This window comes from Centruroides sculpturatus, unplaced genomic scaffold, assembly GCF_000671375.1.
Source record: "Centruroides sculpturatus isolate CEXI.00-Female unplaced genomic scaffold, Cexi_2.0 scaffold667, whole genome shotgun sequence".
In the NCBI taxonomy this organism is placed as follows: domain Eukaryota; kingdom Metazoa; phylum Arthropoda; class Arachnida; order Scorpiones; family Buthidae; genus Centruroides; species Centruroides sculpturatus.
Window position 1 is genome coordinate 108,560 of NW_019385247.1, and position 72,089 is coordinate 180,648.

At 32.0% G+C, this 72,089-nt stretch overlaps 3 protein-coding genes across 7 annotated transcripts in view; 2 read left to right on the forward strand and 1 right to left on the reverse strand.

The window, feature by feature from the left end:
- Positions 1–3,465: 3,465 nt before the first annotated feature.
- LOC111636697 (carbohydrate sulfotransferase 4-like) lies at positions 3,466–34,626 on the forward strand. Of its 3 annotated transcripts, none has more exons than XM_023381995.1 (3): positions 3,466–3,622; positions 20,128–20,260; positions 32,734–34,626. In XM_023381995.1, the coding sequence occupies exons 2-3, from the start codon at positions 20,128–20,130 to the stop codon at positions 34,011–34,013; spliced, it is 1,413 nt and encodes a 470-aa protein (XP_023237763.1). In that variant the 5' UTR covers positions 3,466–3,622; the 3' UTR covers positions 34,014–34,626. The 3 variants fall into 3 exon arrangements, with proteins under 3 accessions (XP_023237763.1, XP_023237764.1, XP_023237762.1); XM_023381996.1 differs by lacking the exon at positions 3,466–3,622 and adding an exon at positions 12,364–12,443; XM_023381994.1 differs by lacking the exon at positions 3,466–3,622 and adding an exon at positions 13,603–13,647.
- A 9,792-nt stretch (positions 34,627–44,418) lies between these two features.
- LOC111636701 (carbohydrate sulfotransferase 3-like) lies at positions 44,419–50,955 on the reverse strand. Of its 2 annotated transcripts, none has more exons than XM_023382002.1 (3): positions 50,891–50,955; positions 49,793–49,848; positions 44,419–45,821 (listed from the first exon to the last, which is right to left on the reverse strand). In XM_023382002.1, exon 3 carries the CDS (start codon positions 45,796–45,798, stop codon positions 44,662–44,664), a length of 1,137 nt encoding a protein of 378 aa, XP_023237770.1. In that variant the 5' UTR covers positions 45,799–45,821; positions 49,793–49,848; positions 50,891–50,955; the 3' UTR covers positions 44,419–44,661. The 2 variants fall into 2 exon arrangements, with proteins under 2 accessions (XP_023237770.1, XP_023237769.1); XM_023382001.1 differs by having other exon boundaries at positions 49,720–49,848; positions 50,891–50,950.
- A 4,210-nt stretch (positions 50,956–55,165) lies between these two features.
- Positions 55,166–72,089, forward strand: part of LOC111636704 (carbohydrate sulfotransferase 3-like) — a 23,486-nt gene continuing 6,562 nt past the window's right edge. Inside the window, exons 1-3 of one of the 2 annotated variants that reach the window (XM_023382005.1) lie at positions 55,166–55,527; positions 61,575–61,647; positions 62,443–63,903. In XM_023382005.1, the coding sequence (XP_023237773.1) occupies positions 61,575–61,647; positions 62,443–63,536 (1,167 nt within the window). In that variant the 5' untranslated portion in view covers positions 55,166–55,527 and the 3' untranslated portion in view covers positions 63,537–63,903. Of the gene's footprint in view, positions 55,528–61,574; positions 61,648–62,442; positions 63,904–72,089 lie in introns of those variants that run through there. The other variant, XM_023382006.1, reaches the window with a different exon arrangement.

Consider the following 72,089-nt stretch of genomic DNA (forward strand, 5'->3'; position numbering starts at 1 on the left):
TCGGTAGCTCCACAATGGGGGTGAGGGACAGAGATCAGCATAATTATGGGAATGATCCGCCGATGAAAAATTCTTGGGATTGCTCTTACGCGATCCTAGATCCTCCAGAGCTGCAAGTTAACTGCTTTAACTATCCGACCATCTACTTCTTATAACTCTAAAAACATAAAATTATATTTTTTAATATAAATATTATGATAAATACATATAACTATCTATAATACAAGTACAGTAGAATCCCGATTATCCGAGAGAATGTGGACTGATGCTACTTAGTATAACAGAAAACTCTGATAAAATCGACAGCCACGGCTATTTTGGAATAAAATTACAAATATAAAACGTTTATAATGGAATACAACTTTTACGCCTCTTTTTATACTTTATTGAATTTGATCATAGAACAATTTTTACATAATTTATTATAAAGCTAATATAATAGTTTTAAGAATAAAAATATGTATTATTGTAGTTACATTTTAATATGAGTGGTTTGTCTCACATTGAAGTTAAACAATAAAAGATAACAGAAATAAATTATTTTGTAATATATAAATTAGAATTTTCAAAATATACAATTATAATTACAAAAGAACTATATCGAACAATATTTCTGTTAAGTTAGCAATACAAATTTATCGATATAATTAAATGATTAAGAAATAATTAGATTTTAGAGTAGTTAAGAAGAGTAGTGTATTCGCTTTCAGATTTGCCTCGGATAATCGGGTTTCTGCAGGACTTCTATTTACATTATTAAATTAAGATTACATCATTTTAAAATAATGGAAATTTGCCACTTTTTTAAAACTTAGTGAAAAAATTGATCTTGTCGTCGTCCCGAAAAAGTTATTTAAATTTGACTATGAAAGTTTTATATTACTTTAGTATTTTTTTTTACTTTTTTGAAAGGTATATCGAGCCTAATAGGGCGATATTTTACGTATAATTTATTTTATAATCTAATAAACTGTGTAGTAAATTTAATCAAAATTACATGCACGACCTATCTCAAAGAAATACATCTGAGGTCAAAAAATTAATGTTTACTTTGATTTATTTATTATTCTGCAGATATAAAAATATTTGTTCTATAATTTGAGAGAAAACATTTAAATAAAATAGAAATATAGTGTTTCAAAATGTAGCTTATCTGAAGTAAAATTATTTATCAGCCTTAAAAAATCAGATTAATACCAGGTATTGCTCAGATAAGACGGCGGGAGGGAAAAAATGAGTTTTTTTTTTAAAAAAAAAACCTTGATTGTAAAACACTCCAAGTCAGTGGTTACACGTAAATAAAGATTACAAGACAAAGTCATTATACAGAATCGATATGAGAATTTATGACATCTGCACTTCATTTAAAACAATTTAGTGGAAATATTCCAATAAAATTTTTATTAAAACCTTTCTATTAAATTCTCTTAAACGAAATGTAAACGACGTAAATTCCGCTATCACGATGGAATTGAATGATACAATCTAATACCTTGTTTTTCACATTTTAATTTAATTGTCACTCTGAAGTTTTTTTTTTATAACATTTTATTTCCGAGATAATCGTTGTCAAAAGTCGATATATATACACTATACAATTAATTTGTATTTTATTTAAATTAATTAATTGATTTTTTTGTTTAGTTTTTATAAAAAGAATTCCGTATTTATTGGTTTAAAAAGTCGAAGCGGATATAATTTTTAATTCAATTATTATTGTTTATCAGATAAATATTAAAAAAATAAAAGAAAATATGTGAAGAAGTTTATTAAAGTAACCGTATTTTGTAATATCAATTTAGAAACAGTTTGTTTGTATACATATATTGCCATTTTTTCCTATATTTTTATTAATGCAAACGGTGTTTATTCTATTTATATCTCGATTTATAGCAATATGTCAGAAGCAATTCGTACTCATCTTCACTTCCGCAATTTTCAAATACTGGTTCTGTCGAGTGGAAAATACTTAAAAATGAAATACTATTGGCAGAGTTAGAAACATAAAACATAAAACTGTAAGATGCAACATTCTTAAGAACATTTAAAATATTTGTTTTTAGATGGCAGATATATAATAAAATAGGGAGAGATTGTGTAAATAAGGCAATAATGAAACAAAATTTTATCAAAATTTGTACAGTTAAAAATAATTTTATTCAGGAAAAAAAATCGTCCAAATTACTCTGCTATTCTACTTTAAATGAATGAAAGTTCGAAAATTAAAATAAAAAAAAGAAATTAAATAATGCGCGTTATACACTGAAAGATTCGAAAAGCAGTAAATAAAGTTTACATAATTATTTAAAATCGGAAGAGAAAGAAAAGAAAATTGATAGAGAAGTAAATAAGTACAGTATACTGTAAATATCTGAAGGCCTTTATTGTTTGCTATTCAAAACTTAAGATTACTCAGTCCCAGATTTTTTCATTATCAATTTTCATCTAAGTGTAAAATTTAAAGTAATTCTGTAATTATATTTTAATTACAGCTGTAATTAATATAGAATTTAATATTTTTATCGTATAATACGAAAATTCAACATCGCTTATATTACATTTTTCTTTGAATTAGTATTTCTTTTAGAGTAGCGGAGAAAAATTCTGAAGTTTGGAATTCATCACTTGTATCAAGGTTCACTTTTAAGAACTTTTAAAGCTTTTCATACTCACATCCGTCGGACCTTTGTAAAGTGATAGTTCTATTGATAGTATTTCATGCGTTTTCATTATATATATATATGTATATAATAAAATAACGTGCTGTTGTAAACAATAATATATTTTATCTTATTACGGACTACGGAAAAACAAATTTCATTAATTATTTTTATGAATTGCGTTTAATTTATTACAGAATTATTTTCAAAATTATTTTTTCATTTTAGATGAATATTATATTTTATAATTCTGTAATCACATGTTATTCGGTATTTAATTATCATATTAAAATATTAAATTAATTTATTGAAAATATATTTAGTATTGTTAAAATATTAAATATAATTAAAAACGTTACTTTAAACTTTATAAAAAATAGATTTAAAATTGCAATATTAAACAATTTCTAAAATTCCCCCACATTACTTTAATTCATTATCATAATAGGCACATTAATAAAAAGAGTAAAATTTATGAATAATTTAATAATAAATAAGTAGTCTAATAATTTTTTGTTAAGCCAAAATTAAAAATATCGACTTAACAAGATAAAAATATCTGAAAAATTAGAAGATTATGAAAATTAAAAAATTTCCCGTTTAAAGTCTATGGACTAGTAAAAATGTTTTGAAAATTTCAAGAGGCGATCACGCCTTTATTTTCACTATTCTGGTGCATATATAAATATTAATGAGGGACTTCAACAGGAAGAACACATTATGTAGTCGAACTGACGATTATGATCTTTTTCCTTCTCCAGAAGTCCTTGATAGAAAACTGGTTAACGTCTGGCCTCGCTTTCGTCGTTCCTAAACTCCTAGGTGCATCACCATGTGTACACTCGGTAGACGAAGTTACTCTCTAGGACATGAATAGTAACCAGGGTATAAGGGGCTCTCCGCTTTGTTTCCATCTTCTCCTTTCCAGATTCTACATGATTTCGTTTAAGTGACGGATTGACGTAAGTTGTTTATATTTTTCTCTCTATAACTTTAAAAATGACGTCTACTTTCGAAATAGGTCACACTCGATTCTTGTAAAACTACTTTTGAACTTGGTAATTTCCTTTCTTTCTCATCTCTTTGTATCTTTAAAGAGTGCTGCTTGATTTGTTTGGAACAAACGGTGAGAGATTCATCTATAAATTAAATCTATAAAATAACACAAATAAGCTTACAAAATATATTTTCGGATTTATTCTGTTTAAGTATGTTTATCTATACCTTGTATATACATCTAAGCTATTAAATCCATAATGTCATACAATACAAAATGGGCTGCGATGATTTACATAAATTTCTTTCTGTGTGTACTGTACTATATACAGATATGTATACAGATTAATCTTATATGAAGTTCATATTATAGTTAAGGCCACCTTTTAAACAAGATTAATTAGTAGATAGAAATCAAATATTACAGTCGATGCATAAAGTATGACTTGATTATTAATAGTAGATCTGATATAAATATAAATTTTATTTATTTTTAATATCGATATCTATAAGTTTAATATAAAAAGCTAATTACTTAATTAATTAAATATTTTACTGTCGAAACGTTGTTTTTCTAGTAAACGATTAAGAAATAATTAGACTTTTATTTTTTTATAATTAATCATCTTTTAATTATAGAATGACATAGGCTTTTATTATACGGCAATAATTGTGACTATATTATTCTACACTATCGATATTATACAATGTTTATTCAATATTTTGATTACTCATTCTTTATTCCGTAATTTTTTAAGAATTTTTGAGATGTTCTGCCTTGATAATGCACGGAAAACGAACTTTATACTGTCTCCATAGTCGAATACTAGAATATTCGGATTATTATTAAAAATATCAGGGTCATAGGAAGATTTTGGAAGTCTGAACTCAAAGTTATGTAATTTAAAATGTTATATATTTCAGATTTTAAATATTATTAATATATAAGTGTGTTTGATTGGTTGAAATAGTGTGCATTTTACGCAAGTTTGACGTCGTAATTTAGAATGTCTCAACGTAAAACTGAAGAAAAATGTCAAATTAAAATAAAATGTTCACTAACCCAACTAAACGAGCAGCCTCTATACTATATAAAAGTAATTTGTATTTTTCTGCAGTAGTCCTATATTCTTAGATTTTTATTAATTAGTAATAAAATGAATTAAGTACTGTTTATATTACATCTGTATATAAATTTATTTAATTAAGTATAGACTATTTTATCTTTATCATCGTTCGAGGACTCTCAAACAAAATTCCTGAAAGATTAACGTAGTTAATGAACCGATTTGTTTTCGTTGAAACGTGTCAGATCGATAGCATTTTACGAGTAAGGTGGCAAACTTTCTTTTTATGTAACATAAAAAAAAAAGTTACTGGAAAATATGAAATATTTAATTAATTTTCTAAAGTATGGAGTAAGTGAAACTTAAACATTTTGTTAAGATTTCACGTCGTGATTACGATAGAAGTGATTTATGACTAAGTCATTTAAGAGTTGTAACTTAATATACTCTTGTTTTAAAGTCAATGAAAAATATATTTATCTCCATACATTCTACAGTATAATATTTCGGTTATCGGAAACATTGAATTTAATTTATAATTTCCTATATAGAGTTGTTTTCAATAATTGTTTAATTTTTTATTCGACGTAATAATTGAACTTAAATTATGATCGACACGCAAAAAACAAGTCGAGACTCTGACTCGACGTATGTTAGGAATTAAGGAATTTTTTAGTAACTAACATCTGTTTCGGAGAATAATCTTGGTTTACAGCACTGTTTCGTTGTCGTTCTCTCCTCCCTTTTTTATTTTTAGTTTTAACGTTGAGACAAATATTTCTGTTAAGTTAGCAATACAAATATATAAGCGAGGCGTGTTTGATTATTGTTTTCTTTTGATTTAATTCATACTAAGCGAGGATTTAGTACGAAATTGTAATAAATTCATTTTCATAATTTATGACACGTCGCATTTTCTTGCAAATTTAATTTCTAACGTACACTCACTATACATGTATTAATTAAATATTTATTAAACTTTACTTTTTAACCTAAATCTTAAAAAAAATATTTCATTAATTAAATGAATACATAATTCTCATAATTGGATTTTACGAATTTCTAATTATGTCTCAAAACTTTTTATAGCGCATACGACAACGTAATTTTAATTAATAATTTATTTTTTATTTAAAATTTTGATAAAGTTAAATGAAATTGGTTTCTTTGAAGTGTCGAAATGTACAGAAATTTCGTTTTTTGAGTAATGTATATAAAATATATTATTTAAGTATTATATTTATACAGATCTGAATAATTCTTATAAAAATTCTGAATTAAAATTCAGTCGACAACTTAATTTTATGGTTCCATTTTCAATAAATCTGAATTATTTTTTCCTATACAAGGCATATTATATCACCAGAAATTTATTAGTATTAATCACGTTGATTTTATAATTGTACACTTTTAATTTAAAAACTATTTGATAGAAATTTAAGTTTTATCATTTGATTTGTTTAGAATCATTAGGAGTATAAATAGAATAATCTGTAAAATCGATTCGCTTTTTAAATCATGAAAGGACAAATAATTTAATGTAAACCTCAAAGACAAAATGTGGACTACTAGCGATAAAAGTTGTAAAAGTATAACTATCTAGATAAGAAAACTTGTTAGTCGTATATAAAAAAAAAAAAAAAAACGAAACGAACTTAATGATGTCAATGATAATCAAATGCTTTTTTTTTATTTTCATTATAATTGTCTTCTTTGAAGACAGGAATTTAGAGGTATTTATCCCCAGCGGCGTGTCTATGTCTGACTAACAGATGCAGGTTTTACCACAGGTATTGACTATAGTTTTTAAAAAATTCCAACCAATTTTTTTTTTTGTTTCCGTTATATGTGCAAAACTTTCACTTGATTTCTGAAGGACGTTCTACTAACAAAGACAGAACATAATATTTGTGTAGATTACTTTGAATAATGTTTTAATACTTAATATTATGAAGATACAAACAAAATTTGGTATAATTTTTAAGAACTTTTTTTTTGACGAGAATAAATGGAACTTGTATAAACTTTTTACTTTCTAAATTTAAAAATAGAAAAAGTAGAATAAGATAATTCTTGTAAAGAGAAGATTCGTTATAGGTAGGAAAGAAAAGAATTTTTAAAGTCTAAACTTTTATACTATAGGTTACATTTAAACTTAAAACTTTTATAATTGTTGGAGGATGGCAGAAGAGACAAAATTGAATTGTTAAAATTCTTAAAATCTTTTTCAAATTTAGAAGACTATGGACTTATTTTGAGCAATAGTTCTTCACATATCGATATTTTTAAAGACAATTAGTTCAAAAAACTGGAATGTTCTATTCTTATTTCTATAAATCAACGTATAGATAACATACCATCAATAACTTTTCATCTATTCGTAGATTTATAATGACGTGAAATATATTTTGGTGCTATAATAAACTAAGATAACAGTAAAAATTCGTATCTCATGATTAAATTATGAACAATGTTTTTATACTGTAAGCCATACATGTCAAGGTCTACAAATTATCTGGATAGCCTTTCTATATGAATAAATTTGTCACATATGCGTAAGCCCTCGTCCGATTAGCGATGTGTAGGCTAAATCTTTGTGTGTATTCTTGTATTTATTTTCAAGTTGTGAAACGTTCCCTTTGTGGAATTTCTACATCGAAAGAATCCCAAATTCAGTCTAAATATAGCAAAGTTTCATTTTACTCATGGAAAAAATATATATACTGTGAGTTAGTTGTACGATTAAGTGCGTAAGCTATTTATTACGTCACAGGAAGTAGTAACGTTAATCGTCTATTGTCTCGTCAGCCGGAAAATATAAAAGTGGATGCAATTATAGACTGATACTATGAAGTAGTGTTGGAAGGGGATTTCTAGTTTAAATCCACGAAATCCCGAATTGCATTGTTATTAGGATTCTTATGGGATTACAAGACACGTTTTACGACTTACGTCCAATAAAATCATTCTTTGATTTAGATGAAAAAAAAATAATTATNTGGAGAACAATAAAAACACTACACTCAACAAGCCACCAATAAAACTCAACTGCCTAACCTATAACCAAAGTCTCCTTTTAATTTGTTATTTAAAAAAAGCGCTTGACAAACTTGCCCCGCATGCCGAAGTTGCCCCGATCTCCCCTACGTCTAATAAAATCATTCTTTGATTTAGATGAAAAAAAATAATTATACTTTTATTAAAATGTGTAAATAAAACGTTTTCTAAGCAAAAATGAACGAAACTAAAAAGTTCAAATAAATATAAATATCATATATAGCTAGAATGTGTTATACAGTCGAGTCCTCATAAGTCGTCATATGTATAATTAGACACTGTCGGTTAAGTAGTCAGTTTTCTGTGCTCCCAGCTTTACATAGGCATTAATGTGAAAAAAACTGGTTTACTCGACCCCGTTTAACTCGTCAGGATAAATCGACATACTTTTTCTGTTCCACACTCGTTTAGACGTCTGATAAGCGACTCTCCTCCTGAAAAAAATGAGTTTACACCAACACAGTTTAACGTCACAACAGAATCCGATTTTGCATTTTCTCATCTTTCATTCATGTGTTATTTGCAGCGCATGTTTCACATTTCTGTTAGAAATGAGTATCCGAAAGCTAACAACGCTTACGCTGAAGGAAAAATACGAACTTGTATCTGAATTTGAATATAATAAAACTTTGCAAGCCGAATATACAAAACAAAAAACCTTCCAAGAACAACATTCCTGAAGAAAAAAGAGAAAATTAAGAAACTTTTCTTTGGTCTTCGAATTATTGTAAATAGAGTATACAATATATTGTAAGCCTATAGTACTGTATTCGCTTGTGCCAACGAAAGATCTAACACCTAGCGGTATTAGCGCGAACTATATAATGGCGGCAGCTATGGGTTTATTTTATCCATAGTTTGTGGTCGGTAAGAATTAGAAAATGTTCAACCTTCAATGGTAAATAATAAGTATTGATGTGTATTTACATGCAAGTGTGAAGGTACAGTACATCAAACTCATTATATATGCACACATTCTCAAAAGATAAACTACTGTGAAAAAAGTGGAGAATAAAACTGAAGTTAGGAAAGCCATCAACGAAATTTATGTACTGTACGTTTGCAGTTTGAATTTTAACAAAGACGATTACTATTTGTATGATAAAGAACTCAAACACAAATTAGGACTAAACATTTTATGCCAAAGCAAAAAATAACAATATCCTTCATAAAATTATTAGTGCTTAACTTTCTATAATTATTTTGCATAAATCTGTAAGAAAATATCTTATCTTTGTGAATTATGAATAAAATACTGAATAAAAGAAAATGGCTGTTAACGTTGTTATAAGTTAATACAATTCAAAGTAATATGTATTTTCTTCTTATCTTTCCTATCAAAAATCACTATTTTAGATTGTTGTATTTAAGAATTAAAATTAATTCTGCATAGGTAAGAAAAAATAATTTTGGTAAAATCATGTGATAGCTTTTCTATCAATTTATGAAGAAAACTATAGTCTGCTAAAACTTCAAGGGTTTTGAGGGTTTGGTCTTTGCTACTGAATATTACAAAATCACATGAATTTAAATTTAATATAGCAAACGTAATTGAACCTGCCCATAATATCTATGATTTTTTTGAAGCTGTAATTGTCATGTCCATCATGTGCTATATACTTAAGAGATTGCACCATTTCTTCTGCAATTTTTCAGCACCAATTTTGGGATACTTTACTTCTAGCAGCTTGATAGGTTCTTCATTGTTGAATACAATGAAGAACCTATCAAGCCCATAAGGAGAAAATGCAAAACATGGTTGTAATGGTAAAATTATCAAACCAAACTGTTTGACATCACAACTATAGAGGGTTCTATACAATGTGAGTGCTGTTTTTTCCCACTTTTTTTTTTTTATCATACTATGTATTTTCATTTTCCTTAAATTTGTTTCTAAATATATTAGTTAACTTCTTTTCCCAGTCTGCTCCTCCTTCCATAAGTAATATATATAGTTTATAGCACACTGATCCTGTTACTCTAATACTTCTTTTTTTCTTTCGCAAATCATTATTTTGTTCCATTGTCAAGTGGCAAATGTTTTCTATCTCTCTTGTTTTTGTAAATATTTTCTCTGTAGTATATTGAACCCTTAATAGACATAAGACGATCACTTACATTAGGTAAATATTTATTACAGTCCCTACAGTGTTCAATTACTTTTAAACTGATCAGTGTGGTACAGTATTACCAGCTGAACTTTGTACAGCTTTGGCTACTGAGCATTTTCTTCCAATTAAATGCTTTGCTAAAGCAGAATCAGGAAATTCTTGAAAAAATCGTTCTCTGATAGCATCTCCTTGGCTGTCATTTAATGAAAGAATTTCTGTTTCCTTTGGACATGGCACAAATTTTCAACTTTACAAACTCCATATCTCCTATCAGACCTGCTTGACATTTTGCTCCAATACTGCTCAAGATCAGTACAACTCAGATCTTGAGCAGTATCTTGCAAGTACTACCATACATGCAAGAGAAAAGTACTTATTTATATCTTCTTCATACCAATACAGCTAACATCTATTAGCTATTTGAGTGTTTTACATGAAGCAGTGTCCCTATTGAATGCTTACGGTATCCTGCCTCCTGCTATGCAAGTAAACCGAATAGATGTTATCAAATATTGAGTTCAGAGTTCCACTTTATATTTAACGTAATTTCGTGAGGTTTCTTTGAACTAAAGCAGAGAAAGAAAATTTTCAATTCTACTGGGCAACCATCCTCGTCATTTGGCTTATATATATATATATATATATTTAATGCCACAGCAAATTATCAGTTTTAGCAAGTTTTAGCATTTCCTCTCCTATAAGACAGCTTTCTCGATCATCCAAATACACTATTCTAAAATGTCACAAGTATAATCATGACTTTAATCCTAGTTGATTTCGTAGTTGTTTATGTCGGACACGAATGCGGATAAAACGTTTTGACTACGGAGGGAAAAGTTATTACAAAGACAACACACAAGTAACTCTCCTATTTTGCAAGGCACACTATATCCTTTGTGGCAGCCATTTTGGTCGACTCATACGTCACCTATATTTATTGACACAATCGAATTTTGACACTACTATCTTTTCCTAATTGTAGTTTTGTGATTTTTTTTTACTTTGTTTTAGTCGTCATATCAGATAACTCGACACATTTCCACTTCCTTTTGGGGTGTCGACTTATGCAGACTGGACTGTTGTTATTTTATATTGAAAGGTTGTTTTTTTAGCAGTTGAAAATATTTAAAAAATATTTATTAAATACAATAGACTGGCGATATAGTAAACTCTCAATGAACTGAGCTAAATTATTTCACTATATAAATGATTACTAGCCTATATTTAATGCCCACAGTATTTCTACATGTAACATTAAAANGTTGTTTATGTCGGACACGAATGCGGATAAAACGTTTTGACTACGGAGAGAAAAGTTATTACAAAGACAACACACAAGTAACTCTCCTATTTTGCGAGGCACACTATATCCTTTGTGGCAGCCATTTTGGTCGACTCATACGTCACCTATATTTATTGACACAATCGAATTTTGACACTACTGTGTTTTCCTAATTGTAGTTTTGTGGTTTTTTTCAACTTTGTTTTAGTCGTCATATCAGATAACTCGACATATTTCCACTTCCTCTTGGGGTGTCGACTTATGCAGACTGGACTGTTGTTATTTTATATTAAAAGGTTGTTTTCTTAGCAGTTGAAAATACTTTAAAAATATTTATTAAATACAATAGACTGACAATATAGTAAACTCTCAATGAACTGAGCTAAATTATTCCACTATATAAATGATTACTAGCTTATATTTAATGCCCACTGTATTTCTACATGTAACATTAAAATTACATGCTTTATTTATCTATGTAATATGAAGTCACTAATTGCATTTTTTGACAACTTTATTTATATTTATTAACTCTGATACCAATTTGAGAAATAATCTTGTTTGCATTTATTTTGTTTCTCGTGGTAACAATATTTATCTGGAAAAAGAAACTTAAATCATGAAGATTCGTATCCACCATATCCTTGTAATGCAATCGAATGCACATAAAAATGTTAACAAAGAGATTAAATGTATATGCATGAACCTATCTAAAATACGATGTTTGGATTAAGAGAAAGCAATTTATTTGATAACGGAGAGTTGTTTTTGCCTCTTGCTTATCATTTCTAAGTAAATATTCTGACGAGGTCCCGAATATTATCTTCAAATCTTTTCCTCTTAAAACAAATTAGCAGTAATCAAATTATCATCCTAAATAAATTGCTGCTTGGCTGGCTTCCAAGCGATATATAAACGAAAATACGTTCGAAACAAAAACATAAAACAATAGAATTATAATGAGACAGCCGAAAAGAAACTGTTTGTAATTACGCATTATTTCCGTTGTAGGTTATCTCTGTATGATCCCATATTCTTTGATGACGTGTCCGAAAAACAATTAAAATTGCAATTTCCATCCTTGAATGTTTGTATTTATTTCGAAATTCGAAGTCTGTTTCATTGGTTAAATTCCCAAGCGAAACAAAAAAGCAACACTTTTTCTTGAGTCTTTTAAGATTTGTATTTCCTCTAATTCGAGGGTTTCTGTTGCTTGTCAAACTTTTGATTCCTGTTTTGAAATCTCTATGACCAACGATAAATCTCTCAAGTAGGAGTATTTAAATTCAATAAGTAATTCTTTAAAGTCGAATTGTAGATGTGCAGTAAATACACAGAACTGTTATATTGTTATTACGCAATTTTGATAATTTTGTTTATTTTTAATATTATAATTAATTTATGTAATAACTTGTATTAGTTACTTTCTTATATAACATTTAAAAATATTTTTTTTCTTGTGATTCTTAAACGTTTTCGAATCGTAGAATTTTCTTGTAATCGTAAAAGCGTATTAGAAATAAAGTTAATTATTGTACAGTACTTTGTGTAGCTTTCGAATAATCGTTCTAAATTCAAACAGTGTTTATTGAAACTTTTTTTACATTAAATATACAGACTCCGATTTGTTTGGATATCAAAACTTGAGTAACTCAAAAACAGTTGCGAAATTTTGAAAATTTTGTAAATTAATACGCTGAATTATTGAGATTTTAATTAACATCTTGCAAATTATTTCTTTATTAGTTTTGTTTTTCTTCTGTCGTAGATATTTTTTTTGTTAATGTTTTCCGACTCATTAGAGTTCTTTCACCGGTGTTACAGTTAGTATCTTTCATCTTATCTACTTCTAATTACATAGTAAAAATATTTTTATAAACGTTTACGTTTACGATTTTTGTAGAAACTGCGTTCGTGACCAAACTAATTAATTATTTGGTTTGTTTACTTAACTAAGAAAAACAAATAAATCGTCATCTACTAAGGCAACGGTCGCTACGTTTGGGTGTTAGCTATGATTTTCATGCGTTTAAAACACATTCAATATACTAATTCTAAACATATTCCATCGATGCTTTTGGAATTTATTCGAATATAACAACAAAAAGCTGTCATTAAAAAACAAACAAACAAATTTAATTATTCATTTTTATTAAATAGAAGGAAGTTAGAAGAATGGAGTATCAGTGTATCACGTTCCGGTTTGTCGTTGCAATTTACTAAGTTGTTACTGCAGAAGTTAATCTGATGCTCGCGAGCACCATAGTGTTTGCAAAATACTCCCTAAAATTCAAAGAGAAACCAAAGAGCGAGCAAAAGTATTTAACCTCTCTCATATTTTCCTGGAAAGTATATTTTGCTCATTATCTTATCCTTAATATAAATATTTAGGCTACTTTATTAAACGTTATTGCTTCCGCTCACAAGACTTCTCTCCATTTTCACTGATGAAAAGTTGGTTGCTTTACGCACAGGTTTGTAATATTAATCATCTTAACATTTTCATTTTTGATTCTTTTGAATAAATCCAAGAATGTTTTTTCCCATGAGAAAATCCCGATAGACAAATCTCGTTATTATGCAATGCTTACTTATAATGCAGTAAACGTAAGTTATTACAAAGTGTGAAGGAGGATGACATCAAAGGAATTAGATGGAGTGTCCAGGTTTTGTGGTAGGCTATATTTTTTTCAGGTTTCTACAAAGTAACTATGAAGAATTTCATCTAGATCTGTCAAAGAGTTTAGGAGTTTTTAAGGAACATACAGATCATAAAGTGTCAAGGAGTTTAGAGGAGAGGTGGTTGTCCAAGTTTTTTAGTAGCTCAGTGTTCCTAGAGGTAACTCTGAAAAATTGGGTGCAGAGGATTTAGGAGTTAATATGTGATGAAATCAGGGGAAGGGATCGATATTTCATGATAACTACATTTTCTGTGGTGTCCTAGAAAGTAAATATCAAAAATTAATTTGATGCAGATCGATCATAGTTTAGAAGGAAACAGACAGACACTCTATTTTAGGTATAATTTAGATAATCAGATCTAGTTCTTCATTTTGAGTCTAAATCATAAATTTTGTTCGCAGTTTTGTAAACATGATTTGTTTTTAAAAGATACAATTCGTTCTACATTAAAGTTAAATCCAAATAGTCGATTTTATGAATGGATAGAATAATAAATGCATTAATTCGATTACGTAATAATTGGGTTTTATCGGGCTGGATTTAAGAATCGAGGACTACCGAAAATATTTTTTTTTAATATAAAAATCAGAAAAATATAAAACATAAATGTGAGTAAAGTATATAATTACAAAAATCAACTATAATTTATTAAAATATTTATGTAAAAAAATTTCTTTACGTTCTTTAAGATTTCTTCCTCCAAACAAATTTCTAGAAATTCATTGTTGCTATCACTCAGTTGGGTAGGATTTCGTTGTATCTTTTATTTCGTTTTTGAATAAATTAAAGCTTAATAAGCAAAATTTAGATTAAATAATAATAATAAAAAAAATGCCCAACGATTAACTAAAATGGTGTTTGTTGAATTCGTTATTAATTTATTTGTCGAAATGTGGTCTAATAATAAGAATTTCGTTAGAAATTAATTATTAACACGTTCTTAGTTAGTTGTTTATTTTTAATGATAAAAATAGCATTGAAAGTTGAATATTTTAAATATTGAGAGTATATTTAAAACTGAATTTCAGTAATATTAAAAAAATCATGTCGGATAACATAGCTGAATCACATTGATTCCTATGATTCGTCCACATTGAGTGATTGTGCACACAAATTATATTCTTTCGGGAATCTTGAATAGAGTGACGAATTCTGAATTTTATTATACGGAATGTTTAAAGATAATTATTTTAGAAACTTGTAAGGAATCCTAATGAATATATTGCAATATTGCAATACTGATTCGTTGAAATCTAAATTTGAACTGATAAACAATTCAACCTGATGCAAAAATCAGCAATCCTCAAATTTTCACGTTAGAATTGTGTTTTACAGAAGAACAAATTTGAAAACAACTAAAAACTGAATTTCCACCAAAATTTTGATAATTTTAAGAAAAAAAATGAATTCCAAAGTTTAAGAAATTCTTACATAACGTGCTTTTTATTTCCACAGCGCTTTTTGGAAATGTTTTTTCCCTGCTCTGAAATTAAATAAATGTAAAATAGAAATTTATTTGAAAAATACTTCTTTGAATCGTAGTCTATATTTATTATCACTGAAGAAAGTAAACAATAACATTAAAAATTATTTCGAAAAGAGAATGTGAAGTTTCCATTTATTATGACGAAGTTGCAATAACAATAATATTTTTTTTTTTTTGAAATATTTATTCTAAATTCATTAAAAATGTGAAGAACTAATTAAAATTAAAATATTATATTTTATTATAATAATTTCGAGTTGAATGCTTATATTTACAAACTGAAATACCATTTTTACTTCCCCGATGTTGTACGTAACAGAGGGATCTGTCAAAAAAAATTACACGGAAAATTTTTACATTTTTGGACTTGGGATCTTGAAACGTCGAGAAATGCAATAAAAAATTCAGTTTTTTTCCCTACGCCTAACTAGGACCCAGTTTCCCTTAGACAGACCTCCGGAAGGCACCTCCCCTAAGCAGATCGCCGAAGTGTTGCGTTGCCATAACCAAACAAAGTAAAGTCGAGGAATGATGAGATAAAGAGGGTTCATGTATCTCAAGTAGGGTCAGATTTAATGATGATTTTACTCGTCATTAGCATTTACAATTTTTTATAAAACTTATTCTTACCCTCAAAATTAAGGTTTTTGCCATTTTATAATAATTAAAAATATAAAAAGATTTTTGAATAAAATATCGTAACAGATGGCGTCACACGCAGTTTTAATATGTTTTGGGAAAGTTAAGCAATTCGTTTCAGAAATTATTCTAGTGTAATTCGTAAAGACGAATCATACTAGAAAATACAGCGGATAACTTTGTGAAATTATTCGATTATACCTCGATAATCGATCGAGAATTAAATAATTTCGTTACAATAATTTGCTTTGGATAATTTAACTTAAAGCAATTTTGATTTTTTTTTCCTGTAAAGGCACAACTTTTTGATTGATCTGTAAATCAAAAAAGATGTTCTACAAATGGATGGATTTATTGCATAGCGTCTCGAATTTTCTCTCAATAACATCCTTAAATTGTTAATCAAAATAGGGAAATTCTAGTTTATCGATGGAACTAAATTATTGATTACATCGACTGTTTGGGTGCAATGTTTTTTGAAAACTTTGTTTACAGATCTGTCTGCAGACCTTTCATTCGGACGGCCGAATAGCCAAGGCAGTTAAGGCGTCAGCCACCGCTATGAGATGGACCTAGATCCGGGTAAATCATCCTAGAAAATTTTCATTAGCGGTAATTCCCGGATACGTCGGGCTTCATTCCTCACCACCAAGCCTTTGTGAGTCTGGGCAGACCCATGATGGTTATTAATCAAAAGGCCGTCTTAGAGCTCACAGAGAGAAAATCAAAAAATACTCTTGCATTTAGCCTATACACTTATAACGATATCCGTTATACAAACTCTAACAAAATCAGATAGATAAAGTTTGAAAAATCGTTAATCTTTTAGTCATTATTATTTAAACTTCCGAATATGATTAAAAAGAAATGCACAGAAATAGCGGTTGTTACGGAAAATTATAACCTTTGTAATTTTAATGATGTTGCTGGGAAACATTATCCAATGTAATGATTTATTTCTCCGAAATCGCGAAATTCTCTTCAACCATTTGGAAAAGGTAAAATTCCCTTTTCAAAATGTAAAAGCAGCAAAAATATCTTCGATTTTTCACAGAATTGATGGTATTTTATTTCGAGGAATGTCGGTCCGAACAAAAAATATTCTTATAATTTAAAATACTACTATTAAATTTCAATTTGATTAGGGATTGTACGAATCACTCGTCATTTTAATTATCTAGATTACATTCTACGTTTACTTATTTTGGGATTAGAATGGACACACACACATATATACACACACAAACACACACACACAAAAAAAAAATACACGAGGAAAATTGATACGTAGTTGCAGCTGATTGTTGTTATCATGCAACTGTCTACGTGCCTTGAGGGGTAGAAACGAGTGCCTTCTAGCGTATAATTAGTATTTCATTCTTAAAATTCATTACAAAAAACTCAGTTTTAAAAAAATAAACTTAAAATGTCCTTAAATTACTCTAATAATGAAGATATACGGCACTAAATTTTTGTCAACGATAACGTTTTTAAAAGAAAATTTCATATATGAGTTTTCTACAGATTGTGAATTGAAAATTGTTGATAAATAATTTTGATATACCGGAGAAAAAAGTTTAAAATTTCGTGTCACTTCTGTCATATTTTTAATTGAGGCATTTATCACTATGTATCTCATGCTTTATCGATATCAATATTAATTTATCATTTTATCAATAGGTTAATGTATTTCTAATCATTCCCAATGAGCTCATTAGTAAGGAAATATAAAATTGAATATTAAATTAATTTTTTATGAATGACTCGTAATGATAATGTAGGAGAAGCACAACATCTTCGCTTACGTACTCAGAAAATTAATGAAATGATTGACATATTTATTATTATTATTATTATTTCGTACGCTTTATAAATGTTGCAGTTGTGAATATTGAACGTTGATTGAGCGAACTTTAAGTAGAATTTAAATAACAAATGACAACAAAACAAACGATCACATTACAAAAATAAATAAAAATGTGCTATAATTTAAGCTTACGGAAAAGTAATTTAAAAAGAATTGAAACTTTCAAAATCAATACGTAAAAATCAAACCAGTTATGCGATTAAATACTAATCTTATTAATGTCAAGTGTCAGAATTTACAACACTAGAACATCATCATTAATTCTGTATGTTGTCATAATTGTAGATACTGTACTACGATAAAGAATTATTATTCAGAGCGAGTGATATTTAACATTATGAAAATGTATTAAATTATTTAAATAATATCAAATAATATTATTTATATCATTTAATAAAATCCAAATTTAAAAATCAAGTTTTAATACTGAATGCAAATATATCTATTATATATTATCGGAAAGAATATTTGATAAACAAGAACCGTGAATCATAACTTGACAATATATCTGAGTTTTAACTTTTAAAATATTGACAGAATTTAAGTGTATTAATATAAATTTTTTCTCGAATCCGCATTTCCTGCATGGTAAGCAAGAGTTGAGGGTTCGAGTTCCTCTCCGGTTCGATCTTTTCTTTCAGAATATTCTAAAATTAATTTAAATTAATTAATTAAATTATAATTTTTATATTTAACAAGAGATGGCGGCCTGCCTCCTGCCAAATTGCTTAGAAATTATTTACCTTTAATAGTCCGATAAGGAATACCGCTGTTCGTTTGATAAATTTTCCCATTTAAAGCAAGTTACTTTTGATTTAACACAATCACATTTCCAAAACTTCCACAACTTTTAAATAAGAATTTATTTTACTCTGTGTGTTTCGATCTTGCATAAATAATACTATATTGATATTATCGGAAATTATCTTTTTGAATTTGATATAACATCGATTTCACCCATTTCCTGACATGACTACAAGTATATTACAAAATTATTTTTTATTACTATAAATTACACTAAATAATAAAATTATATCGATTCCTATACATAAATCTGAAAATCTTTGAATTATATATCTTATCTATAAGTAAATTGTGGCATACAAACATTTACCATAGTTATTATATATTTGGTGATGTATTGAAATTATATGAAAATGCCTCAAAAATAAACGTATAATCATATTATATCAATTGTTAAGACACTTTTTTGTATATGAAAATAATTTTACCGTATAATAATCGTTATTTTGAGCACGTATTTTAACACAATTTCTTATTAGTTTAGAAAATGATCGTATTTTTTTATATTAAAGTTTCAAATTCCGATAATTGATAAGAATTAATTATTTTAAATATACTGTATTTTGTAATGTTAAAAATATGTCGCCGTGTGCAATGATAATTTTGAATAATAAATACCGTTTATTGCTGTAAATTGAATTCAATATAAAGGAACTCTTCAACAGCATGTAGCAGCTGTAAACCTATTTAATGTCAAAATGTTTTATTTTCTAAAATGATATAGGCCTACTGCATTTTCAATAAAATTACTGTTTTAATATTTAATTAATTATAAATAGGTTATAGCCTACCGGATGATCGTAATTAAAGGTACTCCTACACAACGCTATCTAAAGAGATACTTTGCAGTCCAAATAAAACCAAATTGGTACCAAAACTATCACTGTGGCATTTTTGACACCTTAACTGACACCTTAACTGCTTCGGCAATCCGGCTGTCTCATCATTATCAAGGGAAGGGGGAAATGTCCCAAAAATTGTAGGTTTTCTTTTGCTCATCATTTTTTTTAAGATTAGGTTTTTTGTGTTCAGAATTTGTTACTTTGAAAATTGGCAATCTCAATGCCAAATTTGCAACATATCCTCGATAAACCGTAATATTTAAATGCCCCATAACCAAAAATCACACAGCTTAAGATCCAAAGCGCCAAAAGTGCTATAGAGATGGATTTTGGTACTAATTTTCTTTTATGGAAATGTCTTCTGTGTGTTCTGAAATGTCATTATACTAAATTTGGTTGCAATTAGAGTGTTAAACATCTGTTTAAACAGCATTGGAAAGAGGGGGTTATTTACGGTTATCCGCACGCTATATACGGAAATTTGGATTAATAATAATAATTACTTCTATCAGGTGGTTTGTGTTTGATATAAAATTTTTAATGTAACGTAGTTTTTGATGTAACTATTCGTCAGATTTTCAGCATTTTCGTTTAATATATTGGAAAAAATAAAATTTAAATATATTTATTTCAGATGAAAAGAAATGTCTGCTTTACCAGATCGAATATGAAACGTTTAAAGTTAATTACGGTTATATTTTTTGTCATTCTCTGTCTGGCTGCATTACAAATATTTCAAGATTGGTCTTCTAATATTCATAGATTTGGTAAGTAAATCTCAGACTTACATTTTTGTTTTCTCAAAATTAACATGTGATGTAATTTGGCGCTCCCTATCTAGATTATTGGAAAAATTTGACATTATTTATCAAAATAAATTGTAGATTTTAGGTTTTCAATTCTAAGTTTACATTATAAATTGTAGATTTATCAAAATTTATTTCGTTTTACTTCGAAATCTATCATATTCTTATTGAGGTCTTCGTATTTTTCAGTGTCATTAAAATCCCGTTTTATGAAATGAAATTAGTTTATTATTTATCCGCTATTTATCAAAATTATCTGCCTACGAAGTACAGCATATGAAATCATGCATTTATTCATTCGTATTGTCTATTCGTTCTTCTTGCATAAGCTGTTAACCATGCCTTATTCAAATTAAATTGCATAGACCTTTAATGTATTGAATAACTTAAGAAGTAAAATCTAATCTACGAATTATTAATAATAATTATGATTTTGATTATCCATCACAATATTTGCTTTCGAATAATATACTCTTGAGTTTAGAATTACTAACATTAACACATGCTAAAACACTGAAAGACCAAGAAATTAGAAACGATTACACTGGCCAACAAATTTTTTCGAAATCTCAGTTGCATAAAATTTTTTTCACCGATTCTTAATAATTTGGGCGTGCTGACTTCAAATCTGCAAACGGTTTTTTCTTCATGATATAGTTTTCATGCGATTCAAACTTTTGCATTCCAGCACTTTACGTTTATGTTATCGGCATGGTATATAATAAAATTGTGTAGATATGAAAGAGAGATGAAAATCAGTAGAGAGAAGATCATCTTTCCTCCACTGTATATCAAACTGGAATTGGCTAAACAGTTCGTGAGGGCATTAAACAGAGATGGTGAATGTTTCCAACAGTAGTCGGTGCTCTCCCTGCTTTGTTCCTTGAGAAGATCAAGGCAGGTGTGCTTGATGGCCCCCAGATTCGTACACTTCTTCGCGACCACAATTTGTCTCAAAAATGAACAACAAAGAACGAGTTGCATGGATGTCGTTGGTGGTGATAATGGAAGAGTTTCTCGGCAATAAAAAGGCTGATAATTATGAAACTCTTGTTGCTAATATGTTGTCAGCATTTCATGATCTGGGATGTAACATGAGTGTCAAACTGCATTTCCTACACAGTCATCTTGATTCTCTGAGAACTTAGGACACGTTAGTGACGAGCAAGACGAACGAGGACCAGAAGATCATGGAAGAGCGCTACCAAGGGAGATGGGACAAACATGATGGCAGACTACTCTAGAGCATTAAATGAAATTGCCCTGAAATAGGTCACAAATGCAAAAGCCTGAAACACAAATTTCTGCCTTGATCGTATGCACTTGTACTTAGCCCCCAGTATAGGACCAAACGTGTTATGTAGCAATTAATTGATGCCTGTCTGTGTTTCCACTTTTTACCACTACAGACTTGTAGACTATTTTGCAATGTAATGTTTAGTAATCACCTCATTTTAGGACAGGTCATGCCAGTATGTGTTTCATTTTGTACCAAAGAAGGAATTTACACTATTTTGCAACTTAATGTTTATTAATTAGCTAATTTTAAGATAGTTTATGACTGTATGAGTTTCAGTTCGTATTACTAAAGACATTTAGACTATGTTGCAATTACAAGTTTATTGCCCAGTTCATTTTGAGAGGTTTCATCAAATATTTATCCACATACGAAAAAAAAAATTAACGAGTTAAATGTGAAAATTTGAAATTTTGACATTTATATATTGCAAAAAAAAACCAAAGCTCTCTGGAAAAAACGAACCTCCGATCTAAATTCTGCACTCCCAAATTAGTTAAGAACAGCTTTAGTTGATAGATAGTTGATAGCTTTAGTTGATAGCTTTAGTTGATAGAATAGTTGATAGATATTCAACAAAAAATTTGTTGGCCAGTGTTATTAACGACAAATTTTGAATAATGGAAATATCCAAGAAATCAAGTGTAGAGATGTTTTTAAACTCCAAAAAGTTTTTATTTTTTATATACAGTAAAATCTGTCTATGGCGACCATCCACGGTTTCTTCAAAAAGTGGTCTTTTAGACAGGTGGTCGTCCAATACAGATGGTGCTGTAATACCGTATTTCCGTACGTATTTTGCGCACGTTTTAGCCATTTCTACTAAGCAAAACTCGAGGTGAGTAAAAATAAGCGAATTTTTTCAACGATAGGGCTATATTGGTATTGTATTTTATTCTTATCGGATAACTCGATTTACAGGAATTTGTCGTGATTTTATAAGACAGATTTAATACCAATATTTTAAAGATTAATACAATACTCGCATTTTCTCGATTATAATGCATACTTTCTTTTTTCCGACTTAATTAATTCAACTTGGTTGTTTTCGTTCGCTCCTCAGTTACGTGTATTACGTTGTGGATATACAAGCGCGTCGTATCTCTCCATCACTTTGGTTTTGGTATTCGTTAGTTTAATCTTATTTTAACTTTAAAAATACTGTATTTTTCATATTTAATATTTTCTTAAGTACAATAAGAAAAATTATTAATTAATAATAAAACAATTTTATTATATTTTCTCATAATACGATTTCATTACATTCCGCGATTGTCATTGCGGAATCGAAAAAGGAAAGTTGATTTTTGCGTTAATGCGTTTATTCTTTTTTGAATATTTTGCGTGCAAAAATTACTTGGATATTATTTTTCTAAAAATATCGTGAAAATAAGGTAGGTTGATACAGAAACTATTTATCGCACATGACTGTATTATGAGCTTCAAAATAAATAAATAAAAATAAATCTTATCAAACGATGAGATCAGCCGATTAATTGTATCGTGTACAATATTTTATACCCCCAAGGAAAATACTGTTGGTCTATGGAAAATCAATTTCGTTTTCCCACAGTTAAACTTCGCCGCTAATTGCTGTTGTGATAACTTAAACACGATCTTGTAACGACAGCACTTTGCATTTCGGATAATTTCGAACAAACTAAAATAAATTTCCTTTGTTGCTAGACTAATTTATTAACACCTGCCCTAATTTCAAGGGTTGGAGAAGTGCCAGAGGTGGGTTTGAACGAGAGTTTAGACTAATTCGTTATATTAGGAGGGGGAAAAGTTGTTGAATAATAGTTACTCTCACAAGCCGGTCGCTGATTGGCTAATCATTTGGATTAGCCAATCAGCGACCGGCTTGTTAGAGATGAGAGACCAGAGATGGAGACCAGAATTCGGCCCCAGATATATTCGCGGAAGTGGTCGCTTATTACAGTTGTTGTATGTTATTTCGGACCAAAAATCAATGCCCGCGGTCGCGTTACACAAGTGGTCGTTTAATACAGGTAACTTATACGAAGACTCTATGGATAAACTATTCGGTGCCAAGAATTTTTGCCCGTTTTAACAGGTGCCTGTCGAATGCAGGTGGTCGCCTAAGCAGTTTTCACTATATATACAGTAGTGCGTCGTTTATCCGAATCAATTGGGGACTGGGGTTGTTCGGATAACTAATTTTTCGGATAACCGATTATGTACGAAAAATATATTAACCTATCCCATGTTGAAATTTTTCTCCGTTGCGTGTCGCTTCGCGTTGAATTTTCGTCGATATTAAGCTTAACGCAAACTTTTTAAAATAATCGTGGCTATTGTATCGTTAAAGATTATTTTTTTTTTATTTTATACAAACAAAATAAATATATTGAAAAATATAAAAACCAAAAAATATACTTTAGAAATTAATCTAGTATCAAAAACGTTCGATTCAGCACAACACAGTCCTCAGAAAAACACCACATAAAAGTGCCAGTGCTGCCAGCTAAAACACACACACCAAAAAAAAATATTGGAGTAGCCCAAGATATAGCCAAAGATTGCAGCGCCACAGCACTAGCGAAAATTTAAATTTGCCGACAGGAATGCTTTCGGATAACCGACTTTCGGATAAACGACGCTCTACTGTATAATGTTTCATGTTTGGTTTTTTGGTGTGTTTATGTGTGCCTGCTTTTGTTGTGTTATCTTGTGTTTGATTTCTTATTTTCACAGTATAAGACGGCAACTGCTCCTCTTCAGGAGTAAGAATTGATGGATAATTAAGATTCGTGTAGAAAGTTTATGAATAATCCCCTTAATTTTGAATTAAAAACTTTGAATTAAAATTTTGAACTAAGGATTCGACCAAATTTTGAACTACGGATTCGGCTAAGGCAAACTACTGTATTCAGTTTGCCTTAGCCGAATCCTTAGTTCAAAATTTTAGTTTAGAATTTTAAAATTCTTCAAAATGCAATGTGATGTAGCTACATGTTCCCCCTTTTTAAAAATAACGTAGTGAACCTTAATTATTTAAATTAAAAACATTCCCTTCACATAATTTCTGATAATTTATATTTGTGATGCCATTAAGAAAAATTAATCAACCAAAATTCAAATAGAAGTCTATTTTTAAGTTCGGTATCAAAAGATTTCGATATTCATGCTCACCAGTAGCCGAGTGGATAAAACTAGGGTTTCTCAAACGGGATCCCGGCTATTTTTTAACCCGGGAAATATCCCGGAAAATTTTTCTCAACCTGGGATATCCCGCAAATTTATTAAAAATTCACTTTTTTCTTATTTTGTGTTAAGATTAAGGAAATTTTGCAAATAGAAAGCATAATTAACTCACAAACTGTCAGAATACATTTGTATTTATTAATTTTAAACCTACTGTACTTATAAGTTTTTTAAATTTTTGCTCGTTATGGCATGTCACAAGTGATCATACAAATAATTAATATGTAGCTTATTTGTGGCAGGACTCTGAAAATTCTTTACTTTTCAGAACCTGTAATATCTGGAATAATTGTGCTTATGCTGTTTTAATTTTTAACCAAGCCCGGTGTCTTCAATAACTGCGTAACTCCAGTTTGTGCAAATTGGGCAAGGATACAAACGAGTACGAAGTCTGCAAGTATGAAGTTTTTCTTCATAAACCTGATTATTAAAACCAAACGAACTGTCGAATTATCGGGCTGTAAGCTCGATGACGCTATTAAAGCAGACGCGGTAGACAAATCAAGAATACTAGACGTCAAAAGAAATACTGTAACGCATCTCGAAAACGAACTAGAAATCTTCCAGGCTACGGGTGAAAAAACATATAACATCCATATTCACTTAAACGCATTAAAGACGATTCCATCCACATGAATTGAATCGAAAAGGGCATACTCGATAGGACTTTTCTTTAGTGAAATAAGAATCAAATTGCGTGATCGAGTTTGGACCATCTTTCTTTTTTAAAATTTTAAAATCTTTATAATCTTTAAAATGTTATTATGTTTTATTTAAATAACGAAAATTACCTTCTAACTTAGAAGTTTGATCTAAGTTCATTTTTTCTTTAAATTTTTAACTCAATTCAAAAGGCAGTTTTGTTGTATGCAGTTTTCAACAAACTAATAAACTTTTTCTATTTGTGAAAATTTCTAAATAACTCAAATATAATTTTTTATACATATTTTACACAGCATTATTATTATTATTATTATTTTGGAAATTGCAGGACGTACAGTACTAAATTACTTAAAAATGAAAAGTAATTATATCATACGATTTTAAGATTTATTCTATATCTTAAAAATAATTAATTATATCCCGAGATTTCCCGGGATCCCGGAAACAGTTCACTTTTATCCCGGAATCCCGGGTCAAGCAAAAGACCTGGAAATGAGAAACCCTAGATAAAACCACTGAACACTGGTAGTTTGTTGTAAGTTCGCGCCTCGCCAACGGGCTGGCAACAGTAGAGTTTTCCAGATTTTTTCTCGTGTTTAAATAAGAGACATTTTCACATAAAAGACGTCCTGGGAGGCATTCCCCCTTGGTAGATCGGTGCCGTAATCGAAAACCAATTCGATACTGACGTAACTCAAAATAATTTGGTAGGACAGAGCGATGGTTTTCAACCGGAATACCACAACGATACTTTAGGGTGAAATGGATTGATGGAAGAAGGCAACAATACTTGAATAATCTGCCAAAGAGGAAATGCTACTAGAAAGGATTTTCTATGGGAAACTATCCCTATTTAGGTGTTAGACACAAAGAAAACCCGGAAAACTCCATGTTGCCAGCCCGTTTGGTCACACGCGAACCCGCGACCAACTGTTAATCAATGTTCAGAGGTTTTATCTGTTAGCCACTGGTGGACTTCGGTGCCTAAGCAGCGCCATAACATTTACGTGTTAGTAGCTAAAAGTAAAGAGGGCGCCATCGTCGCGAGTCACCCTACACGTGTGTTTCTAGTGCTCCTTTTTCGTCCACGACAACTTTTTTAAAACTGTGTTTCCAACTGGATTATATACAGAATTTGCAAGCGGATTGTGAGAGGACTCCGTCAGTGTTCTTCGTTTTGTAATCGGTCTTACGGCTCCTGTGTTACGGACGTCCGTAACTTTTGCTTTGTCTGGCCCCCATCGGGCCCCCCGTGTGCGCTCCGCTAACTTTTCCGATGGTATTCGAAGGCCCTAAGGTCTGTATGTCAATATACGAATTTTTGTTCTTATATGTTAATCATTAGTGATATTATAAACGCTTCTGGTAATACTATCAGACAAAGAACGCATATTTCGCCACGTGGCCGCTCTAGCCGCTCGGCGGGTTTGTAGCCGCTCGGCGCTCTCTTTCTGTTGCTCATCGTCTCCGGGCGATCATTCTTTGTCATCATGGCCCTACCCGAAAAGGACCTATTGGACAATATCTCCACCAGTCTGAGCATCATCATGGAGGCCATCCCGGGCAATTCCCAAGGCTCGATAACCACGAAAAAACGTAAGTGTGCGAGAGCAGCGGCCATGGATATGCATGCTGCTGCTAACAAACTTTACGGTATGGTGTTAGCCCTGCGTTCCAGCTCAAAGGGCAACCAACAACCTAGTTACGCAGACATTGTTAAGAAAGTAAGGCCGAACTGTAGCCACACTACTAGAATGATATCCGAAACGGTGGACACTATCCCCAGCCGTAACGTTTCCAAGGACCTCATCATTGAGCCTATAGAAATGGAAAATGGTAAAAAACTTTGTCCGGAAGAAGTAATGGAAACCATACAAGGAAATATAGATCCGGTAAGCCTAAACATTGGAATTAAGAACATTCATACTCTTCCCAGCGGGTGCCTCAAAGTCCGTGTTAAAACGGACCGTGATCTAGGCAACCTCAGGGAAGCTATTGAAAAATTGCCGGAGGTAAACAGTAAGGTGCGGATGACTACACCCAGCCTACGGAAACCGAGGATCATAATACTTAATGTCCCACAAGACGAAGAGAAGTCATCTCTTATGACCAGTATTTATGAGCAAAATGAGGAGATCCGGGAAAAGATGTCGCTGGATGAATTCTTGAAGGAGATTAGGGTTACCCACGCTATCTCCTCCAGGAGCAGTGAAGATTGCAGGCATGTGGTGATATCTGTTTCGCCAGGGATTCGCAACCTGCTGATACACCTAAAACACTTGAGCTATAGCTGGAGATCTCTAACTGTGGACGACTACATCCCGGTCATGCGTTGTTACAAATGCACTGGCTTCGGGCATATGGCCAAATCATGTGACTCATCAATGAGATGCAGCCACTGTGCCAAGAAACACTTATTTAAGGACTGCCCTCACCAGGAGGAAGAGCCAAAGTGTTTCAACTGTAACAAGGCGAATAAGAAGGATCAGGAGGGACACAGGTTTCGCACCGACCATAATGCCTTCTCTTTTGCATGCCCAATACTGAAAAATTATAAAAAATTCCTGGTCAAACAAACCATATATGAACAACAATAATATCAACAACGTTCCGACTCACTGTTCTGCTCCAGCCCAAATAATGGCTAATCGAAGTTGTAAGATCCTACAAATCAACACACAGAAGAGCCAAGCAGCATGCTCTTTGCTTGTCAAGACTGCCAACGACCTGGATATAGATCTTATCCTCATCCAGGAACCATATACGGTTAAAAATGAAATAGTACGCTTCGGCTCCTGGAAGGTGTTTAACACTAGGACAGACAATAATAGAGCAAAATGTGGGATACTTATACGGAATGCTGACATTAATGCGGTGCTAGTACCAGATTTGAGTACCAATAGGATTACTACAGTGGCCTTGCACAGGGGCCCGGTGGATTTCATCATCGGCATCTATTTCTCCCCCTTCGAGGACGATGAAGAATGTATAAAAGAACTCAGTGGTGTCACTCACAAATTAACGGGTAAAAGTTATATAATTGCCGGTGATTGCAATGCCAAGTCCTCCCTGTGGTTTCATGAGGAGGAGGATGCCAGAGGTCGGCTAATGCAAGATCTCATCAATGAAATAGACGCAATCTCATTGAATACCTCTGATCTTCCAACCTTCCAAACAGCTAGAGCAAAAGGTTGGACAGATATCTGTCTAGCCCCAACAAGCATAGGAAACCAGATAATAAGCTGTAGTACTCTGCTTAAGGATTCAGCGAGTGACCACAGGTATATCCTCACCGAAATTGAACACCCACATCAAAACAGCGGAAATGTTGTCCCCCATTACAGGAAACACACCAACTGGGATCTGTTCAGTGCGCACTTCGGCCGTACCTGGCGGAACTATCACTTCCAAGACCTGAATAATAAGGATGAAGTAGACAGATATGTCCACCACATTACAACCTCTTTACAGAAAGCCCTGGAAAATTCTTCAACCTTAAAGAAACGTACCAACACTACACACTGGTGGAACGATCATTTGGAGGCAGAAAAGAAGTCAATTCGGAAGCTCAGGAGAAGATGGTTAAGAGAGACCAGCCCAACACGAAGGAGCAGTAAAGGTAAGGACTATGCCACCGCTCTCAAGGCCTATAAAAATAACATTAATAAAACACGTACAAAAGCCTGGCGCAACTTCTGCAGTAAACCTGACATGGATCCTTGGGGGGAACCCTATAAGATAGCCTTCAGGAGCAATAAAAGGGCAACCCTACCAAACATAACGACACCTCAGTCCACCTCAGGTAACTACGACATCACCAGCAACATCCAAAATCTGCTAAATTATCATTTCCCAAAAGATGACAACTCCGACGACCTACGGACCCATCAGGATATTAGAAACAATATTAACAGTACATACACTGGTGAGGAAGACAAGTGGTTCTCTTTTACAGAAATCCAAAAGGCGATAACAACACTTGCTAACAAGAAAGCCCCTGGGCATGATGGGATTACCGCGGAAACGGTCAAAAGGGCTTTCCAAGATATTCCAATAGCCTTTGTCATCATGTATAATGGCTGCTTAAGGAATGGCCACTTTCCAGATCAGTGGAAACTGGCCAGTATTAAATTCATTAATAAAGTAGAAAATCCCAAGGATGAAAAAGACTATAGGCCGATTAGTCTTCTCCCAGTACTGGGAAAAGTCCTAGATGGGCTACTGATCGGCAGAATCAACTGGCATCTAACTAAAAATAACCTAATGAACGACAGGCAATACGGCTTTAGACCGGGTAGCTCCACCATCAAAGCAATCAAAAGGGTCACTGCCTTCATTAAAGAGGCCTGGGAACATGACAAGCATGCCCTCCTTATAAGTATAGACTACAGAAAAGCCTTTGATAACCTGTGGTGGCCCTCGATCAAAATCAAGCTAAGAGACTCCAAATGTCCTAGTAACATCTACCACCTCCTGGATAACTATCTTACGGATCGGAAGGCAGGCTTCTTCAGTAATGGCATTGAGATAATTAATGAAGTCAATAGGGGATGTCCCCAGGGCTCCCGCAGTGGGCCAGGTATTTGGAACCTGGCTTACGATGACCTTCTAACCACCATCCCAAACTCAGAGCATTCGTCTATCCAAGGCTTCGCCGACGATACTCTGATAATGCTAAGGCACCAAAACTGCAATGTTCTCCAAGCTATGGGCAACGACACTCTTAAGGAGGTTAGTAAATGGAGCTCCCTCCACAAACTTCCTATCAATTACACAAAATGCACTGCTCTAACATGCACCAGAAAGAATAAACGGAAACAGCTACAACGGCCTATGTGTCTTTACATCGACAAGCATAAAGTCAAGGTATCATCCCATCTTAACTATCTTGGTGTCACCCTCGACCCAACCCTAAGCTGGAAGGACCACATAGAGGAAAAATGCCGGAAAACTAGGCAGAAGGCAAACCTATTTCTACACATTGCAAGGAATACTTGGGGCTTGGGTCCCAAGCATTGTAGACTGATCTATAGGGGAGCCATCGAACCTGCACTGCTCTACGCTGCCCAGGCATGGGGGGACAGGGCCCAACTGGTGCATATAAAGAGGAAACTCCTCTCTGTTCAAAGGGACTTTGCCATAAGGATCTGTGGGGCATACAGGACGGCCCCTACAGACGCCTTACTGGTGATTGCTAATATTATTCCTATACACCTAAAAATCAAACTCCTTACCTGGAACTGGAACATTCAGAACGAAGAAGCCAACACGGAAGCCATAATCAATAAAATGGATAAAGCCCGTACTGATTACATAAATAATTGCAAAGACATCCTGAAATTAAAGCACAAATATGGGATAGATAACCTCATATCGAAATCCGAGCAGATCCACCACCCGGCCGACTGGGCCTCATTAGCAATGCCACTTGAAACTTACGATCCATCTGCTACCCCGAATTGGCGGATCTTTACGGACGGGGCTAAGAACGACCTCGGCACAGGAGCGGCCTTTGTAGTCCAAAACAACACCAAGAAATACATCAAAGAAGAATATCATAAATTAGAAGCCCACTGCTCAAATAACCAAGCCGAGCTATGGGCTATGTTTAAAGCTCTGACAGAAATCACTAAAAACCTCCGAAAATATACAGGAAGCATCTATTTCATTACGGATAGCAGGTACGTGTTAAGTGTCATTGCTGGTACCGCCAAACGCTCCTCCACTGGCACAAATGTCTACTACCTAGCGACTAACCTACAAAAACGTAGGAAAATCAAATTCGTCTGGGCCCCCGGGCACAGCGGAATTCCTGGTAACGAAAGGGCTGATGCCCTTGCCAGGAAGGTTGCCAACCTCCATGTTACCCCCTCCTTTGGGAAGGTCCCCATCACTTACATTAACAAACTATTATACAATCAGATCATCGAGGAGTGGCAGAAGGATTGGACTGATTCAACAACTGGAAGGCTTACTTTCAATTTTCTGCCATCTGTTAGGAGTCGTCAACTCCTAAAGCACATCACCCCTTCCTATTATCTTACGCAGTGCCTCACCGGGCATGGGAATTTCCCAGCCTACCTCGCTCGGTTTGGCAAAAGAGAAGACGACAAATGTGACTGCAATGACTCTGTTATTGGGGACGCCCTGCACACTCTCCTAGACTGTCCTCACCACGATATGGAGCGCCAAGGACTCATGGGCTTCTGCCTAACTAATGGGCAAAATTGGCCCCCCAACTTAGACTTTCTATGCAGCAATGTTGGCGCCTTTAACCATCTCAAAAACTTTGTGAACAACTGTAGCACTTACCGGGTCACCCACCCGTCCCCCCCTAGCAGGGGCCCTCTACTGTGTTCTCAATCTCTTCGGTCTGTTGTTCATCCCTAATCCACCACATGTGGCTCTAGCCGTCCTGTGACTGTGTTATTGGAATTGTGTCTAACAGCTGTAGGGTATTCTATGTCTAGTTAATGGTTAAAGTTGTTTGTTTGTTTGGCTTGTCCAATACCATTTTACCGGACCCCCCATCGGGATTCTCTTTGCACATCTCTACTCGTCTGATTTGTATATCTACATCTGTTCCATCAGTGTATCAACATGTACCATATCTATCAGTATGTATATTGTTATCATCGGCTGCCAAAACGGCGCCTGTTCTGTATATCTATTTATATTCTAAACAAATACGGTATAAGTCGCTGGATGATCGCAAATTTACCTTCCTTTCTAAACTTTATACTCTCTAACAATCCCCGCTTCTCCCCCCACTCCCCTTCTCCATGTCTTCCTTCACACTCCCCTATCTCCCGTTATTTCACATTCGGTCTCTTTTTCCTTACCTTCTCTTTCCATCTCTATAGAGCAAAGTCTGCCGCTAAATGACAGACAACTCTTCTATTCTTTAAATAAAGTAAAGTAAAGTAGCTAAAAGTACTAAAAGCGCAGTAACACCATTAAAAAAGAAGTAGAGGCATCACATCATCTATTAGAAAATGGTTGAAAAACACTGGGAGAAAGATATTGGTAATTCAAGATTAGATTTACTAATACAGATGATAACATTAATTTATAATAATTATCAATAATTTTGCTTTATCATTGCAGAGTATCATTTAAAATCTGCTTACTATATTTACTTCCTTTATTTCTTAAACTTTTTACATTTTAAAAGTAAAATAACACAATATAGCATATATTTAAGTTATGCTTCATTATACTTACTATTTTCTGGTTTCTTTTTCAGTTGGTATTTCATCTACTCCGTCCAATTCAAGAAAAGGAACATTGAGAATTTTACAAACCACAGAACAGATAAAGTCAAAATCCTCTTTAACTCCACTAATTAAAACGCGGTCGACTACCAAAACAGCAGTTGTTATTAAAAAATCTTCGACGAGACTAATGCCACCAGCTACAAAGTCTTCAACCATATCCATAACTGCATTTAACAAAAAGTCATTGCCAGCTATAGGGACGTCGAACAAAAAATCGACTATTTTGAATATAGTTCCTCATACTAAGTTAAAAACTATGAGTAAAAAGAACTGGAACGTATATCGTCAAATAATCTTGAACAATTTTAAATTATTTCCTATTATTAAAAAGGAGAAAGTGACGAGAATATTATTAATTACGTATTTTCGAGGAGGTTCTACATTTTTAGGAGACATTTTACAACAAAACTGGAAGACTTTCTATCACTTTGAACCTTTGCATTTGATGTCATCCAATTCCAGACTCGATCACAATCAATCGTCCGAAGCATTCAAACTTTTATCATACCTTTTTCGTTGTAATTTTTCTCAGACTTTTCGTTATAATAGATGGGCATCTTTTCAAAAGCATATGTTTCTGTTTAAAAGAAACAGATTTTTATGGTCCACTTGCAATAAATACTCAGTTTTATGTTTCAATTCTCAATATTTGCATAATATTTGTACTAGATCTCCCGTACAAGTTATGAAACTTACCAGACTTCATCTTAAAGATGCTTTGCTTTTTCTGAAAGAAAACTCCGATTTAAACATAAAACTGATATATTTGAGTCGAGATCCAAGAGCGATCATTAGTTCTCGAAAAGTTTTAGATTGGTGTAAGAAAGAAAAGTGCAATAACCCAGCTATTCTGTGTAAAGAAATGGATAATGATTTTGAAGAATTGCAAAAATCAAACATACCCCATCAATGGATACGATACGAAGATTTATCTATAGATACCGAAAATATAACTAGAAATCTTTACAAATGGCTAGGTATTCCTTTTACATATCAAGTAACTTCGTTTTTGCATTCTCATACGAATGCAAAATTATCAGACACCAAAGATCCTTACTCGACCAGAAGAAATTCTTCAACGGCACCCTTTGAGTGGCTACATCGGTTACCGTATCGCGAAATTAATAATATCCAAATTAGATGCGCTGGTACCATGAATAAATTAGGATACAAAGAAATTGATAATTCTACATATTTTGATTACAACGGCCAAAAAAGTTTACATCTCAATAAAACTGCCTTATATTAATATGTCGATAGTATTCGTATAGTCTTAAAGACAAGATTTCCAACACGTGCCTTTGTATAGATCTGTATAGAACACACAAAACAAAATATTATAAAAAGTACCGATAAACTCAACTTATTGTTCACTAAATTTGAATCAACACTTTCAACAAGCTTAACCCTGCTAATTTAAACCAGTGATATATCCAGGATTTTCAGAATATGGGTGCTGCTCAAGGCAGAAATCAAGGAAACCAAGGCAGGTTTTTCGGTCAATGTTACCTAATTACTTTAGTTACCAAATCTTACATAATCGAAGTCGTGTGATATGCGTTAATATGTTTAGTTTTAAAGTAACAAAACTGAATTGCTTTTGTATAAAGGGGTAATGTAGCACCATAGGTACTACCTGGATACTCCCCAGTTAAGTAAAAGTTTGTGTAGCACCGTTAGAGCTAATTTTTATATCTTTGGAATAGAGTAAGGCATCAAATGCATTTTGATTTGTAAGAAAACAATTTGATGTGAAAAAGTTTTAAACAATGTATCAGTCACAGTTTTTTCCGGCTTAGTACTTAAAATATCATTATCACTATTCTGTACGATTTTATTAAATAAATATTAATTTTAAAAAATGTTTTATAGAAATCATATAAATAAAAACTTATTATAAACACCATACTTTAATTGAGTTACGCACAGTAAACATGCAAACAAATTTACGAAGGAGTTTTTGTTTCGCTTATGTCAACTTAAAACTTTAACAAGATATATAAAATACATTTCGTGGAGTGTTAACAAAAATGTAGTAGTACACTATAATAAACAATCTTTGGAACGTAAGTTCCAAAAGTAAGTTCTTTCATGCTAATGTCAAATATAATTAGTCGACATAAACTAATCTTCAATTACAGAAACAAGTTTTAATACAGTATTAATTATTTTTAAATTGAATGTAAAAAAACTACAGTATAAATATTTTCTTTAGTTTTACAAAATTTTCGAGGAGAACGTTGCAAAGTGAACGTTGGAAATAATCAAAGCAAAAGTGAAACCATCAAGCAACACTCTAACAACTTATAATGCAACATTTCCAAACTGAATCACTGCTGACCTAGTCAGTTAGCCCATAGCAGTATAGACGGCCGAGCGGTCAAGGTAGCAGACTGCCGCTGTGGGGGACCCGGGGTCGAATCCGGACGGGTCAAGGAATCCCCAAGAATTTTTCGGGGGGGTGATCCGTTCGGATATGTCGGGCCCCGTCCCTCACCACCCGGTCGCCCTATTGTGGGCCTGGCCGAACCCATAATGGGCCTCTTATAGCAGGCTCATTAAGGGTTCGGCCAGGCCCACAATAGGTCGGAAAGAGTATTAAAAAAGCGCCCATAACAGTACACGCTAGTGACATCATACTAATTTACATAAAGTTTTGTAAAGAATGAAAGAAATTTTGTGCTCTATTTGTAATCATTGTTCGATTGTATAAACGATATTCAATGGATAACATATTTTAAAATTTCATACTTTTTCTTTCTAATTTTTTTTTCTTTAGTCATCTTTCCTAATTTTAATAGCGACGTCACTCGTATAAAATGCTGTCGTGTCATAACTACATATTAAGTATTTAAAATGCAAAAGCATTTGAAATATAAAATAATGAATTGTTTAACCAACAACAATAAATATTTTATTATTTGAATCGATGACTTGGAATTTAGAAATAGATGAATTTTAAAAATATTTTTTAAATTCATAAAATAAACTGAACAGTTTTTCCGCCTTGTGGACACGAAAAGGAACATTATAATAAAGGCGATTAGGTGATGAGGGACAGAGCTCTACATACCAGATTCATACAATCCACGAAAAATTCCTTAGATTTCCGATTCAGAATTGAACCAGTTGAACTAAACTCCTTAAATGAAAGTTTGAAATTTTAACTTCATAGGTTATTCGGTCACTGCCTGTGTGTTTGCTTCTCTTTAAACATTTCATGTCTAGGAGTGAATGTAAAATAATTTTAAAATATAGAGGCGTGGAACAGGTCCAGCTGGTTCCGTCATGACCGGACTACTTTTTGTCGAGAACGTTACTAATACAATTCTAATTTCAAATCAACAGCTAGCGTGCAACACTGTCAGACCAAACCAATAGACCTTTCAATACGAGAAAGGTTATCCCTAAGGTATTGCTTTCTCCCTCCGCTAGAAATATATAGGGGAAGGGAGGGCAGGATGGAAGGTTTAACTTTATGATGTAAAAAAACATAAAACAACATAGTATAAAGCTTTTATTTTAATCAGTCTCGACAGAGATCTTAGATGGTTGAAAAACTGTGTAATTAAAAATAATTAATATTAAGCATAAAACCTATTAGGAATCATGAAGTAAAAACGTAAAAAATTCCATCTTGCCCTCACGCTGAAGGCAAGATGGAATACCTAGGATATCCGTACATTTTACAATTGACACACGAAAAACATCCATCTTTTGTGTCTGTGCATAGTTCATGTGCCCAACCACAACACACTGGACACTGTATCCAGTCATCTGAGGGCGGTCCAAATATGGTTCTCCACATAATACACAAAACCTTCATCCATCGCCATCTGCAGTTTCTTCAGTCCAAGAACCTCTGTTGCTCTTTCTTATATACTTATTCACCATCTAGAAACAATTACATCCTCAATTAGTTAGATAAATTGATAACAGAAATCAAAATAATTGCGTTTGTTACATGGAAACTATTCCATCTTGCCCTAAAATGCAATTTTCCATCTTGCCCAAATTCCCGTTGCCGATAATAATATCAACTCTTTAAAAATCCTTGAATTTTTTCCCTCTTTAAATATCAATTCATGCAATCTATCCCTAGTAGATACTTTGTATAAAAACAAAATAGTAATACTTACCTTGTAGGTATAAATAATAACACTACAAAAGTCCAATGATTGCATAATAATCTGCTGCGAAATAAGAAATACTTGCACACGTCACTTCGTGGCACCAACCGATCTGAGTCGCCGTTCATAAATACAAGATATCCAAATGTCTCTGTGTGCATGGAGATTTGGGTGCTTCGTCGTGCGGTTCGGAGTGGGTAAGTAGTTTCCATCTTGCCCACCCCTTCCATCTTGCCCTCCCTTCCCCTATAAGTTATCCAGAAAGATTTTGAAATTGAAAAAGTTGAAATAACTAGGTAAGAATTGAAAATGAAATGGCCGTAATCCTGGCAATCGCTCTCCACTTTTGAGCTGGACCAAATTTTTCCCTTCTTACGACTCTGAATATGACACAAATTTGCGATATTCAAATAAAAACCTTAGAGAATTGAAATTTTGTCTTTATAATTAATTTATACCTTTTCAGTACTTATCAATCTTTTACATGTTTATGAATCGCATTCTGCTATTCCGTGAGGCGTGTAAACACATCTCATTCTCATCTCATTTATAATCTCGATAGAGGAGTGTTTCAGCCGTCGCTTTTCACTCCAGAAGAATAGAGGGGAAGATCGCTCTGTCACTCCGGAAGAACAGAGGGGAAGATCGCTCTGTCACTCCGGAAGAACAGAGGGGAAGATCGCTCTGTCACTCCGGAAGAACAGAGGGGAAGATCGCTCTGCGACTGAAGAGGCGGCCTTATCGAAGACGACCAATCCAAGGAAGACAGGCGAGAGGTTACAAGGCGACCAAAGCCGGCCTTACAAGAGATGACCAATGCAAGAAAGGGGAAAGAGTGCCTTCCGGGAGGACTTGGAGGAGATGTCTGTCCTCTCATTTCTCATTGGTCATGCTTCCATTGTGAAATAATGGGATCCTGGCAACCCATAATGGGCATGAGGAAAGACTTAATTGTCCACAGGCCAAAAAGAATAAAAATAAAACAAGAGAAAATATCCGTGAAATAAACTTAAAAATTACAGCCGGACATTGTTTAGAACAGTGATTCTCAAACTTTTTCGATCCACCGTCCCCTTTGTTCCATAAAGTTATACCCAACGCCCCCTAAACCATTTTCTCTTGTGTGAGAAAAGGATTGGAAATATTCTTAGGAAAACTTTTCTATGAATCTCACACTTTGTGCCCTTACTGTACATTGTTCTCATCATCTGGAAACCATTAAACGCAATGTTTCCTCTTATCAGCCCCAATTTTGCCTTTGGTCACCGTTCAATACCCTGCCTCCAGCGCCTTCTAGATCTATTCATCGCCCAGAAGGGGGCGTTATTGCTTACTTTGAGAAACGCTGAGATAAAATAAAAGTCAATGTGTTAGAAATATTCAAGTTGTGACCTTCAATAAAAAATAAAAAATATATAAAATGTCAACATTTTATATATATTCCGTCGAATTTTTATATATAGAATTTGTCTGCCGTCGCCCCTCTATATTTCCTTAACGCCCCCTAATTCTCTTTGAGCCTTCTACTGCCCCCTGAAAGCCTCTAGCGCCTACAAGGGGGCGTTATCGCCCACTTTGAGAAACGCTGGCTTACACGTATAATAAGATTTATGTTGATATTAAATATAAATGTATATTAACATTATCTCGATGTCAACAATGTAGCAATCCTGAAAAGAATAGCTTTACTTGCAACTCAGTCGCAGTATCTGTCGCCCGCGAGAAAATTCTATTTTTTGTGCCCCTTACGAATTAATTCGAATATATCATGATATCCTATCTTTTTGATCAGCATCTAAACTCTTTCGAATTGAGTTTGGTTGGTTTGAACAATTGAACGTATCAAAGTTATTCTATACTAGTCTATACAAGTTGATTTTTCGCTGGACAAGAAACTCATCATCAGCGCCATTCGCACACGCTTGATCGTGCAATACTATAAATCGATATAAATATGTAATGCAAGCGTTAATATTTGGGCCGTTCAAAATTTTGCTTTTGAACGTAACAATCATTTTTTTTTTTTTTTTGTCATTTCGTAATTGAAATCAAGCACTTTATTAAGAATGTTTTGGGTTCCCTTGACGATGGCGCCCACGCGCGGTGCACGTCTTGTACGCCCGCTTGCGACGGCCCTGAGTATTGTTTCTAGACAATTACTGAAGATTGTCCTATTACAATAAAATAAGTAAAATTAGAAGTTTAGAACAACTTAATTTACAGACAACTTTAGGACTTAAAAAAATGGAACTGTTTTAGCACGAGACATGAATTACAAACGTTAAAAAATCTAACGAAAATAATCTAATTCAATAGAAATTGTATCCTGCTCGTTAGGCTATAAAGCTAACCTGTGTCTCGACCAGAGACAGAACGACCCATAGCCTGAACTAGACGTAGAGTTCCGGAAGTGGAACCTCTAGTTTAATCTATTGTTGAAACGGTTCCTCATAACTGCGTTCTGCGTTTCAACAATAGATTTGGAACTCTCTAAACAGTTCTTTGGAACTGTTTAGAATAGTCGACAGATATACTGATCACTCAGTATAATAACTAAAATTAAAAATAAAGTTTGCCTTTATCTGGGTTAAATTTCTATATCTGTTTAAATACATCAGAGGATAAATATAATTGTGAAAATATGATTTTCACAATTATATTGTCACATATATGTAATCAAATACAAAAATGCAAATTTATTATACAGATACACTATATACAGAAATAGAACATTGTGTACAAAACTTACGTACACAATATTTAACAATAAAACAGTTTTAAACAAAAATATTTAAAAAATAATTTTATTTTCGATTTAATTCAGTGTTTCTCAACCTCTAACGAATCGTCGCCCCCTTCAACGTAGTATCGCCCTTTTCAATAAAACCGTTACGTAGTAGCGCCCCATCACTTCAAAATTCCGACGCCCAGGACCAAGGCTAACGCCAAATTCGTACTGCATTGAATAGACTAGTGACTAGTATAATGTTATTTGTTTAATTATTGTACGATATAACGAATAAAATACAGTATCTAATTATTCTTAATATAATGTTTTACTATATCGCTCAGAAAATTGTTTTTCGCTCCCCAAAATATAAATTGTTACTGATCGCCCTCTCAACATGGAAAAACACCCACATGGGGGCGATATCGCCCCCGTTGACAAACACTGATTTAATTTATCCAAATTCTCATCTGTAATTTCAAATACTATACAGTAATACCCCGACTTATGCGAACCCGGAGTTACGCGATTTTCAAATCTCGTCGATTCGTCTTTTGTTTGAGCGCCACGCAACCCTTGATTACTCACTACACCCACACTATTGTTCAGCTTACATGTTCGGATTTGTCGCGCGGAATCCACACATAGCTACAATTTATTTTGTGTTACAGTATTTATTTCTGTGTTTGTTACATCTACGGAGACTAGAGGGACTCTACTATGTCATCCAAACGAAGTAGAACTAATTCTTCTGCATCAAACAAGAAAAGAAAAACTTTATCTTTGGAATGTAAAGTTAACATTGGGTATGCTCGTAAAGTCGAACGAGTTAAACGAGAATGACGTCATCGTTATTCCTATTTCATTAGACTTTTCGAACGATTCGTTACTAACGCGTTTAACTCGTTTGAATTTACGAACGTACCTATTATTAAAGACTTCAATACAAAAATGAAAATTTGTGAATTGGCAAAGAAGTTTTATCTACCGGAATTGTCGGTCAGAACAATTATAAAAGGCAAAGAAAAAATTCTCGAAGCTGTGAAAAATGCTCAATCTTTAAATTCAAGCATCATCCGTAAACGTCACAGTATTATCGCTGAGGTGGAAACAGTGTTAAAATTATGGCGTAATAATCAAGTAAATGTGAGAAATTGTAAAATAATATAGGCCTAATTTGTTATACATATGTATTAGCTAAGATTTTATTAAACATTTTTTTCTAAATTATTGTTTTCTTTAGTCTCCGGCCCCAATTAAAAATTATTTGTATGTATTTATATGGGAAATTATACCCCGACTGCGAATTCGACTTACGCGGTTACCGCTCGGTCCCACCTATCGCGTAAGTTCGGGGTATTAGTGTATATACCTTATTAAACTTTTCTAAAAATCAAATGTAAGTACGTTTTCTTTCTTTATACATGATATTAGTAATTACATTTTTTAATTTTATACGATTTTTTTTGTCAGAACCGTAAAAAAAGAGTAATATGACTTCAAGCTCGAAACACTTAAAAGCTGTAAGAAGTACTTGAAAACAGAAAAACTATTTACCAATCGAATGGATAAAACAGCTTCTTGCTGCAAAGGGACTCGAGCGACAGCTATCAGCTAATTGATACATAAACTTTATTTTAAAACTCAGTTGAATGACCAATATATCCATCAACTTTGCTACAGTACAGTACATCTATCAATCTATAGAAATGGAATCAGCGAACAGAGTGCATTATTCCTTTGTATGTGGAAACGGAAGTGAAACATGAAGTCATATTACTCTCATGAATGTACAGTAGTAATAAATAAAATGTTTTTGATTACTTGCCATTCACAATTTATATACAGTAAAACCTGTTTATGGCGACCACCGACGGTTCCTTCAAAAAGTAGTCTTTTAGACAGGTGGTCGTCCAATACAGGTGGGGCTGTAATACCATATTTCCGTACGTATTTTGCGCACTTTTTTAGCCATTTCTACTATATACAGCAGCGGCCTTATCCATTGCGAGGCTCTGGGCGGCAGATCTTTGCGAGGCCCTTGTCCTTTGTGCAAAGTATGTGAATTAAAATAGTAGGCACTTATTAATATTAATATATACTGTACTATAAATTAAATTTATTTTATTGTTATAACTAATAGCCAAGGATAAAATAAAAAGTTTTAAATATCAACTTTTTTCTACTTGGTTGTTGCGCGAGGCCCCTCCAAGAGCGAGGCCCCGGGCGATTGTCCTGCTCGCCACCCCCTAAGGCCGCCACTGCCACCAAGTACTAGGTTTGTTCGGTGATTCCTTTGTGCAAAAGGAGAAACTGCCACTGTGATATTTATTTGTAACTTGTTTCCAACGAAAAGATGTTACAAACATGCAAAACATGACAAAATGATGTCGTACTGCACGATAATACCCATTCACACACACTGCTTGCATCGCTCAAGAATTGTTGCAGACATTCAAGTGGAAAGTTTTGGAACATCAATTGCACAGCCCATATCCTGTAACAAGTGATTATTACTTGTTTTTCAAGTTGAAAGAACATCTGTCTCTCTAGAACAGTGATTCTCAACGTTTTTTTCATCACATAATCTTTAATAATTTAAAAATTTGGTGGCACACATGGTTACTTCGGTAAGTGTCACAGGACAACCAGTGATGTCATAACAGTGATTTTTAAACACAATTGGTTATTTACGTCACATTTTCTAAATGCCTTGGTAACTACCAGGGCTGTAGAGTCGCGTAAAAATCTACCGACTCCGACTCCGACTCCAACTTTTCCTTACCAATCCGACTCCAACTCCGGCTAAAACACCAAAACTCCGCATCTCCGACTCCACGGTCTTGCCAGGGCTGTGGAGTTGCGTAAAAATTTACCGACTCCGGCTAAAACACCAAAACTCCACGACTCCAACTCCGACTCCACAGCCCTGGTAACTACAGGCAGTTACTGGTAACACCAGTTACAATTTCCAAATGTGCCCTAGGAAGGTAGAACCAATTGAACTACTTGTCTGACGTTGCCTATGTATGAGTATTCGCAGTGGCGGCACACTTCATAAATTTCACGGTACACTAAAATGCCACAGCACACTTGAGAATCACATTCTAGAAAGTAGTTTGATGATAACTATGACAAGGTTCAAGATGCAATGATGACATAATTATGAAAGCAGATGGGAAATTTCTACAAGGTCAGCATCAAGAAACTCATTTCCAGGCTCCAAATATATTGAGATATGTCAAAAAATAAATAAATGTATGTTCTAAAATTATTATAAGTCAACCTAAAAGTGAAATACTCTAGAAATATTTTTTGGGCTTCATATCTTTACTTTATGAATACTCCTCATATTAATCTTGTATCTTTTAACAAGATATTTATTTTTCACTTTTCACTTTTGTTTTTTCTGATACAGTTCACTTTCAACAATAGTCACTTTTATAAACAGTGGCCATTTTTCAGAAATTTTTTTGAATAAAAATGCATACAGAATAACCTCTGAACAACAGCTGCTTTTTATGTTTCCATCAGTGGCTGTTGTTCAGAGGTTCGATTGTACTTATATACACTAAAGCTAGCTTTTCTGTTTAAGTATGGATATTAATATTAAAATTGATTTAATTGATGTTCAATTGAAATATATTAGTGGTGACAAACAGTATTGATGAATGATAATAATAACCATAATCTAAACTTGTTTGTTTGATATGCAGATATGAATGATTTCTCTAGTGTTTATATTAGATATTTTAGTTATATATAAAAGAAATAACAAAACAAATAAAAACTATATTCAGCAAACAGAAGTTAAATGCATCTNAAGAATCTTTTCTTGATTTTACTCACCAATTCGGTGCTTGCTTGCATTCTAGGATTTAAATTTATCTACGTAAAAAGAAGGAGTGGGGAAAGGAAGTGAAAGAAACAAACTTTTGAACTTTAACGATACGGAAGCCGTTAATGTGCAGATTACCTAGATACTCTGCAAATTACCTAGGTAATTTGAGAAATTGAATAATTTTCGCAGCTTTAACGGATCACCCTAGTTAATCTGCAGATTAGCTAGGTAATGTGTACATTACCTAGCTAATCTGCAGATTAACAGCGTTTCGAGCTTTAGCGGTAACATATATAAGATTCTGTGGAATCCTAACAGAAGCTGTGACAACGAATATGACGTTTATGACTTCATTCTAAGCGATCTGCGAACATCGTATTTGGAGAATGATGTCACGTTCATCTTTCCCCGAAATAAGTACAGAATAAGTAATTTCTATCAAAAGTAATTTCTAAGTTTTCATAGATAGAGGAAGAACCAAGAATTTTTATCGTCTGCGCATTTCATTATATTGTTTGAAATTTCTGAGGTTTCCGCAAAACTTACCAACGCCTTTCCTTACACGTGACCAGTAAAATTTTCATTTCATTTCAAATTATAGGTAATGGACGTCATTTACTGATTTCCTAACTTTACCAACCTGTAAATGTTTTATGCACGCTCTCTTATATCGACAGTGACCAATAAGAGTCAATTTGTTTTTTGTTTTGGTGTTCTGATAATTGTAAAATAATTTCGATAGTGACATACAACTAATTCACAGATACAAGTGGAATGCACTTGGATCTGTTTTAATTAATTATATACACGTGTATATAATTAATTAAAATTGATTTTTAAATGTTATAAACATACATAACATTTTATGTTTAGTTTATTACATTTAAAAGTAAATTACTCTCATAAATTCAAATTCTTTTAAAGGACTGATTTTATATGAACTTTATACATATGAACTTTATTATATGAACTTTATAAATATGAATATTTATGAACTTTATAAATACATAAATTACATATAAACTTCAATGTTTCTACAAATTAGTAGGCCTATATATGTATAGGACTATATATATTTGTCTTTCATTGCGCTTAATCATTCTCTCTTTCGGATCGTTTAGTTTTAAACATTAGGCTAATTCGTTCTCATAAACGTTCAATTTTCGAAACAATTTCGTTTATATTTTGAAATGCTAATTTAACTTCTAAACGGCAATCCTTCTATACTCGGATATAAGAGTTTTTTCTTTAATTGAACGTTCTGTTTTTTGTAATCAAAATACGCGGACTTATTAATAATTACATAACCAAAGATATTCATTGCTTCGAAGCATTTCGTTTGAATATTGTTAATTTCTGGAAAGGTCAAACTTTTCAACCATTTATAAGGTACAGTCGACGAGTTTCTACGAGTGGAATAAGGATTTTTCTCATCGATTAATTTGGACCTCACGTGAGACAACAAATATGATTCTAGTAGCCTGGAGAAGGGAAGAGATAGCCGTTTCAAGAGATTTCTAGAAACGTTGACTGTGTTCAATGATAAATCTTCGTATCGTATCCACAGATAAGATATGTTTGCAACTCGCAATTCTTCCACATCGTTTTTCATTTCTTCACATAGAACAACGGGGTTGTTACATTTATCACGTTGACACCAATGTAATTCTTTACGAGAACTCATGATGGCTCTCGGATCACGACTCAAATAAATTAACTTAATATTTAAGTCACGGTTTCCTTGAAGAAAAATTAAAACGTCTTTCAGCTGAAGTCTCAAAACTTTCATAATTTGAACAGGAGATCGAATACAAATATTGTGAAGGTATCTAGAGTTAAAGCACGAACGTGAGTATTTACGGCAGGTAGACCACAGGAATCTGTTTCTTTTAAATAAGAATCTGTTTTTTCGTAAGGATGCCCATCGATTGTAACGTTTTGTTAGATTAAAATTACAGCGAAAGAGATGACTTAAAAGTCTGAAAGCATCTGACGTTTGGTTGCGATCGATTCTTGAGTTGAACGAGATCAAATGTAGAGGTTCGAAGTGATAGAAGGTTCTTCGGCTTCTTTGTAGAGTATCTCCTAAAAATGTAGACCCACTTCGAAAGTAGGCAAATAACAATATCCTCGTCACGTTTTCTTTTTCATAAACAGGTAATAATTTAACATTTCTTCTAATTAATTTTGATATTGATTTATAATTTTTGATTAAATTCTTTTCATTTTTATATATCAATAATTTCATTTTCAACAGATTTAATATTGAAATAAATTTATCAAATATAGTAAATAAATTTTTCTCTTGTAAAATCCTCATTATTCCAGTCTTCATATTCAATGAAGTACTTTTGTTATCTAAACAAATTAAATTGATATAAATAAGTTTATTTTTTTAAATCGTTTCTAATTATTATTTTATAAGTTATATGGTTCAAAATTTATTAAGTCATACATTTCAAAAATGAATAAATGCTATTAAATTTTGGTGGTTAAAAGTCAAGGGAGTAGGGAGATAGAGGGTGGTGTCACGTATCATATCTGGAGACAGATCGGATTTGATGAAGTTTTTTCTTGTTAGCATTTACAGTTTTTTTTAAAATAAAACTCATCTCTCCCCTCAAAGTTAAGCTTTGTGCCATTTTATAATAATTAGAAATATAAAAAGTTTTTATAATACAATCTCATAACAAATGGCGCCACGTATACTTTTATTTAGTATAATTAAAATTATATTGCAAAACTTATTTTTTTTTAAAATAAAATCTTATAACAAGGAATGTTAAGCAACTCGTTGCTGGATTTTTGATTAGATAAACAAAAATGTCGAAGCGACACTCACAAGATTTTTATTATTATTTTCTCTATTTCGCTTTGAAGCGCTAAGCTTATCTTTACCAAAGAAAAACTTCTAAGAAAAAAATTTGAATGTTATCTAAATTGTCATAATTTTTCATTTGGCAGGATTTTTTTACATCTCAGATGTTTTTCTTTGAATATCAATTCTTTTTGGTTAATGTTTGCATTTACCAAAGACTAAGACCATGATATACAGTTTGATTGGCGCTCCGCAACGTCAACCGACCGAACGTTTTCAGTATTGACGTTTAGTAAAATTGTTATAAAAAGATTTAATTAGCATGAATTTGGGCTTTTCTTATTCTTGATAACATTTTGAATGACAATCATTCGTTTCGTTGCAGTTTTATTGTTATAATTGTAAAATTAAGCGAGAAAAGTAAAATACAGTATAACTTCGCTTAACGAGCACTTTTTATAACGAGTAATTCGTATAACGAACAAAACAAAGTGTAAAAAATAACTCGCTTAACGAGTGACGTTTCTCATAACCAGTGACAAGGAGCGGGGAAGTCCCGGATTGTGGGCATGCTACATCAGTCTATGTCTAGCACTCGTTCCCTTAGCATCTTAGTGTCGCTTGTGATCACACATTTTTCCAAACTTGTGTTCAGACATATTACATATAAACATCAACAAACATAACCCATATATAATAAACATGCCAAACGGTATGTCAAATTCTTGGGCTATGTAAAGACTATAATTAAATATTAGAAATTACTGTATTTCGAGTTTTTTTGTTTTCTGTAAATCGAATTCACATTCCAGGTTGGTTCATTCCGCGCTAGAAGAAAAGATGATGATGATTCACGCTCCTTAACAATGTATATTGTATAATTATTATTGAATAAACTTTATACATAAAATATTTCAGTATTTTTTGGCATGGAACACATTATTGTATTTTACATTAATTTATATGGGAAAAATTGTTACGCTTAACGAGTTTTTTTCTTCTTCTTTTTACTCTTTCCGCCCTGTAAGCACTAAGAGCGCCTCTTTTTTGCAAGCCCATTATGGGTTCGGCCAGACCCACAATCGGGAGGCCGGGTGGTGAGGAATAGGGGTCGACATATCCGGACGGACCACCCCGAAAAATTCCTGGGGATTTTTCGACCCGTTCAGCCTACCGCTCTGTTCCCCAGAGCGGTAGGCTGCCACCTTGACCGCACGGCCATCTGGCCTGAACTTTGACCTATCGACCGGGAAGTTAGGCGAGCACCTCACTGACAACGAGAAATGCTTAAGCTTAAAATTTGAGCTTTATAGAGACAGTAGTTTTTCTCTAGGAGCGTGTGCAGTGCCGGATGAATAAAAGCAGAAATACAGGTTTTAGAGAGTTTTTCACTTTTGAATTGCTTATATTTATGCAACCCGTCAATTTAAAAAGCGGAAATTTTGCATATTGCCTAAGAAAACAATTATCTTTCCAACAAGATATCTGAATATCTTGTTGGAAACGTTTCTATCCAACAATTATCTTTTTAACAAGATATGCCAGCGGAATGCTGGGAAGAGTTGGTGTTATTTAAGGATTGTAAACGCAATGGTATCAGTGAGAAAGATGTGTCTTTCGTTGATGTTGAAATGTTTTCTGCTGTGTCTACGACGGAAAAAAATGTGTCGTCTGAAATATCTTTTGCTGTTCCTATTGTACATTCTAGTCGTCAGAAACCCTACTGAAAAGGCCTTGACAGGCGAAATGCATTTGGGGTGAAGTATATTTATATAAAAATAAAAGTATTTTTCTTTGTTAACCTGTTTACCTTTTCTTACTTTTTTATACCAGTCTACAGACTCGGGATTTATTAAGCCTCCAAAAGTCAGAAACGAATGGAAAACTAGTAGTTTTCCGTGTACTAATGAATAGTACAATACGGTAAAAAATAGATTATCTGACTCCATCGATTCTTTTTAGAATATTTTTTATTGAAGATATTCAGAATTGCTATAAGCGTTTGGGGCGGAGAAATTGGCCCCGAAATCGGCAACTCTGATTCCTATATATAGTCAGTCAGTGATATTTTTACTTGGCGATAGTGATTCCGCCCCAGGTAATATTTTAATTGCAATTAGTAATATTTTATCGAGAGTTGCGTAATGATTCTTGATAAAATATTACTAATTTCAATTTAAAAAGTTGCGGACCTCTTTGTAGTGTGATATACAGTACAGTACATACAGATGATAAGATGATAAGGCGCCATAATTCCAAAATGGGCTAACTAATAAATTCGTAGAAAACTGTCACACACGAATATGAAAAATTATATTATGAAATATAATATGCATTGTATTAATAAAAAAATATTTTACAATTTTTAAATTTGTAATAGACTAATGAAAGACTTATTCAAAAAGCTCCATATTTAACCCTAATAACAAATGCTCTAGCCACATATATAGGTACAAGGATACCTGTTTTGTGCAGGCAAGTGCAAAGTTCTCCTGTCCGTGACCATTAGGCCGCGTTTCTTTATGCAGCGCTCGAGAAGCGCTTTACAGCGAACCCTCTGAAACCCGTTTCTAAATGCAACGCTGCAATGTAGCGAACCGTTTGCTGCAAGACGTCGCTGCAGCGAAGATAAAGCAGCTTTTACGTCCGCTACACGTGTAAAGCAAAATGGACGCTTGTGTGTATAATACGATATTATGCTGTAAAAATAAAAAAGTCGAAGTGACTGTTGATAAAAATATTATGGAAAGATTAAGAAGGATTAAATTTTATGAAATGACTCTGAAAGTTATCTAAAGAATAAGAAAATACTATATTTTAAATATAATTATATATCTTTTATCTCTTTACTTTGTTCACATTTATGGAAAGATAAATGCTCGATTCTTTATATCTCTTTATTTAAATATTGTAGTTCTTTAACTAAAGCACTATTTTCGGCTGTAACTGGAATTAAAGGATAGATTATGAACGTCCATGTTTCGCTCGAGCGGAAAGCGTTTCTGAACTATGATGCAGCGACGTGTAGCGATAGCTGCTCGTGACGTCATTTACGCTGCACTCTCGCTGCATAAAGAAACGCAGCCTTACGTACCATACAAAGATCGCTTTTTTCTTTACGGCTCTGCCTCAATTCTATCGCGATACGACAAAGTCGCGCGACGTCCTATGTTTTATTAAAATAATCATAATCACTTTGTTTTTAATCTTTCCGCACCCCTATTCTTACGTGGTCTTTGTGGTCTTTTCTAATATCCCTTCCATTCCTAAATCGAGACAACTTGTTTATGGATGAATCCTTAATAAAAGTTTCTAAAAAGTGACGTTAAAACTATAAAAGTATACATTATATAAAAATTAATCAAACAATTTTTCTTCAGATATTTTTTTTTCGGAATTTATCGAGAATGAAAACAATGAACTTTTAGAATTATTTACCAAATCCGATATTAAGATGCCATTCCAATAAAAACGGAACGATGTTTAGACATAAACTCGTGAAAAAAATTACCATAATTAACTTTAAGAATTTCATATTTTTCTTCGAAAGAGAATTTTCCTTTCCATCTGAAAAAAAATTATAGAAAAGTTATTTAATCTGTATTCGTCAACTATCAAGTAACGGTTATCAACATTCTCCATAAATTACAAAATTTTGAAGAAATTCGTGATATCATTTAAATGTGATAATTATTAGCTTTGTACAAATAAAAATAATTTTATAATCTAATCTTAAAACGTATTGTTAATTCCAAGATATATAAAGAAACAATGCTGATAAGAGCCCTGTCACGATTTTACTTACAGACATTCAAACGGATCGGGAATTAAATACGATAATTTTTAAATTAATTTATATTACGATATAAAATTTAAACAATAAAAGCTTAAAAGAAGTAATTTTGTTGAATTATATAAATTTCTGTATTTTTCAAAAAAAAAAAAATATTAAAGGTTTAAAAACACTAAAGGCTGAGGAACACGAGCGGCAAAATTAAGGCGGATGATCGTCAACATGTTCATCCGCTTTAAAAAGTAATACTGTTGCCTTTTATAATAATATAAAAAAAATAGTTTGTTAGTAAGTTTCATAACAGATGGCGCCACGTATAATTTTAACTTTGAGCCTGATTTTGTTTTTTAAACTTAAACATTCTTTTTGGAATAGAGTCAAATTTATCATAATTCAACAAAATTATTTCTTTTAGGCTTTTATTATTATTTAAATTTATATCGTTGGGAAATTATTAGACTTCTAATGAATAGTACAATACGGTAAAAAATAGATTATCTGACTCCATNGTTATTAAAAACGATTAAACAATAGTCATTTTCCAATAATTTAAGCCATTAAAAAGGTGAACTTTTTAGTTTTAGACGATTTTTCGGAGTCTCTAAATATCTATCACAGTATTTTGTAAAATAATCTGATGTGTAAAGTACTATAACACTAATTAATTTAATATGCTAACATTAATTAATATTAATTATAATTGTATTAAGGTACTTAGTTGTGCCTCATATATAACTAATAATTAAATTCAATTAAATTATTAAATATATTAATACTTATTAATTAATTAATTTTCATTTGTTAACTAAAACTTACAAGTTGTAAAAATTAATCCTTAGAAAATTTCTATAGAATCTTAAATAAAATTGCTCATTTTAAGCTGTTCATTTAATATATTTATTTTAAAAACGAATTTAAATTTGAAAAATTCTTCGAACATAACGAATTATTCGAATTATCGAAGTAATAACAATTCGATATTTACGATTCTAGAATATTAATTTAATAGCATATATATGTAATTAAGAATTATTTATTTATTATTTTTTAATAAAGAAATAAATTAGTAATAATTTTTAAAAAACACTTTCATTTGTCACGGTTTTCGAAATTGAGATGAAGGGATGGCGAAGGTGAGACCATCTCCACCATATAAATCAATACTACTATATTTCGTTGTGTGACCGTAGGGTCGGTGTCTCTTTGACACCGCGTCAGGATGTGACACCACCGAGTCTCTCAGGACTCGGAAATCGCGACTTTACGTCACGCGAACAGTTGCGGGTAAGCGGTTGGATTCGGAGTAGAGGTGAGGAGCATGGGCGTAGCGAGGGGGGCCTGGGTGGGCACGGTCTCCTCCAGTGAACCTGGTGACCCCAGAAAATCACAGCCGAAAAAGTGTTGAGTCGATTTGCAAAAAGAACGAAAACCTTAGAGCTAAAAATTTTGAATAGTAAAAAAAAAAAAAAAAACGCTCAACGGCTCCCCCTGTGCCCAATGTTATGATTAAAGGAAGTTTCATATTTCATGTGTGTAAAGTTATCGCCGATTATCATGGAATTTTCATTTTAATGAACAATAATTTGAAATAATTCAATTTTGTGTCAGGTTGGCCTCTACTAGGCCCCAATAACAAAACTCTGGCTACGCCCATGGTGAGGAGAGAGAAACGAGGAAGTGATTCACTCGGATTCCAGATTAATAAACAATAACAAATTTATTTTAGCGGGCTGGAGTACACGATATATGATCATAGACATCTTGGATTGATATATATATCCCTAGATTATCGAATCTAACTGTCGCGAGAGAGAGAGTTTACAGGATATTCGCGTGTGGATAAATACCTTATAAGAAGTCAAGGAATTGATGACTGATTGATTCACCGTCGGGATTCTTGGGGTGTTCGATGGAATGTTCTTGATATTTAGAGTATTCAGGTAACAGGAGCAACTTCGGAGGGAGGTATCCGACTTGTGTTGAGGCACTTAGGTGTGTAATATATCCTTATGATAAGGTCGGTGGATGCACGGTATTTTGCATGGTATAAACTCTTGAGGAGGCGAACTTTGAAGGACGATTGACTGGATTTGTCATCGCTCTCCCTTGTTATTTGGGTTCCTTCTGGGTTTTTTCCATGAGGTCAAAAGTTTGTTGTTAAGGATCTGGCGTCTAATACTTGAAAATTATCGAAAGTTCCGGGTGACGCACTAATGACCAGATGGATCATCCTCAACAAGGAACCAAGTCCGTGGGAAATAATTTTTATGGATTTTAACCTAAATCAGACGATTGAATTTTAAAATAACACTTTATTGAGGGCCCCTTCGTCCCTCACAGTTGTGTTTATAGGGTTTTTGAGTGGAGAGAATTGTGGGGTTGGGTCACCCTCTAAAACAACATTAAAATGTTGTTTTAGAGGGTGTCATCGGTCTTAGGTATGTCATCAAAATTACAGCTTTTTATATTAATTAGAAGTGGATAAGCTTCTAATCCCCTATTAAGTTATGTTCAATGTTTTACTATCATATACAGTAATAGATATTTATAAAGAGTAATCACACAATAAAATTTTCATATAGGCTATGTAATTCAAGATAAATATTCATGACTTTATTCTGACCCATCTAAATTGTTTCGATAGATTTAACGCATAATGAATAATATATTGTATATAGGCCTATACCAATTTAGGTGAGGCTGCATAAAGTTATGAATATTTATTTAATAAATTAGCTATATGAAAGTTTCAGTGTGTGATAACCCATTATAAATATCTATTATATGACAGTAAAAGATTCAGTTTAAATAAAAGACGATTTATGTCCTCGCATGCTGTAATTTAAATTGGTTTTTTTCACCATCGAATATAGATTTTTTAATTTTAGACTTATAAAATTTGCATGGGCTTTACAAATCGTTATCGCACGTATCAATTACAATGTGTGAATTTTATAATCTAAACGCATAAAGTGAGCGAAAACAGATTTTTAAGAAAACTATGCATCATGAAGACAAAAGATTATTTCAGTAGACGTTATTATAGTGAGTAGATAATGCCATCTCTTTCTTATAGAGTTATTAGATAGTCAGATGATAGCATTAGCTTAGCTCATTAAAGAACCGAAACTTCATGATTGATCAAGAATAAATTGATTCCAGATATTTATCTTCACTTGAAACTTCATGATTGATCAAGAATAAATTGATTCCAGATATTTATCTTCACTTGTTTGTACTGACCGAGTTTTGAGCTGAGTGGTTATTTACAATATAAGAATTTGCCAAGATCTGACAACAATATGAAGGTTGAACGTCCGACAACATTCAAAATCATGTACCGGTATGTGGAACCGTGAGGTTTACGCGAGTAAGAGGACAGAAGATAGCAACATTCTACAAAATAAGGAAAGAGAGCGCATAGAATAGTTTCGTCCGCATACAATGATTGTTTTGTAAATTTTTACACACCTGTCGACGGATAAAAAGATATTCGTCAAGACCAGGGGTCGCCAAACTTTTTTAACCGTCGACCCCCAGTCACTTTCCAAAGCCTCACATTGACCCCCACCGTAAAGTTTTATTACAAGTGTATATGTATGAGCGAAAAAAAACGTTGTGGGTTGTGGTCTCGCTCTAAGCAAAAAAAAAAAAAAATTGTGACCCCTTAGCCGCATCGACCCCTGGGGTCCATATCGACCACTTTGGCGACCCCTGGTGAAGACGAAGAAACTAAAGATAATTGACGACGATAAAAACGACGAAGACTCTTATTCACGCTTGATATCGTTTCTTCGATTTTGTTTAACTTTTAGCCAATTGAATATCTGGAGCAGATGTTCAAAATGCACGTTTACTAATTAGTATAATAAAGTTTGCATCGATTAGTTAAAGTCCAGGGAGAAAATGACTTTTAGAGCTTAACTAGAGTTCAGTAACGTGAGCGAAAACAGATTTTTAACGACAATTCAGTAAGTTCAGTAACGACAATCTTCTGCTTTTAACTTTGACTGCCACTATACGTTCGTTCTCTTGTTGGCAATAATTTAATTGATAAAAGGAAGCGAGGACCTGACAGAAATTGGATTTGCTATCGACAGGAACGGAAAAGTATGAATAATTTAGTTAAAGAACTTCTGGAAGATACTTCTGCCTCTTAAGTGGTTTTGTTACATAATATACGTCTACAGTTCGAAAAGCTATAAAAATGATAAAGCTAATTTAATTTTAAAAGACAAAAATAGATCTATTTTCACTAAGAGCATGATGTCCTTCTCTCGACGTATTCTGGACTGAACAGTACTGTACATCAGCATTGTTAGTCATCTAGCGAAAATATTCAACTACAGTAGTTGAATTTGCTTTTTATCGAACGATTGCATTTTGTAAAAATCACTGCTCTTGAGCCCACTACTGGAACTGAAATTGAGCGATCGCTACTATTTCAGGCATATTTGTTTGGATATGAATGACGTCGAAGGAGACTAGTTTGCACCAGACTATCCGCAGTAACTATTGCTTCAGAATCTCATTCTTATGCTTACCCCTGTGAAATATGGAGAAAAATCAATCAGTTCGATGATTTGTTGATTTTTTACAAATACGAAATAAAAAATTACCATGAAAATTCGCATAACAATTGTAACATAAAAAATACTAACATAAAAGATTTAAAAAGTATCTATCTATATAACCCACTGAACGCGTGTCCGTCCGTCCGCGTAACGGTATGCCAAAAACGGGCACTAGAGGCGCCCTAGCGATGATTTTAAATTAACAATAAATTATTTTTATTTTTTTTAGGAATTTATTATTGATATGAACTTATTATTTATACCACGAAATGGTATAAATAATTATTATATGCCTTGCCTTGCGCCCTTACCCTTATTAACCTTGCGCCGCACGTTTACAACATCCGGTGACTCAGTGAACGTCGCGCATTGACTCACGGGAAATTTGTTGAAAAAATGGCAGATACATTTAAAATCGAGGTTTACAAGCGAAGGTAAATAAACAAATTAAACTATTTTAAAGTATTTATTGAATGTTTAATAGGTAGAAATCTAGATCCGTATGACGCGNAGCTTAGCCTGATGATGGCCAATAGAGTTGGCTGAAAACGTTAGCTTTTCATTAAAAGTTTTCTCAGCAAATTAAGGTGTTGTGTTTTTTTGAGTAAAAAAATGTACTGAGCACTACATTTTGTTTTACTACATACTGGTAGTTGCTCAGCAAAAATATCGATTGCCTTTACGTTAGAACCATCCCATGGTAAGATAATACCCATCGAGAGTTTAGCCAGACCTATAATGAGGCATTCGGAAGATGAGAGTAGAATTCATGTCGAGGACAGACCATTCCTTGAAAAGTTTCTGGTTTCCCGGAGTGGTGATGCTGACGACTAACCTCCTCTGGATCGTCAATAACAATCCGGACAGCTGGATACTGAGGTAAAATACAATTTAATCAAAACATTTCGAAATAACTTAGTTATAAAGCTGAAAGAATATTAAAATAGTTTTTAAGCTGTAGTGTTTTCCTGTTTTCAATCCAAATATTTCATTTTGATAAAATTTTGTGTATAGGGGCTAAAGTTTTTAAAATTTTGCCTGTTAATGCATAAATTTCAGCATATTTTGTAAGTTAAAACCTAGTTTGGTTTTTATTTGTAGGCCATTTTGCATTCATGTTTGTTTTGATTTTATACAGATTTTAATCATGCAGGATTAATATACGAGTAATTACAACGGATAAAGAACAATGCCTAATTTTTAATTAATATTCAAAAACTGATCGACGAAATGCATATCATTAATAAATTCTCAATACACGGTATTTGACATGTAAAGGTTTCACAGGAAATTACTGTTTATTGTAATATTTTTAATATGAGGACGTTAAATACGTAATTAACTTTAAAGGACACATGTACTGTACAACCAGGTAAAGAATATTAATATTGTTTTATATGAAAAAATTGAATAGAAGTTTTAGATTAGAAAGATTATAGGAAGATAGCAGATATAGGAATAACAGCAAAAATCATGGTAGGTTTACATTATTTAACTTATAAACACTGAATATTATAGCTTTTAAAAAATTTTCTACATAATGCTTTGTGTATACTATCATCATGATTGCATATACCAAATAAAAATGTAATGGTGCAGATGAAATAACTTGATTTTTACGGAAGAACACAGAATATTTCCTTGGTTTTCTCACTTTTTGAAAGCGTAAATATTGGAGTTTTTGACTTTTTTATAGTAAATAGGAAACTGGAATTACAATTACCATCACCATTACCATCACCATTAGGAAAGTGGATCCCAATATTAGGAGTAAACACATATTTTTCCAAAATTTTAAACTGAGGATTATTGCTCAAAATACCTTCTATAACACCAATGATTTTACTTTTATTATTTAATATAAATTAAACATATAGCTTTTCGTTTGTCTAATAGATTCCGCTTTAAGCAGGATATTTTATGGAAATAATTTGATAATAAACCGAATAATTCTAAATTTTAGAATTTGAAAGCTGGACATGGTGTCCTGAAGATGATGCTAATAATATAATGTTTTTCAAAAATTTTAAACGGGAAGATGAAAATAGTTCTATATGAATGTTTTGTTTTTTTATCTGTAGAATTTTATTTAATTTTATTAATTTACGGTTTCAAAATTTTAAAATCGAATTATTTAATTTTGTCTGATTTTTTAAAAGTCATATAACATCTTATTGTATTTAACTTATTTAAAAAGAGAAATCTTGACACAAAAATCTTATAATAATATTATTTTTATTTGTATGTCTCTCATCTCTCTATACCTGTCTCTCCTCTTTCTCTAGCCTCTCTCTTCTTCATTGGACATAGATAACTTTAAAACCTTACGTACATTTATTAAATAATAAGTATTTCTAAATATAAATCATATTTGTATAACATTTATATTGATTTATTATCTATTTTGTCGTATCGAATCAAAACAATCTCAGCAACTTTAGAACGCTTATTTTTTATTTGCTAGAGAATATTAGCGTTAAAATATTTGTCTGCAATTATATTATTTTGTGATTGCACATGACTATTAAAATATAAAAACTCGTATTGAGCGGAGCTCTTCATAAGTCAGAAAGTGTTTTGTCTGTGATCGAAGTTTAAAGCAACTGCATTAAACATGATTTTTCTTAAATGTGTATAACTAGGCAAGGCCCATATTGTGACGAAGCCAGTATTTTAAAATTCGATTTATGAACCAAGATATTCGTTGCTAAAATTTGTCACGTAAAGTCTATGGACTGATGCCGGTTGTAAGTTTAAACCATTCACACTACCACTAAATATGAAATTTTGAAATAGTCTGTTTCGAAATGATAGAACCACTGTAAAGTTATGATATTAATAAAGTAATAAGAAGCATATTGTGGAATTGATTCCCATACTGACCAATTCGGCCAAGGGGTGACTGATTACATGTTAATTAATTAATTACGAATTTTTATATTCTTTCAGTAGTGGGACTACTGGAAGAATATAAAGATTCGGTTGCCGATTTCCTGTCATTTTGTCACATGAATAGTCATTTTCCCCCTTCATATTTCAGATTACAAATTAACAGAACGGAATTGATTATTGGTTTATTATGATATCATATAATAATAATTTTATCAAAAACAGTAATAAAATAAAAATATAAATGAATTTTAACAACGTTGTATAGGTTATACTTGTCCCAAAATAAGAAAGGCATCTCTGCTTCAGCAGTTAAATTGCAATTAATATGTAAAATAGCACAAAGAGTAGTATAATATACAGGACAGTAGTAAATTAGGGGTGACTTTCTAAAAAAAAAAAAAAAAAAACAGTTATGGAATACAAGATAAATTAACGGTTTCATCATAGGAAGAGAAAAATCGTTTACATCATGTCACGGAAAATTTTAGTGGAGAATATAGAACAAAAAGGTCAGATGAAGACCTTCTGCACCGAATTCGCGTCAAAAATAATAATTTGCGGAAAACTTAGCAATTCTACAATGAGTCTGAAGCATGTTGCATCTCACCTATTTATAAATGTATCAAAATCAACATTACGCAATATAATCATCTATAAAATAAAAAAATGAATACAAATAATACCTCTAAATAAGAGCGACAAAGACAAACCTTTGACGTGGACTAATAAATGGCAACAAGTTATAAGGAGTGATGAGAAAAAAATTCAGTATGTATGGCCAGTTGCTATTACCACAATATTACGAAAAAAGAATCAAATACTCATTATATAAAATTGAAATAAATCAGACGTAAAAAAGGAGTAAACATAATAAAAATAATATGATTAAAAAATTCTTATCCTTACATATTTCCGTAAAAATGTCATTTAAATTAGTGTTAAGCCCCAAGTGACAATAATGATTTTTGAGAACAAATTCAATAAAATGTCTTTGAATTTTATCTCGTAATCTGTAACAACGTAATGAAATTATTAGGCTCTTTATTTTTTATAAGTTATGAAAAAGTTATCATCTCAGATAATTTAAATATTTACTATTATTAAACTTTATTTTTGTATTTTATTACCGCTTATTCCTTCTCACTATTTTTAACTGTTTTTTTTTTAATTCACTCAAGAACGGCAGCAAGCTGCTGGAAGTATTGTGTTATGGTATGGTGTGCATTTGGATGGGGTGGTACGACAAATTACCTTTTATCTCAGGTCGTATTAATGATGTATGATATCAGCAAGTATCAGATAGGCACATAATACCATTTTCTGAATGTATTGGAGACAAGTTTTTCCAATTTTCGCATCCAGATAATGTACCTAGTCATGGTGCAAAATGAACTTCGGACTGAACTCTGGCAAACGATGTACATGTTATGGATTGCTCTCATGTTTTCCTGATCTTAATCTTATAGAAAACACGTTTAGTATTTTAGCAAGGAAATTATCCAGGAAAAAAAGCAATATACATCAGTGGAGTCATTAAAAAAGACAATAACTGATGCTTGGCACAAAATCACAGATGAGGAGAGGAAAGATCTTATTAAAATAATGACAGATAGCGTTTACGAAGTAATTAATAAATAAAGTGGGCATATTGCTTATTAATAATAAGTAAAACCACCAATTATTTAAATGTTGAAATCGCTATATCATTTTGCAACAAATAGAGGAGAAGGTGGTATTATGGAACCCCAACTACATTTTAGGGAATTGTAAACAAGGTATCATAACTACACCCACAGTTTTTGTGCGAAAAGTACCGGTAACTAGTAAACTAAATGTTCCTAATTGGATTTTTCGCTAGTGTAATTATAAGTATGTTTTTTTGAAGGCTTTTGTACAAAAAGTCCGAAAGTAGGCTTAGAGAAAATCGGGTGGTAATATGGAACCTTACTGTATATTTTCAAAAAATGCTTTAATGTAGCCAAAAACAAATAGGAAAGGACAAAAAATGTTAAATAATTACCAAATTATTTACTCCAATGTATTTTATCGCAAAAATGCTTTTATAATAGAAAAATATGACCTCCGTCAACAATATATATTCCAGCAGCTCTTTTTCGATATTCTCGGGAAGAATTGGCTTTCTACCTAGTGTCTTTTTCACAAATTGCTCTGGAGGAATGTCTGCTTGCAAATAGAAAGTTCGGAGAAGTTGCGTTCCATATTACTGTAAAAGCACCAATGGGGTCCATATTTCACGCATCGCCATCTTCAATTAACTTATGTCTGTCAAGACCAAAATTTAAAAAACGTGAACATCACACAGATTAATATGTACCCCTAAGTCTCTGGAACGGAATACATGCACCAGTGAACCTACAACTACACAATTTATATTTTAAAAATAATTAAATTCACTTAGCATTCAAAACTTGTGAATTTTGAAAAAAAACAAATTTGCTGATTAAATACCGACAACCGTTCAACTGAAGTAAAACGGGTTTTCCCCTTGCTATGGATGTCTGCCTAGTTCAGTTCAGCCACATTCCGCTACAGTTTGCCTTTATTATCAGTTCGAAATGAGGTGGTTCCATAATACCCGCAGTGTTCCATAATACCACCTTCTCCTCTATTTATACTATATCTTATACAACATTGTTAAAATTATTTTATATTTTTATTTGATTAATAATATCAAAATAAACCAAAGATCAATTTCATTCTATCGCTTTGTAATATGCTTTTATTTCTTTATTAATGTCATTATTTCATAGTGGCTGTGTCATTTCGGAACCGATTGCATGTATAAATTGGCAACCGATGTCGTGAATAAGCTGGAATTTTAAAATTCCATCTATGGGCCGAAATATTCGAGGTTATGATTTACCATGTAAAATCTATGATTCGATTGCCCGTTGTATGCTGGTCGCGCGCAACATGTCAATCCAGTTAACGATTGTTATCAATCTACATTGATAACAATCACATTGATTGTTATCAATCTACATTGATAACAATCAGAACTTGAGAGCCCCCAGGAGCAATTCAATTTTGAGGATCCCCTCTAAATATTTTCACTACCTCTTTAATTTTAATTTTAATATTGAATGATCGGACTTTTAGAAGAAAATTTTATTCGTTATTGACATCTAAAATTTTAAAAAACTCGTCTCTACCCTTAAAATTAAGCCTTTTGCCTTTTATTAATACTTTCCCGGTTGTTATGACATAACACGGGAAAGTATTGTAATCATCTCAAATTTTTACTTTCTTGCTACTTTCCTGGTCCTTTTAACGTATAATGGGTTACATCTCTAGTTGTTATACTGTATTATTGTATTTGTGTCACATTTGATCTTCCGGGTTTTTGGAATCTTGATGTTTAGACACATCCAAAAAAGTCAAAAAACTGATACTCGGAATATGTATGTAAGTGTATGTAGCCTATGAGCGTGTGTATGTCCGTTGGCGTCTATTTCTTTTAATATCTCAAGAAGGGATAAAAATTAAGAAAAGAAAATCGGTAAGGTAACTTGTATATAAGCGGCATTGATGCTATTAAATTTTGGTGGTTAAAAATCGAGGGGGTGAAAAATAGAGGTAGGTCATGTATCATACCTCGAGAGGAATCGGACTTAATGAACATTTTACTCATTATTAGCACTTACAATTGTTTTTATAAAACCCATCTCTATCACCAAAATTAGGCTTTTTGCCATTTTATAATAATAATATAAAATGTTTTTTACAACAAAATCTCATAACAGAAGGTGCCACTCGCAATTTTAATTTAGAGGTAGTTAATAGTGTTTTTGTTTTCATTTAAGTATATTTTAAATGGAGATTTTTTATCATAATTCAACAATATTAGTATTTTGAAGCTTATGTTGTTATTTAAACTTTATATTCTGGTATAATTGAAAATTATCGGACCTCCTAATGGTCTCCTTAACTTCTTGTTCGAGTGCAGGTAAACTCGAGCTACAGCCCTTGCCACATTATTTAAGAATTAACGCATTGACATTATTTCATTTCAGATGGCCAAATTTAAAACTTTAAGGTTAATATTATTCACCATTATTTTCCTGATACTGTTGTATTCAAAATTTGGTAAGTATATCACAAATTTTTATATTTTTGAATAAGTTTAAATTATTTGATTAAAGTCTGCTTTAAAATAATTTCAAATATGAATTTATTCAGGAAATTAATGATTTATTTCTCAAAAAATAATGTTAGGTTCTGTCACGTTTATAAAACTATTGTTACGTATCGTTTTTTTAAAAATTAATAAATTTCAAAAATAAAAATAAATCTACCAAAATTCTTTAACCATAATCTGTTGTTTAAATATTACAATTACAAACCGATTATTGGAGTATTTCATGTGATGTATTAGTTTTACGAATACACAGAAATGTGAATTAGTTAAGGAAGGCTTTTTGTTCGACCACTTCGCCATTTAATGCAATTGGGGTCACAGACGACGTTTCAGAGCACGTATAAACAGATATGTGTGCATCAAAAACCCATTGTTTCGATGATGATATGACGAAGATTATAATGAAATCTAAGCAGCCATTGAACAGGAAGCAGATGACTAATGTTTTCTTGAGTTTGAAATCGGCTCGAATAATGTGTCATACGTAATAGCGTCTATAACATACTTTAATTCAGTTTTCGTATGATATTTATTGCAAGTATAAGAATAAAGTTTGAAACATTTATGCCTCTTAAAACTGCGTAAGGACATTTGGGATACAACATATATTAAAGAACTATTTCTGCAGTGGAGTTCTTCTTTAATTACGTTATTGAATAATTCAATTCATAACAATTTATACCTTTAATTTAATACTAGTATTAAATTATTTTCAAAACTAAATTATTTTGAACTCTTTACAGAATATTATTTCATCAGTAACACATTCATTTCAAAAGAAGATAAGTTGAGAATATTACATATTGAAGAACAATTAGAAGAGAATATTTCACTTTCTTCTTCCAAAACTTCATCGAATTCTTTAAAAGAATCTTCTACCAAAAGTTTCCATATCTCCAAGCTTCAAAAGAACTCGCCTGTTCTTGTAAAAGATAACGTGACAAGAATATTATTAATTACTTTCCTTCGAGGAGGTTCAACGTTTTTAGGAGATCTTACACAACAAAATCCTAAAACCTTTTATTATTATGAACCTTTACATTTTTGGGGGTTGAGAAGGAAATTTGACAGTTATGAAACGTCTGAAGCTTTCAATACTCTATCGCATCTTTTTCGTTGTCAATTTAACGAAAAAATTGAATATAACCGGTATTTACCTAAACATTCTTTCATTTTCATTCGAAATAAATACTTAATGTCAAATTGTAAAAATTCAGTTTTGTGTCGCGATATCAAATATCATTATAAGATTTGCAGTCAATCACAGTCAATACTCATGAAAGTGGCGAGACTTAACTTGAAAGATGCTTTAGTTTTTCTTAAACAAAATTCTGATTTAGATATCAAATTGGTGTATTTGAGCCGCGATCCCAGAGCTATCCTTAATTCTCGAAAACAAACGAAATGGTGTAGAAATGTGACGTGTAACACACCCTTTTTCCTATGTAACGAAATGCGAAGTGATTTGGAAGCTTTAAACACCTCCAATATGTCTTTTCATTGGATAAGATACGAAGATTTAGCTTTAGATCCAGAGAACATGGCTAGAAATCTTTACAAATGGTTATCCATTCCCTTCACGTCCGAAGCTGCAAGATTTGTGCAAACACACACAAATAGACAACCCAAAACAAAAATATTCTATTCCACATATAGAAACTCCTCGATCGCTCCTTTCCAATGGATCCATCATTTATCTTTCAAGGAAATCGAACGCATCCAAAAGGAATGTGGTGACGTTATGTATAAATTAGGATACAAAATGATTGATAATTCCACGTATTATATTTATAATTCACAAGAATTTGTTAATTATGACAAGAATACTTTTTATTGAAAATTATTGATATTAGAAGGACTTTTTAAGTGCCGAAAAACGTGATCACCAGACAAACAAAAAATTTATCCTTTTCTATCGAATATAGCAATTTCACCAATAAAATGTTTATAAATAATCACTTATAGAATAATAAATATAACGACATGTTTTTAATAACTAAATGTTACGTAATTTCTCAAACCTATTATTAGAAAGAATTCCTTTGAATTTTAAAAAAAGTCCTTTTCCGATTGTTACTAAAATCCTTTTATGAGTTTGGAGTTATCGTGTTTCCTCTGATAAATAATGCAACATTTATCAGTGAGTGATTTTAAAACATTAACTGCTTATTAAGAATTTTCAATATTCAGAAATAAATAGCGGAAAAAGTTCTTAAACTACAAAAAAAAAAAAAAATTTGCAAAAATTGTTATATTATATTATCTTGCAGGAATAAAAATAAACTTTTAGTATTAAAACTTTAAAACTGGTGATATAAAAATTTATAGTGATTTAGACATTATTTTTGCTATTAAATTAGTAATAACTTATAAATTACAAACACTGAAATTTCTTACTCTGTATTATGTTTTTCCGAATCAGTGCGATAGTGATGTCAACATATAGTCTTTTTAAATTCAAAACAACCTTAACAGTGTATTTCTGAAATATTTTTCAGATTAATTCGGCTTGGAAACGGGTAAAATAAAATAATGCACAAGAATGATTTACTTTTGTTAACAAATCTTATATAGGGCACATTTTTATGCTAAAAATTCAAATAGTTGTAGACTACTAGTAATTTAAATAGTGATAATTGTTATCTGTTTAGTTCAAATATTGTTTTATGCATTGTATTTATTCTGTAATTTTATCAAATATAAAAAAGGCCTTATATTTCTTCAATTTGTATATTTTGAAATAAAGAAATGAAACGATTGTTATAAATTTAATTATTTAATTTATTTTTTTTTCTTGTACGGCCATGTTGCACTTTTTATTAGTTTTTTATTTTATGGTACAGTATACAAATAAGTTATTCTGAAAATTTCATGAATTTTGAAATTAGAATGTCTTCGCATAACGCTGAGACTAAAAATACAATTTAATTGCCATATTTCGAAAGAATTTTTTGTTATAATGCTAAAAACACGTAATACTAAAGTATTAACGGTTGAGCCAATTTGCATATTAATAACAAGAATAATATATATATTAATATTAAATATTATATAATAATTTTTAATCTGTAGTGTTTTCCTATTTACAATCCAAAATTCTCATTTTGAAAAAATTCTGTGTATGTGAATGAATGTTCTTATAATATTGCCTGTCTAATGCATAAATATTCTGAATTTTATTAACTTTTTATTAATGATTTAAGATAATACGTGATTGTACACTTTTGTAGGTTAAAAACTAGTTTGTTTTTTATTTGTAGGTCATTTTGCATTCATGTTTGTTTTGATTTTATACAGATTTTAATCATGCAGGATTAATATACGAGTAATTACAACAGATGAAAAGACAATGTCTATTTTGTAATTAATATTCTAAAACTGAAATGAATATCATTAATAAATTCTCAATAAACGGTATTAACATTTAAAAGTTTTACAGGAAATTACTGTTTATTGTAATATTTTTAATACGAGGACGTTAAATGCGTAATTAACCTGAAAAGACACATATACAGGCATGTAAAGGACGTTAATATTGTTTTAAAAAAAATTGAATAGAAGTTTTAGATTAGAAAGATTATACGAAGATAACAGATATAGGAATAACTGCAAAAATCATGGTATGTTTACATCATTTAACTTAGTATAAAGCAAACAGCTTTTAGTTTATGTCTCATAGATTTCACCTTAGGTAAGATATTTTATTGAAATAATTTGATAGTAAAACCGAAATAATCCTAATTTTTAATGTTTCGCAAGTTTCCGTTTGATAGAGATTCTGCCTCTCTCAGTTTTAGTGGAACTGATAAACATGCTAAATTTAACATGATAACCCTATATAAATAACAATTGAGCAAACTTTATAATAAGGGCGATTGTTTCCGAAAATGATATTTCTAATACTGTATAATGCTTTCCAAAATTTTTAAAAGGAAAGTTAAAAACTGTTCGACACGAGTAGTTTTTTTTTTGTTTTACCTTTAGAATTTTATTTAATTTTATTCACTCACGGCTTCAGAATTTTCAAAATCAAATTTAATTTTCTATGAATGTTTTTTTAAGTCATAGGCCTATATCACCAAATAACTTATTTAAAAAATAAAATCCCGACAAAAAAATCTTCTACTAATAAATTTTTATTTGTATGTCTCTTCTCTTTCTCTATCTTCTCTCTTCCTCATCGGTTACAGATAACTTTAGAACCTTTTACACAAATTTATTAAACTAACAATTAATAATTTACATTAGTATTCATGATGATAGATCAGTATTTATCAAAATATAGTTATAATTACATGATAATGTCGTACATATTAATGTAAAATGTACAGCTGCTGAAAGCAATTTATTTAGTGTTATTTTGTTTTCGACTTTAGCAATTATTTTTGTTACATTTAATGAAAATATTTTTATAATGTAGACATCAGCAAATATTTTTTTCTGTCAAAATTGAAAGTATTTATAATAATTTATGCAATCTGTAAATACTTTTTACTAAACGAAGACATACCACAAAGTTGTCTGCAACGTTGACCAGTCGCCTCGTACAGTACAGTAATTATCCAAGCGTCATTCGAGGGCGAATTGTTGCGAATTTCTTATTTATAACGTTTTGTGATCGAATTCCTTATTTAATATCTAAATAAGGAATTCTACTATTCTAAATATAAATCATGTTTGTATAACATTTTAAATGATTTATTTTCTATTTTGTCGTGTTGAATAAAAGAAAAAAATCTAAGTAAATTTAGCAGGCAGTCATTTCCTTTTTGTAAGAGAATACTAGCGTTGAAATATTTGTCTTCAATTATGTTATGTTAATAATGTTTATCCTTGATCTGATCACAATAATCATACAGGCTTACTTCTGTGTATTATACAGAATATTTTAAAATGGAAATTCTGAAATTATATTTCCCGTTATATAATAACGGGAAATTTGCCCATTTAAAATGGAAATTCTCAAAATTATAAGTATAAAATAACTGAAGATAAGATATCATAAAAATTCTAGACTAAAATCAAGCATTCAGCAACATGAATTATTATAAATTTATATAACGTTTTAAATAATTTTATTTTTAAAAAATAAAAAAAAAACGATTTAATTTCTGGTGTTTTTCGAGATTGGTGTGGGGAATGATGGGGATGTGAGACCATCATTACAGTTCAATTTATGTACTGTACATATCAGTGATTAAATTCCACATTTGGTTATGTTTATCGGTTATGGGTTGGGAGGATTGTGTTCATCGCTAAAACATCATTAAAGTGCATTGTCATCGGACTTAGGTAACCTATATCCTAAAAGTTTCAGCCTCAGTTCGAAAAACAGTTTAACATTCCTAACAGACATAAAATACTTATAAACTCTCACTTGTATTTGTAAACGTACATTGACCTTTCTTTCTGTCAAAATATGTTTAAGTGCAGTATATTTCTTACCGAAAAAGTAAGTGGCCTAGTAGAAAGATTTTGAATATGTAAGTAAATAATCCAAAATCAATCAATCAATGAAATTTTTATTCATACTAGGCTATTGCCTGTTACAACAGGGTGTTATAATTAATACCTAAACACAGTAAAACCACCAATAGTTTTAACATAAAGCACAACCAATTTCAACATCTTATACTATTTAAATGTTATTGTTAATGAAAATATGTAATTATTTTTAGTTTAGTTTGCTTATTTTTAACTCACACGGTTACAACGAATTTTTGAGTATAATTATATAATTTATAAATTGTTACAATCTTTGTATGAAAAACCCATACATAGAATTTTCCATAGTGAAGTTACCTAGAGAGTGAAGATCGTAACGGTGTCGTAACTCTATAGCCTCCTTATACTTACAAAACACATGACATTTTGAGAATTTGTCAGCCACAATTAGAATATTCGTAAAATTTGCTATTAATTATTATCGTCTCTTTGTTTAGTCTAAGTTGAATAACGAATTTGTTAATATTAAAGATAAGTTTGTTAACATATAACTATTATTACATGGATATTCTAAGATTGTGCTATACCACTCCGGCATATTCCGATTATGAAGATCTTCGATATCCTGAGACGAGGAGATTTCTAATACATTTTGAATCAGTTGGGCCCTTGACTGTTCGCTCATCTCGGGTATTTCCATAAGTGGTCCTATAGAGAAACCATAACTATTAAGAATTTTTGATAATTCACCTACCCATTTTCTACTCTGCACATTCACCCTTGATTTATGATATAAATAACCTCAATAAAATAGCCAGTAGATTTCCACTATCTCTTATCTTGAAAAAGAATTTAATGTATCTTTTTATAAAAAATGCACATAATTTAAATCTATTCATTTCCATTGCAGAAATTGCTTTTAGCCCTTAGTATAATTAAATTAATTAATTAAAATATCTATAACCATAAGGTAGATAATAGGAAGGGCTTATCACACCAATGACAAAGGAGCGTTTTTGAGCGTTTTTGAGCGTTTGTGCCATTTGTCATTGGTGTGATANATTGCTTTTAGCCCTTAGTATAATTAAATTAATTAATTAAAATATCTATAACCATAAGGTAGATAATAGGAAGGGCTTATCACACCAATGACAAAGGAGCGTTTTTGAGCGTTTTTGAGCGTTTGTGCCATTTGTCATTGGTGTGATAAGCCCTTCCTATTATCTACCTTATGGTTATAGATATTTTAATTAATTAATTTAACTATTCATTTCCAATCTGAGTGCACTTCCAGGTATATTATATTCTAACGTAAAAATTTTGCGGATAAATTTATTTTGAACTAGAAGACCCCGCCACGCGTTGTTGTGGCTCAAAATGTATCTATTATAAATTTATAACACTTCCCCCCGTGGGGAGGGGAATTTTTCATAAAATTTCTTCTTAGTGTACATTTTCTTGACGTACTCTATTAAAACGCAATCAAAAACACAAAAACCCGCATCTAAAATAGTATCATAGAAGCCAAGTTCTTCATGGTAAGCCTTGATCCTGTCTCTCTCCCCCGCGGGGGAATATCGAAAAATTTGTTGTTAGTGTACATTCTTTTGACGTACCCTATTAAAACGCAAAAACCCGCATCTAAAATAGTATAAATAGAAGCAGAGTTCTTTACCGTAAGCCTTAATACTAACCATCTCCCTTCAGTGGGGTTGAATTTCGACACGTATATTATATAAAAACACGTGCGTATTCGAATGCAGCGTTGTGTCAAAATTTCAAAGGAATGGGTAGGACAAACGAACATTACATTTTTATTTATATAAATAGATAGAAGATAATCCGCTTTAGTTCATTTTCACAGAAAAGCATAATGCCTCACAGAAAAGCAAACTTAGGGCATCGGACTCGTAGCGCCATCTGTTGGACATAAAATCCTTAACCTAGATTATATCTTTTAATTTATATGAATGTTTAACGGAATAATATACAGCCTGTGTCCACCCTGAGGTTCCATTCTAAATATTGGTGAAAGAATTTTTGAAATCGAATGAGTAGTTTCGGAGATTACCTGCTGCAAACAAACTTACATACATACATACTTACAAACATTACCTCTTTATAATATCAGTATAGATTAGTATAGATTATGTCGAGTTTCTGATAATTAGTAAGATTCCAAATCGATGAGGCGAGGCGTAGCTTATAGCATTCATGATTATAGAATAAAATAGATTAGTTTAAAATGAACGTAAATGTTCTTCAGTTTAATCATGGTAAATAACTTCACCATGTTATTAATTAAATCGTTAGCTTTAACCATGATTTTTTTTAATATTGTTTTTCAAAAGACAGTGTTGGTGTTAAAGTAATTCCCAAGAACTTAATTTCTTGTACCACCTTTAGTTCGTCGTTATTAAAATAAAAAGATATGGATCTAGACTTCCCAAGAAGTATATTTCTAAATTTCATTATAAATGATTTACTAGGACTAATTTTTAATTTCAATGCTTGTATTTTCCTACATAAGGCGGCCACTGTCGGGGCGATCATCACATCATCTGCATAAGATATCGAATAAACTACTTGTTCGCCGAATATGAACCCATTGTCTTCCTTATCAAAGCAATCGTTCATGTCGAACGTATAGAAATTATAAAGATGAGGAGACTAAGGATCTCCTTCTAATAAGCCCCGATCTATGTCAAACGACGGCCATTATATATTGTCTTCCTTAATTATCGCATCATAATGGCTAAATAACAGTCCTATTATTCTCACTAAATGTTCTTCCTCTTGGTATTGGATCATCATCATCATTTGTAAATCTGTAATACTCACAGAATCTCATGCTTTTTCAATGTCCAGGAATAATGCAAACACCTTTTGTCTTTTTCTATGAAGCTGTAACTTGATAATTGCAATCAACACAAAAAAGAGCCAATTGAGTACCTCCGTCCTTAATGAATGCAAACTGAGTATCATTTCTGTAATTATTTTTGTCAATCCAGTCTATGAACCTTGTCAGTAGAACCGACATAAACATTTTGAGAAAGCCTGACAGTAAGGCAATTGGTCGGTAATTATTTGGCGATTTTCTCTCACCTTTCTTGTACAACATGTAAAATACAACTGTTTTCCAGACATTTGGGATAATACCTAAATTATAAAAGCCGTTTAATTGTCTGGCCAAGTAATTAACAATGTCCATTGGTAGATTTTTAATTATATAATTGGGAATGATATCACAGCCAGAGGATGTTTTTTCCTATAGTTTTTTAATACAGTGATGTAAATTTTCCACATTAAACACCTCTTCGTGCAATTTTTCCTTATTTTCTCTGTTTTTACTTATATAATCTGAAAATCTCTTAAAATATTGATACCAACTACTTATGTCTCCGGTTATTGAAGGTCTTCGAAACATATTTACAGTAGTCCAAAATGCTTTTGTGTCTTTTAGCTCTGTTAACTTGTGACTAATTTCAGAGAAATAATTTTTTTCTTTTTCGCTTTCACAAGATTTATATACAGGGTGTATCAGAATGACGTTTTAAAAATTTGGGGGATTGTAGAGGATGAAATTTTGAACGTTTTGATATAAGGAACCCATAGCCGGAAATGTGATATTAAGTTTCTACAGCACTTTGCACTTTGTAGTCGTTATGCTGAATGAAACAGCAGAATACAGTATTTATGATAAGTTTTATTGACAAAACAGTAGAGTACAATCAAACTGTACATCGAATCAGTGGTTGCACTACTTTAGAGTAAATGATCAATGTGACGACCACCAAATTCGTTACATAATGTGCAACGACGAACCATGTTTTGTCTGACTCTCTGTAAGATGCCACGCTCCCCTCTGATGGTATTAAATGCTGTAAAGATGCGCTCCGTAAGCTCATGAAATGTTCCTACAGGTATTGCGTACACAAGGAACTTTACATAACCTCAGAGGAAGAAGTCAAGAACAATAACATGACGCCAATGGATGGAAGGGTAGCTACCATAGTGAAGAGCAGTCATCCACTTCCTACTGCTGTAGAAACTTTATATCACATTTCCGGCTATGGGGTTCCTTATATCAAAACGTTCAAAATTTCATCCTCTACAATCCCCAAATTTTTAAAATGTCATTCTGATACATCCTGTATATCTTCTTATTTTCCAAATACTTCTTTCAAGATGATTCTGAATTGGTTTTTCTAAATTGTTGTAGACTCCTTTGTTTTTTAATCTTATGATAGTAACATTATCAAACCAATTTTGTTTGTATTTTAATAACTTATTCCTTAAATCGATGTTGCTATTAGATTGTTGTAATTGTCGATCGGTTTATATTCCTTCTCTTGTAATAGTATTTCTCTAATCCTATTAGCTATTTCTTTTATAAATCTCGATTTATTAAATACTCTTCTTACTTTACTTAATTTCTTTTGGTTTTGTATGTGGTTCTGCAAAGTACTTGCTCCTTCTGTATTTTCTCTTAATTCCAATTGAATTGGAAAATGATCAGACTCATCTATATTAAGTACCGTCACCTTTCTGCACTGATCTAAAATAAAATCGGAACAAATGATATAGTCTATTGTAGATTTGCCAGTATGAGCTATGAAAGTGTATTCAGCGGGGAGATCGCTGTTAAACCTACCATTTAGTATGAATAATTCACTTTCCCATACAAAGTCAAATAAGATTTTCCCGTCAGTATTGACTATTTTGTCTTTAGATACTCTCTTGTTATTGATGTTAACTTTTCTTCCTTTATACTTTGTATCTAGCTTCTCGCCTATTCGAGAATTGAAGTCTTCTCTTATAATCCACAGATTTGTAAAATTTGTCCACTGGACAATGATTTTTTGGATTTCTTGAACGCTCGCCTTTTTTTCTATTAACGGAGAAAGGTATATTAGTATAACCTAATCGCGACTCGCCCCAAGAT

What these genes read in the sequence shown, in the direction of transcription:
- LOC111636697 (XM_023381994.1), top strand. Translation starts at nt 13,621, where the DNA reads ATGAAAAGTTGGTTGCTTTACGCACAG. An exon ending in GTTGGTTGCTTTACGCACAG is followed by an intron (nt 13,648 to 20,127) that starts GTTTGTAATATT and finishes TATTTATTTCAG; the next exon opens with ATGAAAAGAAATGTCTGCTT. An exon ending in TTCTAATATTCATAGATTTG is followed by an intron (nt 20,261 to 32,733) that starts GTAAGTAAATCT and finishes TTTCTTTTTCAG; the next exon opens with TTGGTATTTCATCTACTCCG.
- LOC111636701 (XM_023382001.1), bottom strand. Translation starts at nt 49,816, where the DNA reads ATGAAATTCTTAAAGTTAATTATGGTAATTTTTTTCACGAGTTTATGT. An exon ending in GCATCTTAATATCGGATTTG is followed by an intron (nt 45,822 to 49,719) that starts GTAAATAATTCT and finishes TAATTTGTTTAG; the next exon opens with ATAACAAAAGTACTTCATTG.